Raw genomic sequence first — 60565 nt, 5'->3', positions numbered from 1 at the left:
CCCCATCTTGAGGTAAAGCGCAGTACTGCACACAAGTGCTGCTGTGAAAAACACGGATGCTAAGGGACCCGAATGTTTAGTAAAGCCCCGAATATTTTGTTACCTTAGGTCTTTCTCATAGAGCAAAACAATTAATCAGAAAAACAAATGTGAATAAGATAATAGCTGTCACGATTACCTAATCATGAAAAGAGCATATTACAGTTTTATTTATATTTTTCCCTTTGCATTTAAGATCCTTACAACGTGCTTTTGCAGCGTTTAGCATTGTAGCCAATCACAGACATGTCTGTTGAACGCATCGGCAAATCAGAGGCGTTTAAATTAGGCGCTGTGCTGAAGATGTGTTTTGCGCGAGCTCACCGAGTTCGCAAACCTGTCATTATTATTGCCAATAAACTTAAGATACAAATAAGAGATTCACTGCAATGTATTTGATATTATTGATGCTGCTCTGATGCACTCTATTACGCACCGTTCTCTTTGTTGTTAGGATCATAGATAGGTAAGGATCTATGCTTAGGATGACCAGAGAATGTTTAAGAGGAAGAGAATTGGCACTCTCTGGTTACTTCCGGTTTCTGGACTGGCTGCAGTAACAAAGAGTATAGAAGTAGTTTTGGATATAGTAGCCGTGTCCTTCCTTATGAAAGATACAAAAATAAAATAAAAAAAATCCTGCATTCCTCACCTCTGCATCCTGTACTTTTGAACTCATGAATGCATTATGTGTGACTGGTCCCTTACAAAACATGTCCATCTATCTAGAAAATACATTTTATGCAATGAATATTGAGTTGTGTGAAACATGAAAAAATTGTGACAAGTAGTTTTTAAATAATCAAGATGAATCTGTGCTTAACAATATTTTGATGTCCTTTTGCAATAGTACACAGGTTTTGAAAGCTTTTTAAATGTTTTTATTTCTTTATCAGTCAATACAAGGTATACATACATTTGAAATAAATGATGCAAAAATATGCAAAGTAACATACACAAAATGTCCAAGTAATCAGAAGAACTATTATCCATATGTGAATGGCATGCGTCTTATCTGACACCATTTGAATAGGCCCCTGGAGTCGTGTCTGTCCTAGCTACAGAAATCAGGGGAAAATATAACAATCAGTCAACTGAAAAAAACACCACAACTAATCCTGTATGCCATTATTTAAAAAAAAATGTCTCCGCTGCATTAAAGGTGATCGAGAAACGTCAGCAAATAACTAGACCGAAGATGATCGCTTGCTGTGAATGATTTCAAGCCATTGACTGGCACATTTGTCATTAGAATGTGATCTCATATTATGATTCAAAAAGACTTCCGACAAAGCTTTCAGTCAAATACGACTGCAGTGTCAACCATCAACACTATAGCCTCTTTGAAAATCATTATAGATCATTCGATATACTGGAAAAGATACAAGAAAAACAGTAATATTTGTAGTTCAACACCAAAGACACATCTATAGATTCACTTACAAGTTGTAATTGCAATAGTATATAAAATGCTTTATAAAAGTCAGATGATCACTGAAAGAGTATTTGTTGCGTTTGTCAGCTATGGCATCAGTGAATAATCTATTAACTAAAAAAGCATGATCTCATCCACTCAAAATCAGCCTAACCCATGATTCTAGAACCAAACAGAACCATTGTAAGAAATCACCTCGTGAAGCTTCTTTCAGATAAACTTACAATCATGTGAGGTTATGCTTGAAGTTTAGATTAAGGCTACAAGTGGTAGAACAACATGTTAACACTATTTCTTACATATATCCTGGCCAGTTTAGCTTAGATTTCTGCCCCCTTTTGGCCACATTTGTGCTTTTGAAGAAACTGGACTGAAAGGCAGAAAACGAGGGGTGACTGGAGGACCATTATTTTTCAGAAATGTCGCCATCTACTGACAAATCTAAAAATCAGGGTCTGCTGAGAACGTGAAATTCATAAACAATGACTATTAAACTAATTCTATTAACTAAAGTCTATTGTAACTACTCTTGATTATAGTATTGGGGCAAAAAAATAAAATAATTGTATATATACACAATTATATATATATATGCGTGTGTGTGCGTGCGTACATATATACACACAGTAATCAACATTTGAAGTGGATCAAAACCTTTCATTAAAGTTATACATGAATTTTGAACAATACCCGTTCTTTGATGAACTTTTTTGATCCACTTCAAATGTTGACCACTGTATGTATATATGTATGTGTGTGTATATATATATATAAGATTTAAAAAAAAGAGATGGACATATGTAATAGAATGTTTAGACCAATTATCCTCCTGTGTTTCGTGCATAAAACATCACTTTCTGAAATACATGTTAAGTTGATACATGTTGAGCGAGAAGAGGGTTATTCGTAACCCTCCCTGTTAGCGGTCACTGTATTAGCTGAGAACTCGTCCACACTGTTCATTCTTCAAGTAAGGGACGGCATTGTTTCAGCAAGAGGTCGCATTAAGTCAGGTGGGCGTGACAGGAAGGTGCCTCTCATGAGAGCTGTGTATGAGAAAACATAGCTAATCAGTCAGCTTTTACAAATGAACTTGATCTTCAACAGGACTTTTTAAAATAACGTCACATACCTGCTGTATCACACAACGCCTGCACTCCGCCCAGTAACGGGTCCCTGTCGGTCAAAAGCTGACTTCGCTTTTGAGGTGGCGGGTCAAATTCTTCCGAAGGATCGTCGGACAAGCCATTCTGCCATTAAAAAAAAAAAAGAAAGAAGAAAAATCACAATTAAACATTTTCTATACCAAGTGTGTTGTGTGAATAAAGTTTAAAAGGTGAAGGCCAACAAATAACAGATCAATCCTTTGTCTTTACCAGTAATGTGTGGCTGAGCAGAAACTGTTCCTCTATGGAGCTGCTCAACTGTTTCTTCTCCCATTTGGCAGCCAGAACAGGAATGTCATCTTCCTCCTCATCTTCTAAGCATCTATTGTGGATACAGACATAGAATAGTAAATTAAACATCGGTCTTAAAACACTACTGTTCAAAAGTTTGGGGTGAGTAAGATTGGTTTAAGAAATTAATACTTTATGCAGAAAATATGCGTTCAATTGATCAAAAGTGACAGTAAATAATTTATGATGTTACAAATGCTTTGTATTTAAAATAAATCCTGTTCCTTTAAACTTTCTATTTATCAAAGAATCCTAGAGGGGGAAAAAAGGGTTTCTTGAGCACCAAATCAGCATATAAGAATGATTTCTGAAGGATCATGTGACACTGAAGACTGGAGTAATGATGCAGAAAATACAGCTTTGCATCACAGGAATAAATCTTTTTATATATATATATATCCAAATAGAAAACAGGAACTTTAAATTGTAATCATAATTCACAATATTACTGTTATATTACAATTAATACTGTTTTTACTGTATTTTGTTCAAACAAATACAGCCTTTGTGAGCATAAGAGACAACTTTCAAAAACCATTTTAAAAACATCATCAGACCCCAAGCATGTTATCATAATAGAAACAACCAAACAACCTGAAAGCTCCTTTATCATCCTTACCGTTTCCTTGAAGTGTTTATCATTTCTGAAGATGTAGCCATTTCACTCTGGGGCAGGAAGGTCAACTGGAAGTCATCATCCATGGAGATATATGGAGCTAGCATGTCCAAATCAAACTCTTCCATAGTCTGTCAGAGAACGGACGCATTAAACACCCATGACTTCTCTCTCAAACACGTCTAAAACATCTCAGAAGGCATCGGAAAATCATTTTGAGAACTACCTCTGACTGTTCCTTTAGAGTTACGCTCTCTTCAGGTTTGAGGGTGAAGAACTTCTGTACCACTTCCATCTCCACGGGCAGCTCTTCAGCGGGGCTCTAAAACAGACCCTTAGACGTCAGATAAACCACTCAAACCAACAAAGCCACCCAGACAAACATACAATCTCATACTTACAGCGGCAGGTGGAGAGTTGGAGGGCAGAATGTCGAATATTGGAGAAAGGAGCTGGCGGAGTTCAGGCGTACAGAAGTCCTGAGGGCATTCTGGGACACTGTTGGGACTGGGTGGATGGCAGAAGGACAACTTCACACTCTCTGTGAATAATAGGCAATATTAAGATCACATTAGATTTTTCTAAGAATCCACAACTATATTGATTTTATAGGACCAATAAACTTTTTCTTTCTTCTTTCTTTCTTTTCTGCAGGATGATTGCGAGCACCTGTTAGGGAAATGATAGCGTCTCCAGCGTGAGGTGCCAGCTGCAGTAACTCCTCTGGGTTCTCCTTCATCTGGAGGAAGAGCTCTGCAGTGCTGCTCTCCTCCATGTCGGAGTCCTCCTCGTCTTTCTCTTCCTCCGTCTCCTCCTCCAGCTCACTCAGCCTCTCAACTTTGGGCTTTGGTTTCTCACAGGTCTGTTCCAATGAGAACACAACATCTGCCTCTTCCACGCCACTGCCAGAAAGAGAGGAACAAGAATTACTCACCCTTTCACACCAGGGTTATTATCTAAAAAATAAAATCATTGGAAATAGGAAAATAACTTAAACTTAATATAACATAGGTCGTCACTTTTTTTGTGTTTATTTATTGGCTTTTTATTCGAAAGCATAAACATTCAAAATTCGTCCTGTGAAAAATTTTCATCCTTTTTTAAAATTAGAGATTGCGTTAGCAGGCTTTCAAATTGGTAACCACTTTGACATATGGCTTTGCTTTTTTTGTTGTTGCAATTTTAGTGTACGTTTACAAGACAACGATGTACTAAAAACAGAAAAGGTTTTCCTTTTGCTTTTTTTACATACGGACAACATTGTCAAAATGATCCTCGAAAACGATTACATGCGCTGTATTATGCATGCCAGGCCAGTAGTCGGCGATAAGAAGGAAAACTATACGCCAATAGACTGAACACGTAATACACATGTGCATCACGTCACAGTTTTCAAAAATGTTCACAAATCAATAATGGTATTGTTCTTTCAAAAGGTCGCACTTTGAAAACAGGTTTCAAAAGTTTGAGTTTTCAGGCCCCTCAAACGCCGTTGACGTGTAAATGAACAGCCAAAGGCATAAAACCGGTTTCCATTTTTAGTCACATAAAAGGACACTTTAAATAATTTTTTTTATAAAATAAATGTTTAGTTCAATACATTTGCTTTACAGTAAATTTAGACTAACTTTATTACACTTTCTTTTTTTAAAGCTGCTTTCACTTGTGACTTTGGAACACAGGCCTAAGGTTGGTCTCTTTTTAAAGCATTCATGAATTTCAATCATTTAAGCTCAGATGAAACTCAAAAAGTGGGGTGACCGTTAATAGGTTAAAAAACATTTCTAATTATTGTTTATTTTAAGTTAAATGACTAAAACTTAAATAAAAAAATTAAACCGATTTAGACAAAAAAATATTAATAAAAATGACTAATACAAACTAAAAATATAAAAACAACTAGTTCAAAATATTAATAAAAACAACAACAGCATATTAATTATATTAAAATACCACCGATTTACATTGGCCATGTAATGATAGACAGTGATCTAGCAAAAAAAAAAAAAACATCTCCCAAAACAAAAATAGGGCCCAAGAAACAGATGTTACACTGATACCCCTTTTCCACCAGCAAGAACCAGGTGCTGGTTCAGAGCTAGAGCTAGAGCCAGTTCGGAGTTGGTTCTACTGACGGGTCTTCTAAGAACCGGTTTGCCTTTCCACAGGCTAGAGAGCCAAAACAGAGCCAGATCTTACGTCACTGTGTATACATCTTATGTTGCCCAGCAACGCTAGCGCGGCAGCGCCAAACAAAAACACATCAGGCTTGTTCGAGATGGTTCGGCTTCTCGCAGACCGATCGCCGCATGACATCAAAGCACTGCGAAAGCGATCCAAAAGCACAAGGAGTCTTTGCTCTCCAAACACTCCCGGAGCTCTGATCGGTCCGCACCGCTCCGATGCATCTCGAACAAGTCTTACATCAACAATGGCGATATTGCGTTACTATTGATGCTCATGGCTTTGCGAACCTACATCGGCATCCAAACACGGCGAATCAAACGCGTTCGTGCAGCTCGCCGTAACTTGCATAGACGGAGATTACAATCGAGCTACTATTAGCTCGATTAGCTGCTATTTCAAAAATGGCGGTCACAAGTTTCTTTTCGTCTTGTTGGTCACGGTAACCCCGCCCCCAGCCCCTGACGCAAGCGGTTCTTACTTCTAGCCCAGCAATGTTTTGGTGCTACTAAAGGCCTTTTTATGCTTCTGCGTCAACTCCACGCTGTAGCTACGCCGTCACTCCTACGGCGTCGTGGCCGTTTTATGGTTCTGCGTCGGGTTGTATTGCATCGCGGTGCATTTCACCACCAGAACGCTAGGGGGGTGGGGGTGTGACCAATCACAGCCCTTGTGGTCTGCGTCGCCTCGACGCGTAGTTACAATTTTTTGGAGGTGCACGTCGAGCTACGGCGGAGGGGTTCGCGTCGACGCAGAAGGGTCTGCGGGGGTACGCCGTCGATATGACGCAGAAGCATAAAAAGCCCTTTAAGAACCACTTTTACTGGTTCGGAGCTGGTGCTTTGGTGGTCGAAAAACAAAGAACCGATTTGAAACTAGGCTCTGGCTCCGAACCAGCACCAGCTCTGCCTTGGTGGAAAAGGGGTATGAGTCAGACTGAGTCAGCTACCTGAGGATAAAGTTGAGGCAGACCACAGCCTCGGGTTGAGAGGTCCTGCTGTTGTAAAGGACAGTGGCTTGAGTCTCAGTCCAGACAAATCCTCCATTCTTAGCCAGAAAGCGGTAATGGCTGGTGCACACCTGGCCCTTGGAGAACACTGCAAGTACAAAGGAAAAGGTCAGGAAGAGTTTAATCGTTTGGCATCGGCCATTTTTTTCATTCTATAAAAGAAAACATCAAAACAAAACAACGTTATTGTGGATATTGTCACAGAATTTTCAAAAAATTAAGTTGACTGGTTGTGGAGTTGATACTGAATGCATTGTAAAAGATATCACAGAAAATAATGAAGAAAATTTTAAACTTACAGATGTTTAAACTCCTGGTCACATGGTCAAAATCAAGGGCGTGAAAAAACTCATAGGCAGACTGGCCAATCAGATCCTCAGGGTGGTATCCAACAAGCTCAGTGACTCTGTGAACAGAGAGCAGTCACTCAATATTTTAAGTCTCCTAACTTATAAAATACAATTTACTATAGCGATACACCAAAACAATTATTTTTTTAACCAAAGCTAAAGTTTTAATTTAGCTGAAAACTGAAACGAAAATGTTTGGGCAATATTATATTCCTGCAATACCAGAGGCTGCAGTCTAGGACCATCGTTTTTTTGTGACAGCGCCACCTAGCCAATTCTACTCCAACAGAGGAGACCTGATTAAAACTTCAAACAAACAGATGCAAAGACTAGACCCACGGGAATGATTCATTTTTTATTATCGTTACACCTATTTTTAACGCAGGAGCGGATGCGGCCATTTTAAACTTAAATGTGTGAGGCTTTCGGTGTCAGCAGTCTCCAGTTTTTATTTAGATGGGCAAAAACAGTTCATTGTGCTGCTGAATGTTGCAAAATTGTTTTTGTTTTCAAATTATTGAAATTTTTTAACGTAGTAATAAACACACTAGTTTGTAGCACAATTGTTTTACCGTTTACTGCACTTTGTTAAGTGTGTCACACATCAGCCACACTACGGCTAATGAAGTCTTGCACATACACAGAAAAGTCTCTTTCCAAGAAAATTGAATTTAAAATCAGAATATAGGGGCTCATATATAGAAAAATTAAACCGAGCTTCGGTTGTCGGTTATGGAAAAAACCCCTAAATTATCATAATATGACTAACTAATCAGTAATTACACATTTGAACATCATTCATTAACTGCTTCCATGTCAAAAGGTTCATGAATTTGTAAGTAAATGAATTTGATTCAGTAAGTTTTCTGCTGATTGATTCAGTGAGGATTTGTCACTCTGAATAAGAAACTTTCTAAGTCTTTTATGAACTGTTTTTTTTTTTTAATGAATCATTCAAACAGTCATTTGTTTGTGAATCCGACTACATTGTTCTTGCGTATGTGTTTGTGTCTTTATGTTTGCTTTTGCGTGAAACTTGTGAGGACAATTCTTGCCTTCTTATTTTAGAGTGTCTTTTTGTATCTTATTATATTCAATTAAAACTGCAATTTCACAATCATTGTTATTGTGTCCGATGCGATCCCAACAGTGAGACTATAACTATACCGTGCTCTAAGTGCAAGCTGAGAGAAAAAGACAGGAAACTCGAGTCACATGCTTCCTCACACCCTGAATGAAATCTTTCTTTAGCTGTCACACGTACACACTTCAAAAACAGCAAGTGAGAATAAAACACAGCAGCTACAAGGCTAATTAGAATTGCAGATTGACTGATTAATGTTAGATTCGCTCACTGAACCGGGAGTAGGAAGGTGATTTTGGACACCTTATAGGCTGCTTCAAAGAGGTGAACAGAGCACACTCCTACACAGAGAAACTCTGCTGACCCTCTGGAGTCATCCGACACTTGGTCATGAGATATTTGAACTTTTACGACCTTTGAGTGTGTGCTGCGTACATCTAAGAGAATATGCATGAGCATGTATTTCTGCATTTCTAAACATCTTACCGTCCGTCACACTGTGTGAAAGTCAGGTCCATGTTATGGCGTGTGAGGAAAGTGCTGCTGTCCAGTGGGAATTCAACGCTGGAAGGGTGAGGAATGGGCTCGCACAGCAGTGTCAAGAAGCTGCCAGCAGGGAGCGAGCTCTCGTCATCACCGCTGAACGTCTGCATGTGTCCTGTGCAATGAAGGACCTGGAGAAGACATGAACAAATGATATTTCAAAAGAATTTGAAATTATAAACTTAGTCCAATCTGCACTTTGGATAAATAAAGCAAGGATGTATCAAATTGATAAAAAGTGACAGTAAAGGCATTTCAAATGTTAAAAAGATTAAAAAGAATCCATATCAATCAGAACAACATATGACATGAACATTCCTTCCCCACTAAAGCCTTCATGCTGCCATTATCCTGTGAGGTTCAGAGGAATTGCCATCACCGGAATAAAGTACGTTTTAAAATATATCAAATAAAAAAGTTGTTTTAAATAGTAATTTTATTTTATAATAGTCCTGTATTTTTGTTCAAATAAATGCAGCCGTGGTGACCATAAGGGATTGCTTTTAAAAACATTAAAAAAAAAATCTTACAGAATCCAAACTTTTAGACAAAAGTGTATAGAATATAATTCTTCTTCTTCTAAAAGTGTATATATTCAGAGTTCAGAGGGTTTACAACCCAATCAAAGTTTCACACAGACTGTTTGTTCATTTCTCAATAAAATACAGATGACAAATATAAAAAAACACAATATTGTGTAACATGACGTGCGAAACAAGCTGGACCAGTGCCTTCTGTCTTGGCACTGAATGTAGTTGGACCTCTGCCTTCTGTGTATTTGTGTCCTGTTTTATGCACTCATGGGACCTGACCCCAGAGTTCAACAAAGAGCCAAGCTGATGTAAAGCAGTAATACTGATACAGTCCAGCATACCCCTCAGAGAAATCTACACCCGCTTCAAGATGAGCTAACAGGTGCTGCGTATGAAAATAGCTAAAGGAAGTTCAACACCAGTTTTAATTAAACCATGTCACGCCATCAAAATTTATATAAATACAAAACTGGTGCACATGGACACCTTCTTCCTACAGTTTCCTATCTTAACACATTGAAAAGTGTGTCCATGGATATATATATATAAAAAAAACTTTAACATAATATTTACAGTTTGTGTACCTTCCAGTTTGCAGACTTGATATTAACTGTTCTTCCTGTGTGGGTGAGTGTGCTCTTCATCCGAAGGAAAAAATTGTGTTCAACCGACTTCTCGGTCTTTTTCTTTGAAATACCTGAGGATGAAAAATTCTCCTGGTCAGTCCCAAACATGTTCAGTAACTCAATAAACAGAAGGTCACTGCACAGCAGCTAAAATCCAGCCAAAAATATCCTTTGGGCAAGACATCTTTTATTACCTGGTCTTGTGGTGAGGATGTCTCGCAATTCTTCCTGGTCACAGGGATGAACAAACTCATACACACTCTGTCCAAGCAGCTCCAGCTGTAAAACACCACATCAAAATAATCAGGACTTTAAAATGCCTTCAAAACAATACAATGACACTAGAGACTCTTTTTTTTTTTTTTTTTTTTATTTAAGAGAAAACATTTCCATTTATGTATTTCGCAGATTAATTTATCCAAAATAATGTCATACATGTGACCAACTGTTTTGCACTTAAATATGTGACCAACTCTTTTGCACTTAAATTTATTTCCATTTACTTTAATGAATGTTTGGAATATGCATTTGACTGACTCCCAGAAATGAATCACCTGAACATGTTTTAATTTCAGTAAATGAACTCTATACTTGCAATTCAAAGAGTGAATTTAGGTCATTGTATGAGATTTCATGTCCTTTCCATCAAGTCACCCACTGCTATCATTCTTAAAATGCCTTCACTGTAACAACATTATTTAGACAACTAAAAATACAATTAACAAGAGATGAATTATATATTACTATATCTTATAATAATATAACATTACATTATATACTCCTCTCCTTCAGGGTCATGTCTGTTGGATTTCAGTACTAATCAATCTCTTTTATCATTGCATTACTCCATACTAACCTAGATAAAAACAAAAACTCAAGAGCTCAAACACTCTAGACTGCATGTGTTCCCTCAGGAATGGTTTATTCTAAGGGGTCTGTTCACACACGTAACCTGAACATTATGCCTCTCGCACCACAGGGGAGCAATCCAAAGTGACACTATTCTTGAGCCATGAGTTACTCTACTACGGCCAACATGTTTGAAATGCTCCACATTGTGAAATTCACACTGAGGTTTTTATGCAGTACTTCAATATGTAGGGACGACACTCACCTGTGGTATGCCGATGTATTTGCTGACACTCTCTGAGAGGAAGATCATGTCCCCTTCCTCGGTCATCACCAGAATAAAGCCAGCCAATGCCTGCTGATAAAAGCCATCAGTGGGATTCTCCGTTTCCTCCGTCTTTGTTTCTGTCGGCCCCGCTGTATGCGACAAGAACCAAATATTTGCTCTAGCGTATATTTGCCAAAGGAAAAGTATTTGAACATGCTCCTACATAAACTATATGCACTAAAGTTTTTTTCCCCCTAATGTAATTAACACTTTTATTCTGCAAGGATGCATTAAATTGATCAACAGTGACCGGAAAGACCGTTATAATGTTACAAAAGATTTTTCAAAAGTTATTTTCAAAGAATCCTGAACATTGTATTACCGTTTCCACAAAAATATTAAGTACCACAACTGTTGATATTGTTAATTGAGCAAATCATCATATTAGAATAATTTCTGAAGGATCATGTGACAATGAAGACTGAAGTAATGATGCTGAAAATTCAGCTTTGCCATTTCAGGAATAAATAAAAATGTTAAATATATTAAAATAGAAAATAGTTATTTTAAATTGTAATAATATTTCACAATATACTGTTTTTTATTATATTTTTGATCAAATAAATTCAGCCTTGCTGAGCATAAGAAACTTAATTTGAAAAATATTTCAAAATCTTGCCAACCCCAAACTTTTGAACAGTAGTGTGTGTGTGTGTGTGTGTATAAATATGTCTGTGTGTATGTATGCATGCATGTACACATTACCAGTATTATTTATAATGCAAAACAAATACAATTAAATGCAATGTCCATACAATGAAACACTGAAATTCATTATACACTGAACTATGTTTTGATTATTTGAACAAGAGTTGGTTTCAAAATGTCTTTAGTTCAATCTGGTATCCATTCAGCCTGCACAAACACACTGTGTTCAACGCAAAACAGATTTATACTTGAATTTTAACCCAAATTGAATTTTCTTTTCGCTTGTGCAAGTTTTTCTACCATCAACAACCCCCAGCATTATTATATTTAGATGCACTTATTACTGACATTTAACATTGTTTTCCCCCCTGCTGTCAAACTATTAAAACAGCACAAAGACAAATTTTTTTGTGCAACCAATTGAGGACCATTGCTGCTACACATCATACAATTTCCTACTTGATTTCCGCAGAACCTACCGGATTGGATCAAGCGGTTCATGCGCAGATAGCTGAGTGCCACCCTCATGATGGCAGCTTTGTCCAGGTGGGAGGCGATACGTCGTGGAAGGGGTAGCGAGTGTGCCAGCTCGTAAAACACCTCAGTCTCCTGACTCCTCCTACAGCGCGCCGCGTCACGGGAACGCACCTTCCGCTGCTCCAAACTGGGCCTAAATAAGAAAAAACAAGAAAAACAAACTTATTTAACGTCCAAATTCAGAATATCCAATCCTTGTCAAGAAACCCATTTTTTTTAAATAAAGTTTTTGGAATGACATATCTTTGCATAAAGCTTTTTAAATTTGTGGGAGGTTTTTCTTCATCTAATATTAGGACACCAACAGAAAAAAACAACAACATTGCGTCCATCTTACATCTTTGCTCTCGGTTCCTTCTAAAATAAAAATGTCCCAGCTGTAATTGGTGTGTTCTGGTGCTCCGTATACCCAAGTTTTGCTAAAAGAAAGTCCCAGATCAACTTTTTGAAATGAAGGGAGGAAAAGCCCTCTCTCTGTGCCTTTCACTGCCGTTCCCCTCCTCCACATGCCTTAAGTATGTAGAAGAACTCGTTCAGAAGGTCGTTTATGACCTTCTGAGCCTGTCCCACAGCCCTCCCCCTGGCTTCCTATCTGGCAGAGACCCTCCCAGCCCCTCAGTCTGTGACCTCCTTTGTGCTCTGAACAGGACTGAACTCTGCCATTACAAAATGACAGTAGCCAAACTCTCAGCACAGACGTTATGAACATAATTAGCACAACGATCTGCACGGATTTATTGTTTTATTGTAAATCACGCTATTTTTAGGTAAATCTGAGTTTTTTTGACGACTATCAATTGAACACATCTTTGCTGAATTAAGTTAATGTCTTTCAAAACTGACCCTAAACTTTGATAATGATTTTTTTTTGGGTGGGGGGGGCATTAGTCCAGCACTGTATTCCTTTATATATAGGCTACAGCACTGGATTAACCTTTCCACTGCCAGAACATAATTAGCAAGCCTACTGGCATTGATTTATTGCGTTATTGTATTTTATGGTGTGGTAAACAGGACAGAAATGTGCACAGAGTGTCTGCTTAAGCTGGGCTTCAGCCACACGTTTTCATTTGGCACGTAGTCTGTGGTCATTTGAGTCAGGCTCTGTGCACTTTGGTTAAGAAAAACATTCCTCTCCCAACTCATACTCGAAAGACATGTAGAGTACTAAAAAACATCAACACACAGGAATAAGTCTGTATAAGGACTCACTCAGTCAGGATTAGGGTTGCAAAATTCCAGGAATTGTCAAAGTTGGAAACTTTCCATAGGGAATATATGGGAATTAACGGGAATAAACTGGAACTTTGCAAAATTGCAGGTTAGCCAATAACCTGGAACTTAAATGTAGTTGAAAAAAACCACACCTTGTAGCATAATCTTGGTAAAAACAACCAGATTTAATGCAAATTCAGTTGAATTTCTATGCAGCACATTTCTCAATCACATGCACACAACACACTGCAGGGCTAATGCGGCCACACCCCCTGCATGCACTGTGCATTCCTCGGTCACATGCACAGATCATTTCTAAAATCCTGGGGCATCATTATTCAATGTGCATATACATAGATTTGAACAAGTGTGTTTGCTAAAATCCACTGCAACGTTCTATTTATAAAAAAAAAAAAGTCTTTGACGTGGGAAAAGTGTTTAGCACCACATCAGGGTCAGGGTCTGAGCAGACGTACGCACTTTTGCTTATGGCAAAGAGTCGGAGTGTGCAGGTATTTGGATATGTAGGCCTAAGCAATTTTTACTGCTTGCCATTCTCAAGTAAAGGATTTTACTCTGTTTATATATTCAGATGGACACAATTTCAAGATAATTTGCGATTTATACATTTAACATATGGCAGAGCGACGATTTTTTGTGTGCGTACGTTTGTTCTCTCTATTACATGTACACAGTACGCACATTGGAGAAATGATCGTAAGATCAAATGTAGGATGGTTTATACATAACATTTTATAAATGAGGTCCCTGGTCCCTATGGAATCATAATTCCCCAGCTTAACTTCCCTGAAGCTTAAGTTTCTGAAAAGTTTCCGAAATGTACAGCCCCTTTGCAACTAGGGATGCACCGATATGAAAATTCTGGTCGATACCAATAACTCTTTATATTTCAAAGACGATAACAGATATATGGGCCGATAAATCTAAATCCAATTTTTTTTTTAAACTTTAATTAAAATTTGTATTTAATAGGCTTAATTTAATTTAAGCCTGTTAACAAAAACAAGTCTCACCATTAAAAGCCATGTATCAAGCACACAATTTAATGTTATCATCATTTTATGTAGCCTAGGCGGCCCTGGCCTATATGACACGTGTGGTGCACATGTTGCCCTTAGCTGTATTTTCCTTTTTTGAAGTGATTTAAATCGATTTAAATCATATTTCAAGAAATGTAAAACCATCATGGCAACCAGTGAGCATCTGAAATGTCTAAACTGAAGGAAATAATCCATTAGCCTATTTATCAGCTTTTAATATATCGGGCAAATTTTCTAATCGGGCCGATAACGATAAAATTAAAAGTGAACATATATCATCCGATAGCGACATGGTGGCCGATATATCTTGCATCCCTATTTGCAACCCTAGTCAGGATAAACATAAACCGTCATGCATCACCGTCCAGGATCAAAATGACTATTTGTAACCATACGACTAATAAAACAACAGGGCATAAAACCATCCAAATAAAAATATATATATTATTGCCATCTCAATTCAAAGAAAGACCCACATTTATTCCTAAATCTCAACAATTTAGTTCTATTAAAGAGACCAATTATCGTATAGATTGAACAGCTTCACAAACCATATTTTCAAACACACACAGTATCATTATTTCTGTTACAATAATTCAAATTATCACAGAAGTACTGGGATAACAGTTTATAGTTCAGATACACTGATGCCTTCAGTAGCGATCAAAATAGAGTAAATCACCTTTTGAATTGGGATCTCTATTTTAAACAAACAAACAAAAATCGCTATTCTCAATTTATCCAGAATCATGCAGCTCTATAACCATATCAACACAGTTTATGAAAAAGGAGCACTGAAGATTTGGTGATTTACTAAGTGTTAATAAAATCATCTCACAGAAATATTATTCTAACTTCAAATACAGAGTGCAGTCCTAAAGCAGAACAAGCAATGGAAAACTGCCAATGCTAGCATGTGGTTTTATGCATCTACACACATTTAACAAGCTTTTAACAAACATTTTGCAAGTCTTTATTTCACCTATAAAACAGGATTTTTATTGTAACCAGCAATAATCGTAACATAAAACACTAAAAGTCAAATAAAATAATAAAACACCTTTTTGTTCTTTGTGTGATAAAAAAAAACGGATTACTATGATGATCCTTGTATAAAACATAAATCTTTTCAAGATGGAACTCAGACAACATGCTTTAGGTCAGAACAAAAAGCTAAATATCTGAGACAAGCCTGGCCCAGAATCAAATTTCAAGCCCCAGGCGACCACATCTGATTCCACAATAATCCGCTCTCAGCCGGTGGTCACTGCGGGAGAAACTCGTACAGAATGGCCATTCCTAACACCTTCACCGAGCCCTTCTAAAAATAGCTCACAGAAAGAGCTCACCCATCACATTCATGACAACATTGGAGATTATTTGTTCTGTAGGACAGTTAACAAAAATAAAACGGTGCATCATCCTTTTGGGCTTTGATTATTCTGAGAATGAATTTTACTGCACATTGCAAATCCAATCTGTGAGTAATAGAGCGAATTATATTTAAAATCTTTAACTATGATAAACCTAATTATGACAACGAACGGATGACAGTTTTAAGTCGACTATCTGAATGCTAAGTGCAAACAAATCTTCAGAAAATCTCATAAAGAATATCTATTTCATATTGTACATTATAGGCTATTGTTGTGAATGTGATGTCTAATCTTTTTTAAACGCGTGTTTTATGCTCACCAAGGCTATACATTTAGTTGATCAAAAATCCAGTAAAACTGTAATATTGTGATTATGAAATAGCTATGCTGATTTGGTGCTAAAGAGACAATTCTTATTATAATCAATGTTGAAAATGTAAAAGAAAAGGAATTTTGATGAATAGAAAGTTTTAAAAGAACAGCATTTATTTGAAATAGAAATCTTTTGTGACATTATAAATGTCTTCACTGATACTTTTGATCAACTTAATGCATCCTTGCTAAAAGGATTAGCATTCATTTATTTCCAAACAGACCCCCAAATTTTGATAATGATTTTAAAAGCCGTGCACGTAGTTTTGTGCTGAAGCAGTAAACAAATGCAGGAACACTGTGTCCTTCAGCCACGTCACAACAGTCAAGCCCAACCCTTCTGCTTTTGGGATTACTACTGACTAGGGTGTTATTATGTATTCTGGTAAAATAGCAACACCCTATATCAGCGTAGGGGGGACTGGAAGTGCAGTGTGCAAACCCTCCCAGCCTGTTCAAATGAACTCCTCTGAACCGCACAGGATAATGGCAGCATGACAGGCTTTAGTGGGGAGGAATGTTCACATCAGATGTTATACTGATTGATATGAATCTGGTGGTACATCAGGGTATGAATATGAAGTTGTATGACCTGTGACATTTAGCCTACACTACACAACATTCCCTATAACTATTTCTACACTGACCTACACTACAGGTCAACCTTTCTGATCCTAGCAAAGGATCAATATCAATGTGCCCATATCATCCATATGAGAAAAGGTTTTGAGAGGAACACTGTTTTCTTTGTAAACTTAGTGGAAATGCAGTAGATTTACTTAATTGTGAGCAGAAATCTAGATGAAAATATATTCGTACACTAACGTTCAAAAGTTTGAGGTCTGTAAGACTTTTTATAATGTTATTAAAGTTTTTTATGTTGTTCACCAAGACTGCATTCATTTGATCAAAACGTATGGTAAAACAGTAATACTGTGTAATATTAAAAATAACTTTTCTATTCAAATATGATTTATTATTTCTGATTTACAACAGTCTTCAGTGTCACATGATCCTTCAGAAATCATTATAATATGCTGATTTGGTCATCAAGAAACTTTTCTTACGATTATCAATGTTGAAAACAGTTGTGCTACCTATGCTAATACTTTTGAGGAAACCATGACTATTATCATCATCATCATAAAAAAAAAACAAAAAAAAAATATCAAGATTCTTTAATGATAGGAAGTTGATAGGAACTGTATTTATTTAAAAGTTTATTTAAAATAAAATAAAAATCCTTGCAAAGCTACAATTTCAATGTTTCCATATGAGAAAAGGTCTTGAGTTAGTCTTCTCATTATTGCTTCAGGAACACAGCTTTGCAAACTCTTAGTGGATATACGCAGTAAATTTGCAGCAGATATTCTTTATTGTCACTTGTCAACGCTGTGGTTTGTCAGACAAGAGCCATGGGAAGTTTGTTTTCTATTGAGATTGCTTCTAAGACTCTTTGGACTCGTTCCAACTGCAGTTCCCTGGACTGACTGAGCGAGAGGTTCAGCTAAGTTTGTTTAAACGGTGATGGGAGGGGGAGACTCTATGCCAAGAGTAAGGTTGAACACAGGCAGTAAGACAACAGAGAACAAAATGTACCCATGACTACTTAATTCTGAAAGTGCTTGCATCATTTCCTTCAGATACGTAGGTTGTTGACAGAAATACTTTTGGGGAGTCTTGCAGTGTTATGTACAGTACTCCTTTTTAAAGAACATTGTGATCATACCTTTATAAATATTATGCAGCTTCATGACGTAGCTACTTTACAACAAGTGTATTTTTACTACTATGTACATACATTTATATTGATACAATACAACTTAAATCTGTAATTAACTTCTGAACACAATAAGTACATTGTACAAAACAATAAATTTATTTTTGATGCAAGTACATAGCACATATTAAACACATAGCCTATTAACTTTAGTACTTGCATCAATTTTTTCTTTTTTACTAAAATTGTTTAGAGAAGACATAATGCTCAACTGATGAAAGATTAAAGTTAGTTATGTTAGTTTATTAAGCTACAATGTCAAGTACTTTTACTAAGGAACTTACAGTCTTTTGCATAAAAGAGGAACAACAGAGGTTGATGTTTTGGCACAGACAGACCTTCCATTTTAAGCCCATCTGATGAGAGATAATTTTATTTTTGATGGATTTCCAAGCATTACTTCACTAACCTTATATATAAGGTAAATTAATGCAATTTTGGTCACTCTTTGACAGTCAAATTAATGTCAATAATAAGTGACACAATTTATCTGAAGTCACCCTTTACGTGTCCTTACACCACTAAAAGAGCTCATTCAGCCCACTGAATGTTAAAGTTTTGACCAGATTTCTTAATGAAACATCAACCAATATAATCAAACAGCTTATGATGATATGGATTGTGCAAGATTATAGTATCCTAGAACAAAGGTGTAGCGCCATTACAGGACTTTATCATTCTTAAGACTGTGTAAACAAAACCCAAGAACACTGCCTTCACTTCAAGCGGTTTTATTGACCATGTGGTCCTAAAGACCACTAATGTCCTATTTTTATTGTCTGAAGACATTACTAAAACACAGCTGGTACAAAAAAAAGTCACTTTAAGAGTTCAATGCCTCTAGTTTATTATAATAAATGGTATATTTGGTATCTGTATTGTACACAATAAAATCGATAGCCTATTGTCTTTACAAATATGATCCAAACAAACACTCAAACCAAACCAAGCTCAAAACACCCGCTCAAAATCTCACATCAAGATAGATATGAAAATGAAAACACAGATCTATTTCGGTGACCAAACACCAGTGCCAATAAATATCAATGACCGAGTGCACGCTCATATGAGGCCATGCATACAGTCATCGACTGGAGGAACCCATTTCACCATTTACCCCTTATTATTAAATCCACACGCAATACCTCCTTCTATGAAGGCTGTTGGAAGATAAACGCCTTACCTTTTCATCGCAGAGTTCACCATCTCTCAGATGAAATCACTGCAAATCCGAGTTTTGAGTTCTGTATCTGTAAAGCTTGAATGGACGGCACGTCGTCTCGTCTGCAGCTTGTTGTTTATCTCTGCTCTGTTCTAAAAGAGGCTCGACTACTAATCTTTGTAAAAGAGCTGCGTGTCAAAATAAAAGTCACGGCGGGCACGAGCAATCATAGCAAACAAAATGATCGTCGAATGGGTCTATGAACATTGGTAAAAAGGCCTGGTTTCACAGACAGTGCATAGATTAAACTATTAGAATTAGGCCTTTAATTAGGGCATTTAAGTAGATTTAATAAAAAGTGCCTTAGAAAAAAAATACTATTTGCATCTTGAGACAAAACAATGGCACTGACATATTTTTAGATATGTTATCAGTGTCACTGAATTTGCTTTCGCTCAAACATGCATTTTAGTCTGGGACTAGGCTTGTCTTTGAAACCTGGGAAAGTTTTAACACATTTTCACTGCAGATGTATTTTTGACATTTGTGGACAATAATACACACAAAACCCTCTTTACTATTTTCATTAATCCAGATCTATCATATATTATAGAATAATGTATAAATATACTGAATATACCAGTCAAATGTTTGGAAACATTACTATTTTTAAACTATTTTTTTTAAAAAACTATTTTTTAAAAAGTCTCTTATGCTCATCAAGCCTACATTTATTTGATCAAAAATACAGATTTTTTGGTTAATATTGTGAAATATTATTACAATTTAAAATAATGGTTTTCTATTTTAATATACTTTAAAATGTAATTTATTTCATAATAAATTCAATTAATCTTCATTGTCACATGATCCTTCAGAATTCATTCTTATGCTGATTTATTGGAACAGTTGTGCAGCTTAATATTTTTTTTATAAACTGAATAAAAACCTTTGATGAATAAAAAGTATTTGAATAAAACAGCATTTATTTATATTAAACCAATTATATATATGTATATATATATATATATATATATATATATATATATATATATATATACACACACACAAATCATATATATTATTAAAAATATATATATAATAATAAATAAATAAATACTATTCTCGCAGTTACAGCAGCAGAATGCAGACAAGAGAAAACTTATATAATATAATATTAGTGAGTTTTGCTAAATGTCAGCTCAATAAGTGAAAAAGCTAAAAAACTACTTTTCCCTTTATTTCCTTTCGAATTTTACACAAACAATATCCGGGTCACGAGAGGCGAATTTCCGCGCCTTTTCGCAGTGGAGATGGACGAGAGGGCAAAACAACCTGCAATATTTCAACTACATTATCACATTATGGACTAATTTAATCGTTAATACTCATACCTCAAATGCAGACTGTTTGCTGACATAAGGTAACATCGAAGAATGTTGCTCCCGTCTGACGTCGCCAGACTTGTGCTGGGTAAGTTCACACTGTTTTGTTGTGTCCCTCTCAAGGAGAAGCTAGCGAGCTAATTCCCTGTTTCTAATTATAGTGTATATAATTATGTGGTTTGTGTCCAATACTGCGGTGTTGTTGTAAATATTTAGACCATTATAAAATAGAGACACTTGTGTCATAACACTGTGCCGTTCTTGGTTAACGTTATGTGTCAACTTGCTGTGATGATCGATAACCGTAATGGCTAATTCAGTCTACTATTCGCAAATGCAGATATTTATTTATCTGTGAAATGATTTATCATTATCTTTCAACTTTAGGCTACCTGCAGCAAGAAGGGCTCACTGCCACAAGCCGAGCCTTCATCTATGAAAGTCCAAACATGAAGGAATATGCCGAGCACAGCTCAGAGGATGGGATCATCCCTGCCTGTGTGTTTGTATGTGTCAAGTTCATGTTTAATAACATGGTCCTAAAATCACTGCATTACTGGCTTCTGTTAAGAAGACATGATCAATTATATTTTTGTTTATTACTCTTTTTCAGTCTCTATTTGGAAAAAACCTGATCACGATTTTAAATGAATATGTTGCTGTTAAAGCAAAAGGTGAGTTCCCACGAAATAAAATGAAACGTTTTGGGATACAGTACACAGTGAATCTGTTTCCATTATAACATGCTTGTGTTATTTCTTCTGTAGAAACAATTCAAGAAAATCAAATCCCTGTAGTGATGACATCATTATGGAAAAAGCTTGACTTCACACTCAACCAAATCAAGTGAATGAATATTTGTTTACGCTGTTACATTGGGTGTTTTCATTTTTTAAGCACTGTTCAGAATAAAGTGTCTTTATTAAAATCTTTCTGTTGTCCACAGGTCTATTCAAAATTCTCCTGCCGTGCAACTGAATCAGCGATGTGAGTTTTGCTTTTTGTTTAAAAGAGAAATTGTATTCGTGATGACTTGGAGTTATTGAAATTAGCCAAATACAATGCATATATAATACAAGTATACTGCATAGTAGATACGGCATGATATAAGATGTCCAGTGAAATAACACAAAATAAATATAAGAAGTTTGAGGTCAGTAAAATCTTTTTTTTAAATGTTTTTAAAAAAAGTATCTTATGGTCACTAAGGCTGCATTTATTTGATCAAAGATCAAGTATAAACTTTAAATATACAGTTTAATGAAACATACAATGTAAAATCAAGTTTAAAAAAAAAAAATTATATGAAGGCAAAGCTGAATTTCTTTTAATGATTATTTTTTTAGTCTAAAGTTCAAAAGAATTTAAGCATTTATTTAGATAAATGTCATTACTGTCACTTGATCATTTTAATGTATCCTTGCTGAATAAAAGTATTAGTTTCTTTTACAAACCCCACATTTTTTAAAGATGGTGACATCAGTGTTATTTTAGTATCATTGATAATATAGAATTATAGTTAAGGTTTTAGTCATTTTGTTGATATTTCAGTTAATGTTTCTTATATTTCAAGTAATCTTTTTTATGGTTTTAGTTTGAGTTAAAAACCCTTGTGTAAAACATTTTTTTCTGTCATTAAGTGCGCACTCGGAATAGCATTCAACGTCAACAGAGACCCTTATTGGTATCACAGTCTCCCATCTCTGGGCAACCCCCAATGACTCCAACCAGCCAATATGTCCCCGGCACTGTGTCCACCCCTCAAGGCTTGCTGGGACATTCTACCCCAATGTCGTACACTTCTCAGCATACCAGACCCTCTATTCTCTGCCTTAGTCAGCCAGGTGAGTCCTGAAAAACATGTTCAAATCACACTGAGATTTGTAAGTACCCTCTTTACATTTTGCTATCTTACATGTTTATAGGTGAGTCACCGTTGCAGATACTGGTCCCTGATAATAGACTGAATCCTGGACCTTTGTCTCCGGCCCGCAGAAAATGGTAAGGTTAAAATGATGACAACACCAGCAGTATGTTACAGTTTAGCTCTTTATACCTTTTCCAGATCAGTCTGTAACAACAATCATTTATTTTAAAGTGTAATTCTGTTTTCTGCTGCAGTGACTCTCCGAGGCGGCGAGGAGGGGGTCAGCTGGGTGGCAGCGGGGCCAGCAGGGCCACAGTAGTGTCCAGCACTCTCATCATGGAAACTCAGAGTGAAGAGACTGTGACGGAGAACTTATCTGTGAGTTAGGGCGATTCATTCCTCTGTTTGTTTTAAATGCTTTCAATGAGTTTGTATATACTCCTGCATAACTGAAGATGATATTTTTTGTTTAACAGCAAATAGTTATAGAAAATGCCAGAGATAAAATTCTCAATGATAGATCCTTACAAGAAAAACTTGCTGAAAACATCAACAAGATCTTGGCAAGGTAAATTCCTGAATAACTGGGCAAAAAACTAGTTAAAATAATAAAGAAAAACTTTGAGATCTTACATGTTGTAATTTCACTTTTACAGTGATAATAGCCCTCAGACATCAAAAGCTGCCTGCAGTGCTATGGAACAAGAGCAGTCGATCGATGAAATCCTGGGCCTCCAGGTGTGTGAATGCACATCTTTTACTCTTCCTTTGTTGTTTGTGAGGATGTAATCTTGACAGCCATATCGAGACTTAACCTGCAAAATTATTTTAGGGGGAAATTCATATGACGGATGTTGCCATCCAAGACATACTGGCACAGACGGAGTCAGACCCGGCATTTCAGGCGCTCTTTGATCTCTTTGACTATGGTAGGTTTGAGCAATTGATCAAGCAGAACAACTAATTGTTATACAATCTAAACTGATTTTTTATTTAAATAGGTTCTTTCTAATGATAACCTTTCATCTCTTTTATAGGGAAAAGTAATACGGCTGAAGACGGTGAACAGGCTGATGGGAGTTTCAGTACAAGTGCACAGGGGAGTGATGAGACTGGGCTTGTAGACAGCGTCTCTGCACAAACAGGTAAGATGGGTCAGCTTTACATCATAAAGCAGCATTGACCATTTTAAAAATTGTAAAATAATATTACAATTTAAAAGAATTGTTTTCTATTTTAATATATTTTGAAATGCAATTTATTCCTGTGATGCAAAGCTGAATTTTCAGCATCATTACTCCAGTCTTCAGTCTCACATGATCCTTCAGAAATCATTCCATGTCATTGATTTGCTGATTTGGTGCTCAACAAATGTCTAAATATGATCAATGTCTAAATATTATCAAAATTGTTGTGCTGCTTAATATATTTGTGGAAACCATGATACATAATTGAAAAATTCTTTGAATACTAGAAAGTTTAAAAAAAAAGAATTTGTTTGAAATAGAAATTGTCTAACATTACTAATGTCTTTACTGTCACTGTTGATCAATTTAATGTATCCTTGCTGAATAAAAGTTATTTAAAAAAAATAAAAATAACTGGCTCCAAGATTTTGAACGGTAGTGTATAAACTGTTCATTTTTTTGTTATTTTTTTAATACAAGGTACTGGACAGGAGGATTCCACATCAGGAGGAGAAAGTAGTGCACAAAACTTAAGCATCCAAAATACGTCCGAGTCAAAAAGCAAAAAGAAATCTTCCGGCCTTCGTAATGTGGCTAAGTCTTCTTCCACAGCTCCGCAGCCACGTATTATAACCAAACAAACTGTAGAGGGATCCACAAACTCCAAGACTGGGGTAGTCAGGGCTAGAGTTTTATCTGGCAATAAACAAGGTGCCCCTTCAACTACTCCAAAGTTGAACGATAAAGCGGATTCACGCCCACCTGACCAAATCGTATCAAGCTCCTCTTTCGCTGAAGAAGGAATTGGCATGGAGATAGATGAACCAGAAAGTGAAACCTCTGAAAGAGTAAATGTTCAGAATCAACAGCTAGTTCATCTGGAGAGCTCTCACACAACTGAAACAATTAATGAAAATGCAAGCAGTCAAGTTCTTTTGTCAAATAATACGCCACAAACCGCACTCACTTCTGAAATCTCAGATAATACATCTGTAAATGAGTCTGGGAGAGTAACAGGAATGACCATCAGACAGAATGTGGATATGGGAACCTCTTTATCCATTCAAAGTGAGGCAGTGACCTCACTTAACCCACCCCAACCTGACATGGACACATCCGCCAAAACAGCTTCTCTGTCCTCCTCAAATAAAACGCATTTAACTCCTTCCTGCACACAAACTCAGCCCAGCACTATCAGTAACAATCTCCCTACAGCTGCTCCTTCATCTCCTGCCACTACGCCGATTACCTCCACGTGTGTTTCTGATGCCCGGGCCAAGGAGCCTGACCCCAGCAAGATTGTGTCTCTGAAAATCATCATCAGCGATGAGCAGGACGAGCTCGCTACTGATGCAGCACTGAACCAGGCTGTTTCCAGCATCACCAGTGACCACATTCCCACCATCTTCCTGTCCTCCCCTGCCAAGACTTTGCCTGCAACCTCTACGGTCATAACACAAGATGAAACGGCTGAGGCTGTGAGCTGCTTGCAGGGGGCGGAGGGCGTTGGATCATTTGGAACACCTACGAGGAGCATGCAGAATAATGGACAGGCTCCTCTGGCACGTCCCGCAGGTCAGGAAACCGGTTTCATTCAGCTGTTACAAGCCAACACAGCCTTTGGGTCTTCAGGTAGCTATTTTGTCGTAACCGATCCGGCTGCTGCCGAGCAGCGGGCAAATGTCATGCTGCTTTCAAGTAATGTGCCTCAAGGGACTCAAGTGTCTTCATTACAACATGTGGTAGCGACGCCACCTCGCCAGAGGACTGTGCTGTCCATGGGACCAAATGTCTCTCAGACCTTTTCGCCTGGTGAGTGAAGAGTTAGTTTGATAAGACACTTTATACCTTTATTTGGGTTGTATGTTTCTGTGTTTATGTTGAAGCACTCATTTGCAGACTTTTAGTCTTCCTCAGGATTAAGGCTGCATTTTTTAAAATTCCAACTGTATTTTTTAGGCCCCACAATCATTATATCCTCACCAGTTCGGCCCATGTTACAAAATGTAATGCTTCCATTGTCTCTAATGGGGCAGAATACTGGAAAACTCACAGTTCTTCCCAATCAGGTTAGTAACTTTGACGCTTACAAGCATTGTCAGGTTTCCAACACAATTATAGTTTTGTTCTATTTATAACCACTACCTTTTTGTATACAGATAACTTTGCCATGTTCAGCCACTGTAAGGCAACCTGCAAAAATTATTTCTCAACCTAAATTGGCACCCAAGGAAAACACTGACATGGGTAGGACATCTTTCACTTACAATTGTATTTTATTTTTATTTAATTATATCAATTATATTTTTATTACATAAAATATGATGCAGCACACCTTTTTTTTTTAGAAAGGTAATCCTGTAACATTCAATTAATTTGTAAATGAATATTTTTACTGAGATTTTGTTATTTTTATATAGATTTGTATTAGATTCCTAAATTTTAGTGAATTTTTTTTCTATTTTTGATTTGAAATTAACATTAGCTTACATTCTCTAATAGCTGTTTTGTTTTAATCATGAGGTTACCGTTTCTGTGGTTATCCATCACTGTAATTCAGTGACATGATTTGATTTACTGATTTTCAGGCAAAACTGGCACATCTGGGTCCGGACAAGTTTCAAAAGTACTTCCCCAGACGTCTGAGCAACAAAAGAGTGGATCAAGTCCCAGCCATCGACGAATACTTTGCTTTGACGTCACACCTGAAAACTCTGCAGTTGGGCAAAATTCCTTACAGACAAACACACCGGTGTCCTCTGCTGTTACATCGTCCCCAACTCAGCAGATTCAGAAAGAAATCACACCCACTGAACCGAAACAGCCTTTAGTTTCTGACAATTGTAAAAGAAGAATAGAAACGATTCGATTGCCAGAAGTACATCCTAATGCAGTTATAAAGAACTCTGAAAAAATCACCATATTTCATCAACAAAAAGAACTCCCAAAAAGTAGAGTAAATGAAAAGGGATTTAATCGAATCATTGTAAATACCAAGTCTTCCAACAAAGCTGCAACTGAGCCAGAGTCTCACATTAGATCAGAATCACCGAAAAAATCACAAGCATCACAGGAGGATGACGGAGTGGTTTTACAGAGTTCAAAATTATCTGCTCCGGGGCCAAAGCAGAAACCAGTAGGCAACACAAAGGACAGCACACAAGAAGAATCTCGTGAAAGTAAGCTTTTAAAACCAGCAGAGAGTTCCTCAGAGAAAGCTTCCTTGCAGGACTCTCCAGGCATCACTGCAAATAAAGAAAATGAGCTGGAGAGCTGCCATCATCAGACATCTGCACGCCCCGCTGAGGACCTCGTATCTTCTACAGCAAAATCGCCGGCACCTGTATCGAGCTCTTCCAATAAAACTTTATGCAAGACGAGCCCCCTAACTAAACAAGCCGCTGAGATGCTGCAGGACATACAGTGCCAGGCTCCTGCGGACACTCCACCGAAGAGGCCAGCAGCGAGAGGTCCAGATCTCCCTCACCCAAGAACACCTAGACCAGGACGTGCACAGGAGGAGCAGACGGATGGATTGAGAACCCCGTCACGGCAAAGACTTAGAAGGGAGGGTGAAAGCACGCCGAGGCATCTCCCCCCTCCCGCCACACCTGAAATCCCCTCCTGTAGTCCCGCCAGCGAGGCGGGGAGTGAGAACAGCATCAATATGGCTGCCCACACTCTCATGATCCTGTCACGCGCTGCCAGGACAGGTGGTCCTCTGAAAGACAGCTTGCGTCAAGAGGAGGCCAGTGCTGGGAAATCCGCCATCCCTAAAGCAAAGAAACGAAAGCAACTTGAAACAAGCCCTCTGGCAAAGAAAGAGCTACAGCTTTCCAGCTCCTCAAGCAGTAAAAAGAAATCTAAGGTGAGTTGTTATTGTATTGGCTGTTTGTGAAAATACATTTTCTTTTTTTTTACGTTGCGGTTCAGGGCTTCCGTACTTATGTTATATTACAAATTAAATATAAATTTTACTAACTTAAATGTTTTTTTGTTTTTTTTTAAACAATGGCAAATTATAGGTGTGTGTGTGTGTATATGTAATTTCAAAAAGCATCTCAGACCAGTTGTTTCACGTGTGTGTGTGTGTGTGTGTGTGTGTGTGTGTGTGTGTGTGTGTGTGTGTGTGTATATGTAATTTCAAAAAGCATCTCAGACCAGTTGTTTCACTTGTGTGTGTGTGTGTGTGTGTATGTATATGTAATTTCAAAAAGCATCTCAGACCAGTTGTTTCACTTGTGTAGCTATACCATTGAGTTAGTATGGATTCTGTGTAGAAAATAATAGGCAGTAGACAGTCAGCTTACTGTACCCCAGCCAATCAGAGAAGTCTGACTTATTTGTCTAATTCTGTACCTCAACATGCATCATCTGTTATGTTGACATTGTCCGGCTGAATTCGAATTTCTTTTTCTTTTTCAGAAACAGAAGAAGCTGCTGGACTCGTTTCCCGATGACTTGGATGTGGACAAATTCCTGTCATCCCTGCACTATGATGAGTAACGACGCTGAGGACAAGCCATGCTGCTCGCCAGCATTTCAGGGACATAACAAGCCATGTGTGCTACTGAGAGTGATCTATTCAGCAGAGTTACCAATTCGAAACAGCTGCTTTCTGTTTTACATGCAGAATGTTAGATATTGTACATATACACCATAATAGCCTAGTAATCATTTGCATACTTTAAAGATGTTTGTATGCTGGCCCCGACTAATTCGGCACTCTTCAAATCAAAAAAAGAAATAATTTAAGACTAAACTGTAATTATTGACTATGTATGTGAAAGAGTGTGAGTTAATTTGTTTCACTGCACCAGCTGTTATTTAGTTCATTGCCCTTTTTGTTTTTTTTTACTTAACTGGACCTTTTCCATCAGCTATCTATGTGACTACATTTCTGTGAACATGTTTTCCTCTGTACATCCTCTAGGTGGTATTCTTCCTTTACAGTACTGAAAGGGAAGTTAAATGTTATTGTTTTCTGTCCTTTAGATGGTTTATTATTTTATGTATTTTAATAAATCACTATTTTATTGAAAATGTCTAATAATTGATTTCTATGGGTTACTCTGTCCAACTATAGCATTTTTATTTGGAGCAGTTGCGTGACCATATATATAACACACACACCATTAATAATAAGAAGAAATGTTAGCAAAAAGCAAATCAGCATATTAGAATTTCTGAAGGATCATGTGACACTGAAGGCATTTAGGTAATGATGCTGAATATTTAGCTTTACCATTACAGGAATGAATTACATTTCAAAATATATTCAAGCAGAAAAAGGTTATTATAAATTGTAATATTTAACAGTAGCCTATTGCTGTTTTTACTGTATTTTTTGTCACGAATACATCATTGGTGAGCATAAATGATCTAAAATGTTACACAACATGTTTAGGTAAGCCAACAGAATGCATGTAAATGAGATCTGTATTGTGTCTTGTATGTAAAATGTGGTCACTGAGAAAGTCAGAGCAAGCAAGGTCCTGTTAGAGCTGCAGGCTACAATAAATCATTTCCCCAGCTCTTTAACATTCTCTATTCTCGTATATGGTCTGAGCCCATGTTATTTTGATTACTAATCCGAACTATTTAGGTCAACAAGCCATATCAGTCTAAATCAGAGATGCCATGTCTTGGTGCTTTTAGCTCAGTTACGTCAGTCTTTTTTGCCTGTTTTCTCATGACTTCCAGGCCAGGACTGCATCATCTTGTTGTTGTTTTTAAGTGTCAAATGTAAAATTGATATATAAACCAACATAATACCTTAGGCACACCCATTAACTATAAGACAAGTGAAAATTAATATGGTTTTGCTTATTTTTCTTATTTTCTCACATAATGTCACTAAACTGGAGTTTACTACAGTAATGATGATGCTTTATGTTCGAAGTTATTTAAAAAGCACTATGCATGTGTCAATCAGAGATATGCAGATATTTTTCTAGAAAATATAATTCTAGAAAATGTATTAATTGATAATTCTGACCACATGGCATGAAATAACTCTTGATACTGTACAACTAAACTGATTTTACATTTGATGTATGAGGCACAATAGTCAGTCAAACATTTCCTTCCTGTACTCGCGATCAGTTGTTCTCTTCCCATTTTTCAATTCTTAGCAGCCAAGCCAAGCATTAGTGTTCATAATGCGCAGCAAACGTCTTCTCTGACGGGTGAAGTCGAAGATAAATGACTTGGATCTGCAGAAGAGGTGAATATGGCCTGTTGAGAAAAACAAAACATGCATATAATTCCATGGGGAAATGTTTTACAGAGAAAACTGATAATATATAAAACTGTCCATTACCACTGAGTTCAAAAGCTGCATCCACCTTCCCAACCATGCTAGGCCAATCCGGATGAATTTTCCTCGGAAATCCAGGATCCATCACGCTTCTTTTCTCATCATAACTACAAAATATGGAATTTAAGTTCTCTAGTTTAATTACATGCACACCCTGCATTATTTTCTAGTAATTCAACAGACAGGAGTAAATTATTCCACAATTATATTACATTTACCAACCACACCTTAAGACAAGGTATGCGTAATGGCCGGGTGTGCATTATTTTATAACAATATAATATGTCTGTTATTATTTACATATAGGTTTAGTCTAAAATTAGAGATATCTCAGATATTTATATTCTAATGGTTGAATTTAGCTGTTTTCTCCACCTAGACAACATGATCGTTAGTTCAGAGATTTTTTTGGGGGAAATTCTACCTGAAATAGTAGTCTCCTGTAAAAAAAGTAGGTCTTTTCGCATTCACTGACATGAACAGCAGCATTTGTTTTACTGTTTCTGGAAATCCAAACTCATAGATTGAGCCACAATAGCTCTTTGACTCCAGTTTGTGAACCACACAATATTTAGGACCTGATAAACAGAAGAATAGCCTAAAGGGAAAAAAAGTTGTTGGTACGATTTTGTGTAATGATTTTGAAAAAAGTATCTTGCTCACTGCATTGGATAAACAAAAATACAGTAAAAACGGCAATTTTGTGAAATATCATTATACATTTTAACATATTTTAAAATGTAATTTATTCCTGTGATGACATAATGCTGCATAATTTTCAGCATCATCACTCCAGTCTTTAGTGTCTGATCCTTCAGAAATCTTACTGAGCCTAAACTTTTGAATGGTATAGAGTGTACATGGAAAAGAACAATGACTGAATCGATCAAGAACACAACTATATTATAATAACACAATGTTTAAATGAATCAAGTTTCAAAATAACATTCATCACAATTATCAAATTCAGCAAAGCCTTCAATTTATGAAAATTCTTCCTATTGATAATATTGATTTGGCAGCATGCTATTATTTATTTGTATTATTTTTTTTTACCTATGAACACATATACCACTGGTTTTGAAGGAATGTCATAGGCTGCATCTACAGGCGAGGTGATGCTCGGTAGAAAAATGTAACTAGAGACATGTAAGACTTTACCTTGAACATTTATCATCTACATTTTTGATTTGTCAGTAGAGATGATTAAATGCTTCACCTGTTTTTAAAGAAAACTATTTCTTTTCCGAATATTGTCACTGCATCAACAGAAAAGTTGGGATCACACTTATTGGGGAGTACAGGGGCCTGTACCATGAAGGTAGCTGAACAAACTCAGAGTTACAGGATTAGTTTTGAGTTGACAAAACCAAACCGATGCAATCAGGCTTTATTGGTACCATGATGCAGCTCATCAACTTTCTCTGTCAACTCAGGCTTTGATCTTAAGCTATGATTAATCCACGAGCGCGTGCACATACCAAAGTGACGTTGGCACCGAACAACCAATCGCGTTCGATATGGATAGAGCGAGAGCGATATATTTTTTCCGCGGAGGAGCAAGAGATAATCTTTCAGTATTACAATTAATTTAAATATGTATTACAAGCTCGAAACAATATGGTCTCTGCTGCCAAAGCAAGAAAAGACTGTTGAAAGATTGCTGATTGCGTTAATGTGTAAGCTAAACAAATACGTTCTATATTCATGTAAAATTATGTATAGGCTATGAATGTATGTGTGTGTGAAATATAGCCTATATTTTTATAATATATAAAAAATGTGCATGTATAAAAAAGATTAATATTCATTGATTTTTAGATGCAACTCCAAACGTTCTTGGCAGCAGATAAAGACAAAATATAAAAATATAATTCAAAGTAGTATTTACACACAACCTTTTATTATTTTTGTAAACATTTGATCACAAACACTTGTTTGAGGCAAACCGAAAAAAGAGTGAAATTCAGAAAACTGGTGGAGGGCCACTCCTCCAGAATACACTTGAGTTGGCTCTGATAGGAATAAGGGACAGCCGATTATGGATGGGATTACAGGTGCTGTACAATCTGACCCTGGTGCTGGCTCCTCTAAGCAAGTAACACTGGGTTATTAGGGTGGAGGAAATGATGAAGACACTCTGTCTGTGTTCTGAGACAGTTGCTGAGGTGAATGCAATGGGCTTTTTATTAAGGCAAACATTTGAATGTGTGGCATAAAACAGGGACTGGCCCTTACACATCTCAGCTAGACTGCAAGGAGCCTATGGAGCTAGACTGCACACTAAAGGAGCCGGACTGTGAGCTGAATAGGCTCCACATTTAATAAATAAATAAATTAGAGATCAAACAGCTGGATAAAACTGATCTCAGTATGTGAACTTATTTAACCAAGTAACACTTTACCATGAAATTTGATGAATGCAACTTCCTCTTGCTCTCTCTCGAAGACAGTTGAAACGTAGGATGCCAAAGGTCATCTCTAACTTCACTCTGGTTTTACTGAGGCCCACATTGAAGCGGTTCTGTGGCCCTGTCTGAGGGTCATGATAGGCGGTTATTGTGTAGGTTGCAAATTAACAGTGTTTATACTGTACCAAATTTAACTTGCTTTCCTCAAATGACACAACACAGACTCGCAGAAAGTAGATCATTGTTATATCTGTTAATGTTAGCCTACTATTAATTTAAAGATTCATCTCACAGAAAATAATAATTTCACATGTTCACATCATCTCTACTTGAACATTACCTAAGGGTGAAAGGACTTTCTATTAACATAATCTGCCTCATGTTCTCCTAGAAGTGGAGATTGCAACATGTGTGTCTATTGCTCCAATCACTCTAGGGAATCATATCATAAGATTAACCGAATAATAATAAAAAAGATTTAAAATAATTCTTAACATGTACTGTAGTACATTTGTGAAATTTGCTTTTTGAAAAAAAAAAAAAATTGTTCATGTGATGTCACCCTATCAATATATCTTAGCGGCAATTTTATAAAAGCCCTCTTTTATGGACATGGTCGATATATATGGTCGGGAACATTATAAATGAAACTATTTATGTACTCCTGCAGAGCGAGGACCCCCTTGCGAATAGTTCAACAAACCCTAGATTCTGTGCATCACCGATCGTGCAAGTATGCCACTTGCAAAAAAACGCAAAACAATAACATTTGCGGTACAGTAATGAATTCGACGTGTTAAATAATTTATGCGCGGCTCAAGAAGTTCACAAAGATAAGATATTCCTTCCGCAGAAAATCTGTATCTTCCATAAAAACTTTCAGGAAAGGCAAGGGGATTTTGTCCGGCTAAAAACTATTTCTCTACGATGTGCTCATCTAACAATTTGCGCTGAGATGTCCACAGGATTTGAAAGAAAATGTAAAGCCATTGCAACAAACACTGGGAATTAGTTACGTCACCTATATGTTTCTTTGCTCACAGCTGATTGGTCAAACTTCAGTCTGAGATCTCGAATCCAGAACTTAACCTGCCCCGGAGCAGGCTAGCCGTGCAGCGTAAGATACCATGGCAACGAACACCGATTAAAGCCGAGCTACTTTCATAGTACCTAAAAAACCCAGGGTTGGCGGAAACTAAGCTGAAACATAGCTGGCTAGCCACCTAAACCGGCTTCATGGTAGCCTACAGGCCCCAGGTGTCTTCTGTTGTTTTCTTTTCTTTCCTTTCATAAAAAGAGAAAAATGGAAACAAATTACCATTTTGTTCAGTATGAGAGCAAAACAATTTTCTTTGGCTGAGTGACTCACCATACAGAGCCTGAATCCCCAGTGTGTCGTCTCTTGGCAGTTTGTATGTCGCAGCGTTGATGAACTTGTACTTTGGATACATAAGAGCGGTGGGGTCCCTTGAGTGAGATAGACCCAAAGAGTGACCGAGCTCGTGTGCTGCCACCGTGAACAGACTGTATCCTGGAAAAGCAAGGAAAACATCGTCTTGTTGTGCTCTCTTCAAAATCCCCCTTTAAATTTTGTTGCATCTTCTTGTCCTAACATGCTCTAATTGATTGTATCTCCTTTATTTATTTGCTTATCTTTTCTTGTATTATTATTATTGTGCATTTTTTATTTTTTTCTTCTTTTTTCTTCTTCTCTCCTCTGTTGTTTGTTCTGGTTCTTGTTTTACATGTTGATATAATATTGGTTGTCTATTATATAATTATATCTATTAAAAAAAATTAAAAAATTAAAACAACGGACAAAAATAATAATAAAAAAACTGTATCCTGGAGTGCCATCCACATCAACACAATGAATGATCATTAAACATTATTTACAGAAATGTATTACAAATACATTTATTTATTTAAAATAAATAAATACATTTAGTTCAATACAATAATACAAATATTATTATTATCATTGTTATTATTAGTTAAATAAAAATCTGTATTTATTTATTTATAAAAATACATTAATAATAATACTTATTATTATTTAATGAAATAAACTCAGTCTATTTTGTATTTATCTATAACAACACATTTACACATTAATAATAATAATAATTTCTTATTATTGTCATTATTATTATTCAATTAAATAAAATAAGTCTTTATGTTTTATTTATTTATAACAATACATTAATACTACTACTACTACTACAACTAATAATACTTCATGAATACTTAATTATTGTTATTATTATTATAAAAAAAAAATCAGCCTGTGAATTATTTATAACAACAATAATAATTAATAATAATATATCTCTTGTTTTACTTAAATAAAAATCAGTCTGTATTTATTTATTTATACATTTATAACAACACATTAATAATAATAATACTTTATTATTGTTATAATTATTATTATTTAATTAATCTGTCTGTAGTTTTATTTATTTATATCAACAATAATAAAAAAATACAACAACAATAATAATAGAAATAATTATTATTATTATTTTAAAATCTGGACCATCATAGTTAAATCATGCTCACCCACCCACGGTGCTGCATTGCTAATTCAACAGTTGCATTATGTGAATGATTCAATGTTGACCGTGCTGTACCTGCTCTGCTGTGTCCCGCTGTCCATGTTTCATCCTCGTCAAAGTGAACATCTCCTCCAGTGCCCTCTCCAGGCTCAAAAGCGTGAGCTAGCACCCCTCCAGGCCCATCGAAAGAGAAAAAGTCTCCATGTGCTATAGGTGAACAAAATTTCAGGTTTTCACATGTGTTTCCAAAGTATAAAAGTGAAGAAAATACATTAGATTAGTTTATTATGTACCTTTGGAGAGAAAAGAAAAGGTAATGTCTGCCTTGCCATGGTTTACTTGGACAAACTTCAGAGGAGCAGCATCACTCCATATTTTTAGAGCCAAACGCAAGGAGTTCTCCACCTCTTCTCGACTGAGATCAGGGGTATATCTCGCAATCCTGCAGGATTCATATGAGCCACATTTTACAAAAGACATGCTGCAACCTCAGAGACTCCATGGGAGGAATAACAAACAAACTAAATCCTTAGGCTTTAACACTAGTTGACTATTCTCAGTCAATAACACTAGAACCTATTAAAAACCAAGACTTTTCAAGACAATTTTTGAATACTCATACACATTTGAATGATAACACTCTAAATGTATAAAGCAAGTAAGAGGCAACCATGGCGGACCTGTAAGTGATGGTGTTGCTCTTCGATTTGGACCGTCCAGGATAAACGCTGAAGTTCTCCACATCAGGCACTCCACATCTGGCCTCTTTCATCACATGCACAGTTTTCTGATCCAGAAGACCACTTTCCTTCAGGTCAAAGACATGCTGCATTACTCTGATCTTCTCCTTCATGAGTTCTGCATGCCTTTTAGTGAAGTAAAAGATTTTGGATATGTAGCTTAGAGATACAAACCTCGGCATGTTGGATGTCCTGTGGGCTGAGGCTCTGAAGAGTCATGCGTGAAGTCCTTACAATGTCTGTCTTCACCATCCAACACAGCAAGATCCAAGGCCACAACCAGCTCATTTTGACCATGGCACACTCATGTTCTCGCTTTTATGTCTGTGTCTTAACTCAAGCATACCTTAAGGTAGTAAGCGATCACGTGGGACCCGGGCCCTCAAACAAGAATTTACTGTCAGGCATTTAGTGGCTTTTGTCATCCACAAAATGAAGTCACGTCTAGCTTTTCATCAGAAGTCTTAGTGGGGTTTATGGAGGAGTGAAGAGGATTATGATTGTGTCATGATTTGTAGTAAATGTTTTTATATGCTGTTCATTTTGGATATTCTTAAATGTTAATTTTGCATGAAAAGCAAGTACAAGTACTTTTCTTTATTGCAATAATAAATACACGCCGATTAGTGCATATTCAGGATAAATACTTTGGTTTACCTCGGGCATGCAAGTGCATAACTGAATGCAAACAAGTTATTTTTTTAGAAGTAGTTATACAGTCATACATTTTTGATTATCATTTTGTCAGATGAAAAATACATTTGAATTTATACCACATTCTGACTCTTTTGATACATTTGCATATTAAAAAAGTATTCCAAAAACAAACAGAAGATGCATTTATCACATGAAATGCAACGCTATACAATTCAATACAACATATTTAATACCATCTTTAAAGGTGAAGAGTGTCATTTCTACACCACTTTAGCGGCACTAAACACAGAATCGCAAAAATAATGATTAAATTAGAATTAGGAACAATAGGTCTATAAATATACATTAACATCCAAGCCAGGAAGTTGTTTTATCTGCTCCAATAATTTCCTTATGTTTGACGTCATATTTGTACACATCCGTGCCAACAAAGAAATGAAGAGAACCTGAAAAATGTACAGTGATGGATAAAAGTTATGTAACAGAAAATACAGATAAATTATAGACCAAGTGTAAACAATCTAATACGCACCATCTTTATAAATTGCTGCACTTATGGGTCCATTTATTTCAGGGAAATCATCAGAAATGTTCCGAGGACTTGAGTCATGCATAGTCTTGTTGTGTTCGTTATACCTATGAGAAAACACATTTTCAACGTCGTCATTCACGTAGTTAAAGCTGATATTAGTGATAGATTGCCGTTGTATCTCTATAGTTCACCTCCAATACTGATGTTGTGTGAAGAATAGGGTGTGTACAGTTTTGTGAATGTGGACCGCAGCATCTATCTGCTCTACCCATGATGGGAACCCCAGACTGCTGATGTTTTTCGCTCTGCCTTTTACTTGAGATCCTTTCACGGTCCAGAAAATTGTACCTGTGTTGAAGGTAGCACTGAGAATTTATGTTGCTTAACATCTTGAATGCAATACAGAGATGCACAATGTCTGTACCGTTGAACAGATATGCCGTCGACCGCTGTGGGACCCAATAAGCAGCGTCGATCTGACAATCAATTTTTGGCATGAAATTGCTGATGGGGCCTTCCTTTATATCATTTTGATTGTTGTGCTTGATCCACAAGTACCTAAAATGATACAAAGAGTGATATTTAATAACCCTATTTAATAAAAACTGTACACGTGATAGCCAAAAAGCAAGTAAATATTCCAAATAATTTATTCAAGAGCATGATAACCTTTATATATATATATATATATTTTTAAATGCATTATGCCATCCAGGAGTCTTAAGAAGCTTAAGATATTTGACACACTGTAATATTATGGCACCATGGACGGTTTTTTCTATTAAAAATTTTGTTTAATTGAGAGCACTTTAAAAGTCGTTTAAATAGTCATAATTGTGAAATATAAAGTCACAATGGTAAATACTTGCAATTGTGAGAAAGATAGACACAATTATGAGATATAAAGACACAATTGCGAGAAACAAAGTTGCAATTGTGAAATAAAGTCACAATTGTAAGAAACACTCGCAATTGTGAGAAAAAGTCGCAATAGGAAAGAGATGCAATTACAAGAAAAACTTATAACTGAAATAAATTTGCAACTGAGAAATAAAGTGATAATTGTGAGATTATATAGTCAGAATTGTAAAGAAGACTTGATCTTCACAATCAGTCACAATTATGAGAAAGTTGCAATTGTTAAATATAAAGTCGCAATTATTAGAAATAAAGTCCCAATTACAAGACAAACTTTGAGATACAAACTGAGATATAAAGTTGCTAATGTTAAAGATAAAGTTCACTCTAAAAACTAATTCAGAGGACCTTTAGTCATTACTTAAAAATACATATTGTTGTGAAATAAAAAATCAAGTTCTGAGATACAGTTAGACTTTTTACTTGTAATTGTTATTTTATTGAGCTTGGATGACACACAAATTATGCCTATTGATTCAATATACTATCATGACTTGTCAGAGTTTAACATTTTCAGTCAATCAAAAATTATTTAATTTTAAGTTCTGCTAATGTAAAATACAATTTGATGACGTGTAAACGGCCCACAGTTTCCGCGCGCATGCATGTTCAAGGCCAGACGACGAGTGGGACCACACAGTTGAAACTCAATCTGGTGAATGGTTAGTAATTTTATGTTTAATTACACATTTGCATTCGCTCAGGATTCTGTTGGTGATAGCCTACTGTATAGTAACCGAATACCGAAATCTCGAAGTCCTTATTCTGAAATTTGAGTTGAGTGTTGATAGTATAACTGTGCGTTATTCACACCGGACGCGAATAGCGCGTCAAATTCGCGCCTGCCGCGTCTAATTTGACGCTTGAACATTTTGAATGCATTCGCGCCTCCAAAGCGAAATGGACGCGTATAAAAAGCAAGCGTTTGGAGCGAAATTGACGCGCGTCCGAGGCGAAATCCGCTTCTTCTGGGAGAGGCAAGTGCTGCGGGAAATTTAAAATACGTTATTGTGTCACGAAATGTAGTTTTAAGAGTTGTTCAGTCGAGAATGTAGTTGTTTAAAGCTCAAATCTGTGGTTTATTTATAAAGATAGCGCCTATTTAAAACATTTGATCGGACGTTTTCGGGTTGTGTGAGACCCAGGGGATCACCGGGTGCTCGAGCCCATGTAAGCCGCCTGGAACAGCCTTTACCTCGGCTGGTCCTCCTGACGTCTGCCGCTGGTAAACGACTCGAGAAATGTTTAAATTCACAATATATAGCTTCTGTTCTATTATATGAAACATATAATTTAAAGGACATTAATGACTCGTTATAACGTATGTCAAACGACTTCTTTAATTATGTTAATATTATTATATATTAATATTATAGTTCATTTAAATGTTTTGAAAGGGAAATATATTAAAAGATGAATGTTACATGTATGTTTAAAAGAGAAATATATTACAATTTAAAAATGGTGCTAAAAAGATAAATAGTGATTGGAAAGCTGTTTAAAAATATACATAATTCCTTATAAAAGTCAGTCATTTCATTTGTGTTATTTAAAATTAGGGCTGGTCCGAATACCATTTTTGAGCTTCGAAGCTTCGGTAGGAAAAAACGTATTCACCTAACTTAAAACATTATGTTGGATCAACTTAATTACTTGCATTCATGTTGAAAATTATTAAGTTCATGTTACTTAGAAATGCGTTTTATTGTGGACTAAAAGGTAATTCACCATACTCAAAACATCGCTTTGAATTAATGTAATTATGCCAGCAGTCTTAACTTAAAAATTCTAGTGGAAAACGTTAACATATTTTTTTTTGTTGACCCAATGTTTTATTTTTTAGAGTGTTGCAATTAACAAAAGTCAAACAAACAGAAGATTAATATCTTCATACTTCACAAGCTCATATTCATTCACTCTCTCGTCTCTCTCTCTCTTTTTTTTTAAACAAATTGATTTTAAGTGGCAGCCAACACTATGTGATCAACATACTTGTCCCTGAAGAAGAAAATAGCCTTTCCTACAGTAGTCACAGCATCAAAAGTCAGATCGAGATTACATGTGTCCTTGAATGACACAGGGAAATATGAACCGCTGAACCAGGGGTTGCTGGGATAGCCCCAGCTAAATCTTGAAGATGGAAAGGGCCTTTTGTCCCTTGGCCCTGTTGGAGAGAGAAAAAAAACACAGACGTGATCTCCCATATAAATGTGGAAACTGAACACTGCCTCTGTTCCCACAAAATTTTCACAGTCATAGACTTTGAAACATGATTTATTTTTACCATAGAGTGTGTTGATGTTTAGGATATCTTCACTGGAGAGCAGGTTGTGTGTTTTACTATGCTTATATGTCGGATACATCACCGATTCTGGGTTTTGCGAATGTTTCAAACCAAGTGCATGACCAAACTCGTGTGCAGCAACCACAAACAGGTTAAATCCTGAACGAAAAAAAGAAAGAAAACAAGTTAACTGTCTTCTTTTTAATACCAAGCACTATATTATATAAATATGTATATAAAAAATGTAAAAATTAAATAAATGAAGTAAAATGTACATTACTGTCATGATTCTGCCCTCTTGTCATTTTCATTCTCTAGTCTTGAGGCAGGATCATGACAGACCCATGTTTTGTGTGCAAGCACATGGCCTTGTGTTTGGGCTGTGTGCTTGCGTTGTCTCGTTACGTATCCCCGCCCCCTTGTTATCCTCGTCTTGTCATTATCACCTAGTCAGTGTCACCTGTTCCCCTCATTAGTTTCTCCCTTTTTAATCCCCTTGTGTTTGCTGTCCTGTGCCGGTTCATTGTCATACATGGTGTGAATCTACCTGTGAGTAATGTGTTTAAAGTCCTGTCTTGTAAGAAGTTTTTGATCCTGTCTTAGTTGTTAGTACATCGTCTGAGTCTTAGTATAGTGTTGTCTACCCTGTCTTGTTTTGCCCCCTCGTGGGTTTTGTTTTCTGTTTTTGTCATAAATAAATCCTGTGTGTCCTGCAAACTGTCTGCTATTGGGTTCGTTCCTGAAGATTCATAACAGAATGAACCGGCCACAGAAGAACCCAGCAGACTGTAGGTCTTCTCCCGCTAAACCACAGTCGACTGACCGAGAACTATGGTGGCAGTCAGTCATCGCCGACAGTAGAAATGGAAGACTTCCATTCCCTCCCCAGGGTGAGCTGTCCCTGAAGAGGTATGCCCAAGTTGTGGAGGAGAAGAGATTCTTCCTGCCTGAGGTCCTGGTTTCTAGCTATTTCATCGCCGGTCTCAATTCTCCTCCTCCTCTGTCTGAACGAGCGGAGCTGACTCTTCGCCCATTTCGAGCAGTGGTGGATTGCTTATCTCGGAGAGAGCCAAGGGATCCCACGAGGTTTTCATCTGCCATGCTTCCAGTGGTCCCAGAGGGTCGAGTCCTAGCTGTCGTCACTCATGGGGATCAGGCTCTTCCTGTTTCTTCTCCCGAGTTTTCATCCACACCCGCTGATCTCCGTGGCAAACGAGGGAGACGGGTTTCATGGGATTCTCCTTCAGAATCTTCCTCAACGGAGTCCTCGCTGCCTGAGACTGTTCTTCCAGCACCAGTTACGGTCCCTACGGAGCTTCTCCAACCGGCCACTAGTCCAGCTATGACTTCCGTACTGCGACCTAGGAGAAAGAGGAGGAAGGGAGCCTCCCGTCCTTCGTCTCTACCTGTCCCAGAGCCCGCTACTGCAAGCGCTGTCCCGGAGCCCGCTACTGCAAGCGCTGTCCCGGAGCCCGCTACTGCAAGCGCTGTCCCGGAGCCCGCTACTGCAAGCGCTGTCCCGGAGCCCGCTACTGCAAGCGCTGTCCCGGAGCCCGCTACTGCAAGCGCTGTCCCGGAGCCCGCTACTGCAAGCGCTGTCCCGGAGCCCGCTACTGCAAGCGCTGTCCCAGAGCCCGCTACTGCAAGCGCTGTCCCAGAGCCCGCTACTGCAAGCGCTGTCCCAGAGCCCGCTACAACAAGCGCTGTCCCAGAGCCCGCTACTGCAAGCGCTATCCCAGGATCTGCTGAGAGAGTTGCGATCGATCTAGCCGCTAAGGAGGTTCTGCAAGCTGTTTCTGCCCAGAAGGAGATGCCTGTCGTCTTAGCCGCTCGAACCGTATCTGACTATCTTTCCGCTCTTGCCAAGATCCTTGAAATGCCACCCAGACCCAATTTGCCTTCTAGTCACGAACCCACCACATCAGACAGCGCTTCTCCTGAGTCTAGTGTGTTAAGCCTGAAGGATTCAAGAGAACCTGAGGTGTCAAGTATGGAAGATTCAAGTGAATCGATTCCTGCCCTGAGTCAAGTGTCTCCTAGAGTCATCTGCCCAGATGAACCAGTCCAGTCCGTCTGTCCTCTCGAGCAAGAACCTGTTCCTCAAACACCTGTTTCATTCCCCGTTTTGTCTCCCGTGTTGTCGCCCCCTGTTGTCCCCATCAAGACTCCTGTCAAGTCGCCGTGTGTTTCTCCAGTCACCCCTGTCATAGCTCAACCCCAGACTGTTTCTCCCAGACCCACTACCCACACTACACCACCAAAACCCGCCCGGATTCCTCATCCAAAGCCCTCGTCCCGAAAACCCAAGACCCCCGTTCCACCCATTCACCCTGGACTACCCCCCATGAACGCTCTTGTTCCCCCGCCCCCCCCTCCCGTGTTTGTTATTTTTATTGTTGCATCCCAACCCTGCTATTGTTTTTTCATGTATGCCTTTGCTGTTGTTTGTCATGTTTTGTTGGTTTGTGTCTGTTTCCCAGTCTGTCATGTCTTCTGTTTGATGTCCTCTTTTGGAGCGTCTGGAAGCCGCTCCTTAAGGGAGGGGTTCTGTCATGATTCTGCCCTCTTGTCATTTTCATTCTCTAGTCTTGAGGCAGGATCATGACAGACCCATGTTTTGTGTGCAAGCACATGGCCTTGTGTTTGGGCTGTGTGCTTGCGTTGTCTCGTTACGTATCCCCGCCCCCTTGTTATCCTCGTCTTGTCATTATCACCTAGTCAGTGTCACCTGTTCCCCTCATTAGTTTCTCCCTTTTTAATCCCCTTGTGTTTGCTGTCCTGTGCCGGTTCATTGTCATACATGGTGTGAATCTACCTGTGAGTAATGTGTTTAAAGTCCTGTCTTGTAAGAAGTTTTTGATCCTGTCTTAGTTGTTAGTACATCGTCTGAGTCTTAGTATAGTGTTGTCTACCCTGTCTTGTTTTGCCCCCTCGTGGGTTTTGTTTTCTGTTTTTGTCATAAATAAATCCTGTGTGTCCTGCAAACTGTCTGCTATTGGGTTCGTTCCTGAAGATTCATAACAATTACCTTTGAACCCAGCTGTCCATGTTTCAGCTTCATCAAAATGAACGTCCCCACCGATGCCTTCCCCTGGGCCAAAAGCATGGGCCAGTGTGCCGTCTGGACCATCAAATGGGAAGGAGTCGCCATGTACTAGATTGTAGAATAAATGACATGGCAGATGAAAAACGTTGTCTTCAAAAGTAAATGTTCATATAAGTGGATGCCAACTTACCGTTTCCAACAAACTCCACCATGATGTCCGCCTGGTGAGAATATGACCGCAGGAAAGTGAGAGGGCTGGCCTTTGCCCAAACATCCAGAGCCGATGCCATCAGAGCGTCCACTGTATTCACTGGTAAGTCACTGGTGTACCTCCCAACACTGTAAGATTGTACCGCTTACATTACCATACATGCTGGGCGATCAAAATGAAGAGCATTTTATGTAACATACAAGTTAAATATGGTATTTACCCATAAGTGATGAGGTTTTTCTTCCACCTGTTTCCACGTCTGTGACTGTAATCCTCCACATCTGAGACACCACATCGAGGAGTCCTCATGACAGCGAGGGTTTCTGGGTTCAGGGTTCCTGTCCTATTCAGCTCAAAAAAGCTCTGCATATCCTTCAGTTTGGAAGAGAAAGAGGGACGGCTCCTCCTCCTGCGACCTGCAGGATCCGCTTGGAAACTGTAGAAGTGCTGCAGGTATTTCTGCAAGAAAACCACCACAGGAAGTATCAACTATTGGCTTTTCCCCTTCATAAGCTTCGTCTTAACTTATGTATGCTTTTAGGTTTAGGGAAAAATCTGTTGCATTTGTATATTTTCATTGTTTTACACCAGTGGTTTTACTCAAATGTGTTATTTGACATGTTCAATTGCAAACATTCACATTAGACAAAAATAAATAAACATGAAAAATGTGACGTTATTTGTATTTTAGCTCATGTATGCATGAAAAGAATGAATGAATAAAACACACCAGTTACTAATGAAATACTTGATAGTGGGAATGGAAGATGACACGAAATCTCTTATAGAATTGTGGATTGTTCCTCCTGAGTTCATTAAGAACAAACAAATAAACACATACATACATATATATATATATATATATATATATATATATATATGAGCTGGGTTACAGTACTAACCCAGTTGCATTAAAAAGGTCCAAATGCAGCTGGGTTACAGTACTAACCCAGTTGCATTAAAAAGGTCCAAATGCAGGACTTACTGTAGCCAGGGACAGGTCATTCTGAGCAGGAACCGATCCATCATCTTCAAGTGGTAAAGGTGCTAGATGATACTGACCAAAAATGCCAAAGGCACAAACTAGACAGAGCAAAACATGCATCTCCCCTCTGCAGACCACAGAAGCTTCTGAATATGGCCAGTCCAAGGAAACATTGAAATTCTTAGCTGATTTGAACCCTTTTTAACGTATTATTATGACTCAGACAGTGCCAAAACAAGGAAAACCTCAAGCTTAGGGAGTGGTTTGCTCTGGTCACAAGAAAAGAGGGATCCTGTGTAAGATGTGTCAAATTATAGGCATCAAAGGAGGCATTTACCTTAAAAATATATATTATTCCTAGATTTCACATGGGATTGTCTGAGTGATGTTGTTTATTGATTGTCCATATTCCTGCAGTATTTCATGGCCAATGAAATAAACCTTCCATTATCTGCTGTTTGTTGGCGAGAATAGAATAAATAAATATTAAAACATCTGGAAAATGTTTTTTCCTCCCCATAAATACCTCTAATATCAACAATGTTTTGTACAGTGGAGTCTTACTTGCAGTATATCTGGTGATCTGCACCATTTATACATGAATGTAGTTATTTCCTTTCCTTGAGAATCTGGCAGAAGTCTAATTGTGTAAATATTTTTATTTAAACATTCTTTTTTTTTTTTTTACTTTACTTTGCTTTTTTTAAGCTGATAGTTTATGCATAAATACTTCTTGGTACATTATTTTACAATTTTAAAGGCATTTTTACACCAACATTTGCTCTTAAACAAAGTGAAACTTTGCTTCATTATTAAACTGTTCATAGCAAAAATGTTCTTTGGAATACATCATCACTGGAATTTGAATGCTTTCATAGTTTTGAGACCAATCAGCAATCAGAGAGTCATATTCAGTATTCAATTCATAGTAGTCCTGTCTTTGAAGGGCTTTATAAGTTATAGTTAAAAATCAATTTCCATATGGAGAAAATAAATGTGAGGGTCCTGACTATTGCACTCTATCAAACTGCTCATCCCTATAACAGGTGACACTTTCCTTGTATTTCACTCACTCATTTCATAAAAACACAACTGTCACAAATTTTTGGGTCTCTGTTATCAAATAGTGAAAATGACTGCATTGTTATGACGTTAATATTAATATTATTGTAATATAACTGTTCGTATATACATATATATTATATATTTATATATATATAGTATATATTTTTTGGCGAGTATGCATAACAAGGAGAATTATGTACAGTCAGATATTATGGCAAAACTTTTTTTTGTCATAAGAACCAGCTTACAATACATTATTTCTTACACGCAATTTATGCAAGTATTAGTAATGCTTCCATAGTTTTGAGGCCTTTAGTTTTCTATTTTCCCTTCAATCTCTATATACTTTGTTTTAGGGGAATGAAGAGATGTGTCTCGAGACATTCTTCAGTGTTGGATTCCAGTAAAGCAGACATTGCATAAAACCCTCTATAAATTCTTTTGTGCTAAATTGGGTAACCTGAATGAGTAGGAGGACAGTATTTAAAGAAACGTGTAATTTTAAGTTACCGTCCAAGAAATGCCAGCAAAAGAATATTGGCAGCAGATGTAATTGTGGTCTTACTGCCTTTCTGCCATAAAATGCTAAAGTGGCTAATTGTTTGTGGTGAGAAGAATAAATAAAATTAAATTCCTTCCTTGTACAACTGGGCTCAATTTGTAGCATACAATGTAAGCGGACTCCAGACAACCCAGGAACTGTCTAAAAGGGTAGAAAACATTGTTCTTTCTCACGTTTATCAAACATGCAGGCAAAAAAGGGACAAAGAAAAATACATCCTGAAACATGCAACATTTCTCTTCTTGGACACACTTAGCCTCACATGCCTGCCAAGAGCCCTGCCAGGGTGCATTAAAGCATGCAAGAAATAGTCAAACATACAGTATACCATCAACAGCTCGTCTCATATTTCTCTGTGGCGTCTCATTTTCTGCAATGGTTTCACAATACATAGTCGTGAGCCAGTAATCCACAGATTGCGTTGCATTCCTTATTTTGCTTTCAAAGGACTTCCATTGCACAACTCAAAACCACTCAAACTTGCAAAAGACGATCCTGGTTATTATTGAGGCAATCATTCGGTAAATTCTTTTGAACAGTTCAACAATTGTTTTTGGCCTCATAAGACCAGCTAGATGAGTATGTATGCTAAAAATGACTAATTTCAAATGAATGTGATGAATATCACTCTGAATATCTCTTTCACATAGGACCAGTATTAGGCAACAACAGTTGTCATCATAGGAAAATGTATTGCCAATGTTATTTTGGAGCTTGTTTTGCTGTTTTTAATAGATCAGTCTCTTCCTCATAGTGACTGGATAAGCAAGGTTTTGCAAGACTATATCCACATGATGGCCTGTACAATGCCTTTATCCTTCAGTGAGAAATCATTGGAATATGGAATATTGTGATTCATTGTGATTTTTAAATTCACAAAAAAGAATGAATAAATACCTGCTGTCCAATCATTGTACTTCCTGCAGGACTTCAGTCTGTCCTTGATGTTTTCTTGGATAGAAGGGACTGCATTGCTGACCTTCTTGACACCAGGCCATTGTCCAAAGATCTTCACCTCACTGTGCATGCAGATACTCACAGCCATCTGTAGCCAATATTGAGTAGCCTAATCCTGCAAATGTGGTGACATGATTCCATAAATGACTCCACAGGAGATGGTCCTCCTTTAGGGATTTGGACGACCCGAGTTCAATCCCGGCTCATTGATTTTTATTGATCCCATACTGTCTAATCATAATAAAAGGCAAGAAATATACTTTAAACTGATGACAGTTAAGCTCCATCCAAACAAAAATGTAATCAGCCTTTTTTTAAGGCATACATCAAAACCTCTCATAATGAGGGTGGGGGAACGGATTCCGACAGCTGTTTTTTTGCCGTCGGATTCTGTCCCCCCCCCCTCTCATGTTTCTTAGCAAGGAGGTTCAAACACTCAACAAACTTTTGTTTTCCACTTGTCCCCTATAGCCTAGTGGTCTAAGCTCTCATTTTTTTAATTTTGATGACCAGAGTTCAAGGTCCCGGGTCATCGTATTATTATTATTATTATTTTTTTTTTTCACACTGTCCTATCATGATTAAAAGGCAAACAATATTATTTAAACTGATGGCAGTTAAGCTCCATCCACAAAAAAATTGAATCAGCCTTTTTTTAAGCCACTTCATCAAAACCTCTCATAATGAGGGTGGGGGAACGGATTCCAACAGCTGTTTTTTAGCCGTCGGATTCTGTTCCCCCCCTCTCATTTTTCTTAGCATTGAGGCTCAAATGCTCAACAAAATTTTGTTTTGCACTTGTCCCCTATAGCCTAGTGGTCTAAGCACTGACATTTAACACTTTTGGAATTTTGACGACCAGAGTTCAAGTCCCGGGTCATCGTTTTTTTTTTTTTTTTTTTTTTCATACTTTTGGGATTTTGACGACAGGTCCCGGGTCATCGTTTTTTTTTTTTTTTTTTTTTTCATACTTTCCTATCATGGTTAAAAGGCAAAAGATATTCTTTAAACTGATGGCAGTTAAGCTCCATCCACAAAAAAAATGAATCAGCCTTTTTTTAAGCCACTTCATCAAAACCTCTCATAATGAGGGTGGGGGAACGGATTCCGACAGCTAGTTTTTTGCCGTCGGATTCTGTTCCCCCCCTCTCATTTTTCTTAGCAGTGAGGTTCAAATACTCAACAAACTTTTCATCTGCACTTGTCCTCTATAGCCTAGTGGTCTAAGCACTGACATTTAACACTTTTGGGATTTTGACGAGCAGAATTCAAGTCCCGGGTCATCGTTTTTTTATTTTTTTTTTATACTTTTGGGATTTTGACGACAGGTCCCGGGTCATGGTTTTTTTTTTTTTTTTTTTTTTTTTCATACTTTCCTATCATGGTTAAAAGGCAAAAGATATTCTTTAAACTGATGGCAGTTAAGCTCCATCTACAAAAAAATTGAATCAGCCTTTTTTTAAGCCACTTCATCAAAACCTCTCAAAATGAGGGTGGGGGAACGGATTCCGACAGCTGTTTTTTTGCCGTCGGATTCCGTTCCCCCCCCCCCTCTCATGTTTCTTAGCAGTGAGGTTCAAATACTCAACAAACTTTTGTATTCTAGTTGTCCTCTATAGCCTAGTGGTCTAAGCACTGACATTTAACACTTTTGGGATTTTGACGACCAGAGTTCAAGTCCCGGGTCATCGTTTTTTGTTTTGATTTTTTTTCATACTTTTGGGATTTTGACGACAGGTCCCGCCCGGGTCATCGTTTTTTATTTTTTTTTATTTTATTTTTTATACTTTTCTATCATGGTTAAAAGGCAAAATATTTTCTTTAAACTGATGGCAATAAGCTCCATCCACAAAAAAATTGATTCAGCCTTTTTTTAAGCCACTTCATCAAAACCTCTCAAAATGAGGGTGGGGGAACGGATTCCGACAGCTGTTTTTTTGCCGTCGGATTCCGTTCCCCCCCCTCTCATGTTTCTTAGCAGTGAGGTTCAAATACTCAACAAACTTTTGTTTGCCAGTTGTCCCCTATAGCCTAGTGGTCTAAGCACTGACATTTAACACTTTTGGGATTTTGACGACCAGAGTTCAAGTCCCGGGTCATCGTTTTTTGTTTTGATTTTTTTTCATACTTTTGGGATTTTGACGACAGGTCCCGGGTCATCGTTTTTTTTTTTTTTTTTTTTTTTTTTTTACACTTTCCTATCATGGTTAAAAATAACGATGCATTTTAATTGTTTATAAACTCTTTTTTTCTAAATCAGTGTCCGCTGCAAACATGCTCCATACATCTCCGCTGTAAAGTGCGCCTTTAAGAGAAATGCATCTTATACGGATACATAATCAAATGATATTTGCTTTCGATTTGATTTTTTTCATTTAAAAGTGAACATATCAAGCTTTATATAGATATGTTTTCATATATTTGAGGCTAGTATGCTATATAGCCCACGATATGTTTCTGCTTTTTTTTTTTTTTTTGACGCGCTACAGTTCACGGAGACCATGAAAGCGCGCCCTGATTGTTTTATTTTATTTTACAAAAGCAAAACGTTTTCTTGTTATTGTGAGTTTACACAAATAAAAGTATTGCGACTGATGCATTATTCTTTTCTGTATGGCCAGAAATAGAGTATTTGAAGTTGTTTCCACTGTTGATAGGAAAATGCAAATCGCATCGGCGCCTCCATGTCAAGCAGTGCGCACTACACACTCCGCACACACACTTGGTTATGCGCCGAACAGAACAGCGAACAATGATCTAGGTTAACGTTAGAGTGAGCGGCGATGCCAGTCGGATAATCCTCATGTTTAACAAATCAAATCATGCAGTTTCTACCTATCGCGAGTCAGCGTTGCGCCAGTTTGAAAAAGGCGGGTGTGCAGGAGTCTTTTAATGAACGTTTGGTGTAGGTCTAGGCATAGAGATATCTGAACATCTTTGCCAAGCGCAAACCAGTACAGAAGTAATCAATAAATGATCGGGGAGGGTCATGCCTTTTTTCACAATCATTTTGGAGGGTCATAGAAAAATTTATTGCTGGCGAAGGGAGGGTCAAGTCTTTTTTGACTATAGATCTCAAAACTCCTCCGGTGGCCCCTTAAATAAATAACGAACAGTCCCTAATCAGCATTTTTTAAGCCACTACACCAACACCTCTCATAGTTGGAGTGGGGGAACGGATTCCGACAGCTGTACTTTGCTGTTGGATTCTGTTCCCCCTGTATTTCATACACAATGAGGTTCTAATATGTATTATTGTTAACGGATGTTACCATCCCCACACAAAATAAAATAAGCATTTTTTAGGCCACTACATCAACACTTCTCATAATGGGAGTGGGGGAACGGATTCCGACAGATGTTTTTCTTACAGGGGGGACAGAATCCGACGGCAAAAAAACAGCCGTCGAGATCAGTTCCCCCTGTATTTCTTACACGAGGAGGATCTTCTAATATCTATCAAAGTGCTGAAAATGATTAGGCTTCCACAGCCTAGTGGTCAATGCACTGACTTTAAGAGCTGACGATTTTTAGGTGAAACAAGTTCAAGTCCCGGTTTGCTGACTTTTTCTGATTCCATATTTTCCTATCACAATAAAAGGCAAAAACTCTAAATTATATTTATTTTACACTGGTGCCAGGTAAGCCCCATCCCCACACAAAAAATATATAATCAGCATTTTTTAAGCCACTACACCAACACCTCTCATAGTTGGAGTGGGGGAACGACAGGTCCCTTTGACAAGCTGTACTTTGCTGTCGGATTCTGTTCCCCCTGTATTTCATACACAATGAGGTTCTAATATGTATTAAACTGTTGCTGATGTATTGACCCCTATAGCCTAGTTGTCAGTGCACTGGTGTTAAGAAATTTAGGGCTTTGGGTGACCCGAGTTCAAGTCCCAGTTTGTTTTTTCTTGATCCTGTACTCTGCTATCAAAATAAACAGCAAAAACTGCATAAAAATGATCCCTTAAACTGATGCACTTTTTTAAAGAGCTTTCCTGTAGCTCAAACAGTAGAGCATTGGTACTTGCAATGCCAAGGTCATAGGTTCGATTCCCAGGGAAACCAGAAACTGATGAGAATACAAAATGTGTACAATGAAATTCAATCTACGTCACTCGGGATCAAAAATCTGCCAAATGCTGAAATGTAAACGATGACAGTTAACCTCAAACCACAAACAAAACACTATCAACCTTTATTCAAGCCACTACATCAACACCTCTAATAATGGGAACGGATTCCGACATACGTTTTTTTGCCGTCGGATTCTTTTCCCCCTGTATTTCTTACACAATGAGGATCTTCTAATATCTATCAAAGTGCTGTTAATTTATAGCCCCCCACAGCCTAGTGGTCAGTGCACTGACTTCAAGAGCCGATGATTTTTAGGTGACACAAGTTCAAGTCCCGGTTTGCTGACTTTTTCTGATTCCATATTTTCCTATCACAATAAAAGGCAAAAACTCCAAATTATATTTATTTTACACTGGTGCCAGGTAAGCCCCATCCCCACACAAAAAATATATAATCAGCATTTTTTAAGCCACTACACCAACACCTCTCATAGTTGGAGTGGGGGAACGACAGGTCCCTTTGACAAGCTGTACTTTGCTGTCGGATTCTGTTCCCCCTGTATTTCATACACAATGAGGTTCTAATATGTAAAAAACAGCCGTCGAGATCCGTTCCCCCTGTATTTTTTTACACAAGGAGGATCTTCTAATATCTATCAAAGTGCTGCTAATTCTTAGGCCCCCATAGCCTAGTGGTCAATTCACTGACATATAGAGCTGGTGATTTTTAGGTGAAACAAGTTCAAGTCCCGGCTTGTGGAGTTTTTTTAATCCCATATTTTCCTATCATAATAAAAGTAAAAAACTCCTAAATATATTTCTTTAGACTGGTCCCAGGTAAGCTCCATCCCCACACAAAATAAAATAAGCATTTTTTAGGCCACTACATCAACACCTCTCATAATGGGAGTGGGGGAACGGATTCCGACAGATTTTTTTTTACAGGGGGAACAGAATCCGACGGCAAAAAAACAGCCGTCGAGATCCGTTCCCCCTGTATTTTTTTACACAAAGAGGATCTTCTAATATCTATCAAAGTCCTGCTAAACCTTAGGCTCCCATAGCCTAGTGGTCAATTCACTGACATATAGAGCTGGTGATTTGTATGTTACACAAGTTCAAGTCCTGGCTCGTGGACTTTTTTTAATCCCATATTTTCCTATCATAATAAAAGTAAAAAACTCCTAAATATATTTCTTTAGACTGGTCCCAGGTAAGCTCCATCCTCACACAAATTAAAATAAGCATTTTTTAGGCCACTGCATCAACCCCTCTCATAATGGGAGTGGGGGAACGGATTCCGACAGATGTTTTTTTTTACAGGGGGAACAGAATCCGACGGCAAAAAAACAGCTGTCGAGATCAGTTCCCCCTGTATTTTTTTACACAAGGAGGATCTTCTAATATCTATCAAAGTGCTGAAAATGATTAGGCTTCCACAGCCTAGTGGTCAATGCACTGACTTTAAGAGCTGATGATTTTTAGGTGAAACAAGTTCAAGTCCCGGTTTGCTGACTTTTTCTGATTCCATATTTTCCTATCACAAAAAAAGGCAAAAACTCTAAATTATATTTATTTTACACTGGTGCCAGGTAAGCCCCATCCCCACACAAAAAATATATAATCAGCATTTTTTAAGCCACTACACCAACACCTCTCATAGTTGGAGTGGGGGAACGGATTCTGACAGCTGTACTTTGCTGTCGGATTCTGTTCCCCCTGTATTTCATACACAATGAGGTTCTAATATGTATTAAACTGTTGCTGATGTATTGACCCCTATAGCCTAGTTGTCAGTGCACTGGTGTTAAGAAATTTAGGGCTTTGGGTGACCCGAGTTCAAGTCCCAGTTTGTGATTTTTCTTGATCCTGTACTCTGCTATCATAATAAACAGCAAAAACTCCATAAAAATGATCCCTTAAACTGATGCACTTATTTAAAGAGCTTTCCTGTAGCTCAAACAGTAGTGCATTGGTACTTGCAATGCCAAGGTCAAAGGTTCGATTCCCAGGGAAACCAGAAACTGATGAGAATACAAAATGTGTACAATGAAATTCAATCTACGTCAATCGGGATCAAAAATCTGCCAAATGCTGAAATGTAAACGATGACAGTTAACCTCAAACCACAAACAAAACACTATCAACCTTTATTCAAGCCACTACATCAACACCTCTAATAATGGGAACGGATTCCGACATACGTTTTTTTGCCGTCGGATTCTTTTCCCCCTGTATTTCTTACACAATGAGGATCTTCTAATATCTATCAAAGTGCTGTTAATTTATAGGCCCCCACAGCCTAGTGGTCAGTGTACTGACTTCAAGAGCGGATTATTTTTAGGTGACACAAGTTCAAGTCCCGGCTTGTGGACTTTTTTTGATCCCATATTTTCCTTTCACAATAAAAGGCAAAAACTCTAAAATATATGTATTGTACACTGGTGCCAGGTAAGCTCCATCCCCACACAAAATATAATATGCATTTTTTAAGCCACTACATCAACACCTCTAATGGGAGTGGGGGAACGGATTCCGACAGCTGTTTTTTTTTACAGGGTGTTACGGCCCGGCTCAAAGGCCGCAACAAATAGAGGAAACCACGCTCAGGGGATTACCGGCAAAAGATATTTATTCACAGAAAGTAAGTTAACTAAACAAATATAACAAATAATGGTTTAAAAACTTAACAACATGGAGCTGGCAGATCATAACGCCAGGTTCGCTAAACAAACAAGACACGGTAAAACACCATGGTGCTGGGTCAGGGGAAACCAAGCAATCAAGAGAAGAACAATCAGGAAGGGGCGGGTTTTATGCAATCTGGAGCCAGTGGCCAGCTGCCTCTAATCCGCCTGATGGCCTCAGCTCCACTCCACCAAGTTCACCCTGTAACACACAGACAGAGACACACACAAAACACCCCCCGGCAGAGGCCCTGGGGCCGTCACACCCCCCCCCATAAAGACAGGGTCCCCACTGGAACCCTGACCAACAACCACTATAAACTTTTTTTTTTTTTTTAAACTGTACAGATCCCAAATTACTTCTCAAAGTTATACTTACACATGACTGTCACTACGCTCAATACCAAGTCATCTGAACAGTATTTGCTCATTCATCCTGTAGCCTCACAACTCATCTCTGCAACTGGGACCTGGAAGCAATTTAAGAGTGAGATAGAGACACCACCATGAAAACCTATAGCACAATCACTGACATGGGGCTCTGGACAAAGCATCTGCAACAACGTTATCTCTTCCCTTCACATGATGTATATCCAAGTTGTATGACTGGAGAAACAAAGACCACCTAACAAGTCTTTGATTTGGACAGTGCAGCGAGTTCAAAAATGTCAATGGATTGTGATCTGTAAAAATAACCACCGGACCTGAACCTACATACACCTCAAAGTGTTGCAGGGACCAAATCAAAGCCAATGCTTCTTTTTCAATTACAGAATAATTCAATTGATGTTTATTAAATTTTTTCGAATAGAAACCCACCGGTCGGTCAATACCAAACTCATCTTGCTGTAACAGCACCCCACCTGCCCCTACATGACTGGCATCAACCTGAAGTTTAAATGCTTTGTCCATAGAAGGAGCTGCCAAAACAGGAGCATTGCACAGAATTGCCTTCACATTTTCAAAAGCCGCTTGGCAGACAGGAGACCAGACATATTTGACCTTACCCTTCAAAAGATCTGTCAATGGTGCTACCACAGTTGAAAAATTTCTACAGAAACCCCTGTAGTAACCCACCAAACCCAGAAATCTCATAAGATCTTTTTTTGTAGCTGGAGGTGGATAACACTCAACAGCCTGTACCTTTGCATGCAGGAGACGCACTGTACCCTGCCCAACCTGCCGCCCAAGGTATGTCACTGTCGCCCGAGCCAACTCACACTTTGCCAAATTTACTGTGAGGCGTGCCTCAGCCAGACGTTTAAACAGTGCTTTCACGCGTTGCACATGAGAAGACCAAGTATCCGAGTAAATAACCACATCATCCAAGTATACTGCACAGCCCTGCAAATTTCCAACCACTTTATTCATCAAACGTTGAAAAGTTGCAGGTGCATTTCGCAACCCAAAAGGCATGACTGAGTAAGAATATAGACCAGTTGGCGTGATGAAGGCTGCGATTTCTCGTGCTCTTTGAGACAAAGGGACCTGCCAATAACCTTTTAACAGGTCAAATTTACTGATGAATATTGCAGCACCAACCTGGTCGATACAGTCATCAATGCGTGGCAGCGGATAACAGTCTGTCTTAGTGACACTGTTAACTTTTCTAAAATCAGAACAAAACCGAGGGGTATTATCTGATTTCGGAACCAATAAACAAGGCGACGCCCAACTTGATGATGACGGTTCAGCAATACCATTTTTCAGCATATAATCAACTTCAGCATCCAAAAATTTCCGCTTCTCCGGACTTACTCGATAAAAACGCTGCTTGATCGGCTTTACATCTCCTACTATTTCAATGTCATGCTCCAAAACATTTGTACGAGATGGCACATCTCCAAACAGACTGGAATACTCATGTATAATCTCCACTAACTCTGTGCGCTGAAGCTCAGACAAGTGAGACAAGACACTGTTTAACTCTAAAAGTACCTTAGAGTTCTTAAGCCGACCAGTTAACAATGCAGAGTCATGATCCGGTAAATCATCCTCACAAACAGCTTCACTACCAGACAGAACCGTGTTACCAACACACACTGGATGAGCATTATCTGCCGGTACACTCAATTCCTGAGACACCCGGGCATGATATGCTTTCAACAGATTGATATGACAAAGTTGGTGGTTCTTTCGACGTTCTGGAGTGGCAATCAGGTAGTTTAGCTCTGACAACTTCTTTACTACCGTGTAAGGGCCCAAAAACTTTGCTTGTAACGGTGAACCAACCATGGGTAATAAAGCCAAAACCTGATCGCCCTCACAAAAACTACGCCGCTCCGTTCTTCGGTCATAAAGACGTTTCATCTTCTCCTGCCCCGAATTCAGCTTCTTCCTGGCTAACTCTGTGGCAGAGTAAAGTCGCTGTCTAAAACCATTGACATAATCAATCAAATTTTGAGGTGGCTGAGCCTCCTTCCACTCACTTTGCAAAGCAGCCAAGGGCCCCCGCACAGTATGACCAAACACCAACTCGTTCGGACTGAAACCTGTACTCTCCTGCACTACTTCCCTTGCTGCTAGCAACAACCATGGTAACCCGTCCTCCCAATCAGCATCCATCTGCACACAGTATGCCCTCATCATTGATTTTAAGGTCTGATGGAAACGTTCCAGGGCTCCTTGGCTTTGCGCATGGTACGCAGAAGACTGGTTGTGCTGCACATGCAACAGTTTCAATACCTGCGCAAACAAGTGAGAAGAAAAATTAGACCCTTGGTCACTCTGAACATTTCTAGGTATGCCGAAGATGGATATAAACTGACCCAGAGCACGCACCACTGATTTTGCTGTTAGCGTGCGTAATGGATATGCTGCTGGGTATCTGGTGCTACTGCACATAACTGTTAACAAATACATCGCACCTGACCTCGAACGAGGGAGAGGGCCCACACAGTCAATAATCAGGTGCTCAAATGGCTGGCTTACAACAGGAATCGGATACAGGGGAGCAACTTTAATTTTTTGATTTGGCTTACCAGTTAACTGACAAGTGTGGCACGTCTTGATGTAGCTTGCAACACTCTTCTTCACCCGTGGCCAAAAAAAATGCCTGAGGACACGATCATACGTTTTACTAACCCCCATGTGCCCCGACTCATCATGAGCAACACGCAAAACCAAATCACGAAATTTGGAGGGCACGACAATCTGATACACAGGATCCCCAAAAAAATCCTCACAATGTGGCACCCACTTCCGAACCAATACCTCATTTTGTACGAAGTAGCCCTGTGCTCGATCTTTCACCTCATCCACCCCCAGAACAGACTGAAACAGCTCCTTCAGCGTTACATCGGCTCTTTGCTCACGCGCCAACTCACTATGGGAGACAGACAAGGGAGTGTCAGACAAAGTCATTACAAACAACTCAGATGCCTCACTTCCTGCGTTTTCCACCTCTACAGCATCTGCATCGTTAGTGGCCCGCTTCATGGCGCGCGTCACAGCGCAAGCCGTGAACACTTCAGGAAACTGCTTTTCATTCTCATCCGGGCCATTACTACCCATCGGTACTGGGACCACCACTGGATGTACCGGACTATTTCCCCAAACACGTGCTCCTGCCACATCATTTCCCAAAATCACGGTAACACCGTCTATAGGCAAAGCAGGACGCACTCCCATTTTAACTTCTCCCTCAAACAACTCTGAATAGAGAACAAGTTTATGTACAGGAACATGAAAAATAGACATACCCATGCCCAAAACAGGTACAAAAGATCCAGTATTCGTTTCCTCAGAAAACGGTAAAGCACACCCTAGAACAAATGAATCAAATGCCCCCGTGTCCCGTAAGATAGTCACTGGCACCCTCTCGTTACTTCCAACCAAAGACACATGTCCTTTTGAAATAAACGGCAAGTACGAGCTTAAGTCAGGCTTTGACACCCCAACTGATAACTCGACACTCGGTTGGCCTAAAAGTACATTGGAAACCGGCGCCGCTAAAGCCACTGGCTTTACATGAGTAACATCTTGCCCATTTCGCGACTTAAACGCCATGCATTCTCTCTTCCAGTGACCATATTTATGACAAAAATGACACTCAGAGTCACGGACTCCATAATCAACTCTTTGCTCCCGAGGAAAACCTCCACCTGACCGCCTAGAGAAAAACATCCCTCCCGCAGGCGCAATATTTCCCCCAGCCAAAGCACGCGTGCGGTCATCCATACCGCCACCTTTGTGGGTCAAGAAATAATCATCCGCAAGGGCAGCAGCCTCCCCTGCTGTCCTCACCTTCTGTTCACTTATGTACATGGCAATTCGCTCTGGGACTGAATTTTTAAACTGTTCAAGCACCATCAGGTTACACAAGTCATCAAAATCTTTCACTTCTACAGCCGAGCACCATCGATTAAAGTGCATCCCCAAATCACGGGCAAATTCAAGATATGATTTATCTCCCTTTTTCCAACTCCTAAAACGCTGACGATATGCTTCAGGAACTAACTCATATGTCTTCAGTACAGCCTTTTTAACCGCGGCATAATCACTGCTGTCTTCCAGAGACAACAGGGAAAAAACCTCCTGCGCACGCCCAGTTAACACACATTGCAGCAACACTATTCGGTCTGAATCAACCCAGCCCCTCGCGTCTGCAATACGCTCAAACAACGTGAAGAATACATCAACGTCCTTCTCGCTAAATTTAGGCACCAAGCGCAAACTATTCAAAATATCACGTGAATTATCGCTACCCCGAGCCAACTCTTCATTCCTTGAGAAGTCATATAATTTACCTCCTTCAACTAATCTCAGTCTTTCACTCTCCAAATCTAACTTTGCCATTTCTGTTTGCTGTTTCATTTTTTCTAGTGCCAACACTTTATCAACTTCTGATTTCTGCCGTATCTGTTCCAACTCTACCTCCTTCTCCTTCTCTAACTTCATCCGCAATATCAACATTTCTTTTTGCTGTTCAAAATTTAAAGTTACACTAGGAGACATACCCTGAGAAAAACCATCCAAAGCCAAATCAGTAGGACTATGCGATTTTTGTACAGCTGTTAAAACACCCATATCATACAAATGTGCCCTTACAATAGATCGAACATTTTCCTTTAACCTCCTGTCGCCCACGCTGATTTTATAATGATCAGCTATCTTTAACAACTGATCCCTAGTACACTGATCCAAAAATTCCTCCGAAGGAATATCAATAAAATCATCTATTCCTGCCATGATTAACACCACCTGAACAATGCACAACAGTAATCAGTCTACGGTAAACAAAAGAATGTATAGTATTGACCTAAATAGTGCGCAACACGGATCACAAATTACCTCATAAATTGAGCATCCCCTCTAAACTGCCTAACCCAATCTATATAACTCAACCCTAGTCTTAAGGAGTTACTTGCGGTGGGTATTTATGCACCAAAACCCAATAGTTTGGTTAAGCGACCAGCAAGCTGGCAACTTCGCCACAACCATGGACGTGCTCCCGAGACAACCGCTCCAACCACTTTCACCCCGCACTACATTTATGTGCACACGAATTCTAAAGAGAAAACGCGCTATACCTACAGGGGAATTTACTCAATCCATACATTTGCGCAAAAAAAAAAGTCAACACTTACCTTCCTTGTCCCGTGACTAGACAGATACCAATGATTCCATCACCCCACAGCACCAAATACAACCCGGTTAATTCCCTTGCGTCGGTTTCCACAAAACAAGACGAACCAAGGGGATCCCAGACTAGACGTCACCAACTGGAAAACCCCCCAATCTACAGCATAACTTCCGAGTTTGACGAGCCCCCAATTTGTTACGGCCCGGCTCAAAGGCCGCAACAAATAGAGGAAACCACGCTCAGGGGATTACCGGCAAAAGATATTTATTCACAGAAAGTAAGTTAACTAAACAAATATAACAAATAATGGTTTAAAAACTTAACAACATGGAGCTGGCAGATCATAACGCCAGGTTCGCTAAACAAACAAGACACGGTAAAACACCATGGTGCTGGGTCAGGGGAAACCAAGCAATCAAGAGAAGAACAATCAGGAAGGGGCGGGTTTTATGCAATCTGGAGCCAGTGGCCAGCTGCCTCTAATCCGCCTGATGGCCTCAGCTCCACTCCACCAAGTTCACCCTGTAACACACAGACAGAGACACACACAAAACACCCCCCGGCAGAGGCCCTGGGGCCGTCACAAGGGGGAACAGAATCCGACGGCAAAAAAACAGCCGTCGAGATCCGTTCCCCCTGTATTTTTTACACAAGGAGGATCTTCTAATATCTATCAAAGTGCTGCTAATTCTTAGGCCCCCATATCCTAGTGGTCTATTCACTGACATATAAAGCTGGTGTTCTTTAGGTGACACAAGTTCAAGTCCCGGCTAGTGGACTTTTTTTAATCCCATATTTTCCTATAATAATAAAAGTAAAAAACTCCTAAATATATTTCTTTAGACTGGTCCCAGGTAAGCTCCATCCTCACACAAATTAAAATAAGCATTTTTTAGGCCACTGCATCAACACCTCTCATAATGGGAGTGGGGGAATGGATTCCGACAGATGTTTTTTTTACAGGGAGAACAGAATCCGACGGCAAAAAAACAGCTGTCGAGATCAGTTCCCTCTGTATTTTTTTACACAAGGAGGATCTTCTAATATCTATCAAAGTCCTGCTAATTCTTAGGCCCCCATAGCCTAGTGGTCAATTCACTGACATATAGAGCTGGTGATTTTTAGGTGAAACAAGTTCAAGTCCCGCCTCGAGGAGATTTTTTAATCACATTTTTTCCTATCATAATAAAAGTAAAAAACTCCTAAATATATTTCTATAGACTGGTGTCAGGTAAGCTCCATACCCACACAAAATAAAATATGTATTTTTAAACGCCACTACATCAAAACCTTTCATAACCAGAGTGGGGGAACGGATTCCGAC

At 38.4% G+C, this 60565-nt stretch overlaps 4 protein-coding genes across 5 annotated transcripts; 1 reads left to right on the top strand and 3 right to left on the bottom strand.

The window, feature by feature from the left end:
- Positions 1 to 1175: 1175 nt before the first annotated feature.
- Positions 1176 to 19391, bottom strand: hif1al (hypoxia inducible factor 1 subunit alpha, like). Of its 2 annotated transcripts, none has more exons than XM_079610440.1 (15): positions 19226 to 19391; positions 12181 to 12371; positions 10991 to 11142; positions 10071 to 10155; positions 9835 to 9947; positions 8661 to 8848; positions 7040 to 7146; positions 6681 to 6828; positions 4217 to 4449; positions 3949 to 4088; positions 3774 to 3869; positions 3551 to 3678; positions 2851 to 2962; positions 2607 to 2724; positions 1176 to 2520 (listed from the first exon to the last, which is right to left on the bottom strand). In XM_079610440.1, the coding sequence occupies exons 1-15, from the start codon at positions 19246 to 19248 to the stop codon at positions 2441 to 2443; spliced, it is 1914 nt and encodes a 637-aa protein (XP_079466566.1). In that variant the 5' UTR covers positions 19249 to 19391; the 3' UTR covers positions 1176 to 2440. The 2 variants fall into 2 exon arrangements, with proteins under 2 accessions (XP_079466566.1, XP_079466567.1); XM_079610441.1 differs by lacking the exon at positions 19226 to 19391 and adding an exon at positions 12576 to 12757.
- A 1070-nt stretch (positions 19392 to 20461) lies between these two features.
- On the top strand, positions 20462 to 29199 carry npat (nuclear protein, ataxia-telangiectasia locus). Its single transcript, XM_079611608.1, has 17 exons — positions 20462 to 20677; positions 20977 to 21095; positions 21203 to 21263; positions 21357 to 21435; positions 21536 to 21576; positions 22230 to 22433; positions 22515 to 22590; positions 22711 to 22834; positions 22933 to 23024; positions 23113 to 23194; positions 23289 to 23385; positions 23494 to 23601; positions 24124 to 25455; positions 25603 to 25712; positions 25803 to 25890; positions 26232 to 27511; positions 28069 to 29199. Exons 1-17 carry the CDS (start codon positions 20641 to 20643, stop codon positions 28147 to 28149), a joined length of 4011 nt encoding a protein of 1336 aa, XP_079467734.1. The 5' UTR covers positions 20462 to 20640; the 3' UTR covers positions 28150 to 29199.
- Positions 29200 to 29773: 574 nt separating this feature from the next.
- On the bottom strand, positions 29774 to 35974 carry mmp20a (matrix metallopeptidase 20a (enamelysin); the record flags this gene model as incomplete). The annotated part of the gene is made up of 9 exons (XM_079610817.1): positions 35846 to 35974; positions 35612 to 35739; positions 35225 to 35373; positions 35007 to 35138; positions 33743 to 33904; positions 31019 to 31123; positions 30387 to 30540; positions 29966 to 30069; positions 29774 to 29880 (listed from the first exon to the last, which is right to left on the bottom strand). The coding sequence occupies exons 1-9, from the start codon at positions 35966 to 35968 to the stop codon at positions 29774 to 29776; spliced, it is 1164 nt and encodes a 387-aa protein (XP_079466943.1). The 5' UTR covers positions 35969 to 35974.
- A 281-nt stretch (positions 35975 to 36255) lies between these two features.
- mmp20b (matrix metallopeptidase 20b (enamelysin)) lies at positions 36256 to 44499 on the bottom strand. Its single transcript, XM_079608900.1, has 10 exons — positions 44305 to 44499; positions 43540 to 43778; positions 43299 to 43447; positions 43091 to 43216; positions 40063 to 40221; positions 39771 to 39942; positions 37285 to 37418; positions 37052 to 37208; positions 36861 to 36964; positions 36256 to 36774 (listed from the first exon to the last, which is right to left on the bottom strand). The coding sequence occupies exons 1-10, from the start codon at positions 44422 to 44424 to the stop codon at positions 36674 to 36676; spliced, it is 1461 nt and encodes a 486-aa protein (XP_079465026.1). The 5' UTR covers positions 44425 to 44499; the 3' UTR covers positions 36256 to 36673.
- Between the last annotated feature and the right edge of the window lie 16066 nt (positions 44500 to 60565).

Source organism: Phoxinus phoxinus, assembly GCF_949152265.1.
Source record: "Phoxinus phoxinus genome assembly, chromosome: 4".
Classification (NCBI taxonomy): domain Eukaryota; kingdom Metazoa; phylum Chordata; class Actinopteri; order Cypriniformes; family Leuciscidae; genus Phoxinus; species Phoxinus phoxinus.
The sequence above is the reverse complement of the archived record's forward strand: the minus strand, read 5'-3'. Positions and strand labels throughout refer to the sequence as shown.

Bases quoted from the DNA above. Each gene is read 5' to 3' on its own strand.
- mmp20b (XM_079608900.1), bottom strand. From the start codon at position 44,424: ATGCATGTTTTGCTCTGTCTAGTTTGTGCCTTTGGCATTTTTGGTCAG. The intron at 43,779-44,304 runs GTAAGTCCTGCA...GTTTTCTTGCAG, and splicing joins ATGACCTGTCCCTGGCTACA to AAATACCTGCAGCACTTCTA. The intron at 37,209-37,284 runs GTACAGACATTG...CCTTCAACACAG, and splicing joins GACGGCATATCTGTTCAACG to GTACAATTTTCTGGACCGTG.
- hif1al (XM_079610440.1), bottom strand. From the start codon at position 19,248: ATGGTGAACTCTGCGATGAAAAG. The intron at 4,450-6,680 runs GTAGCTGACTCA...TCTTTCTGGCAG, and splicing joins TGCCTCAACTTTATCCTCAG to TGGCGTGGAAGAGGCAGATG. The intron at 3,870-3,948 runs GTAAGTATGAGA...GGTCTGTTTTAG, and splicing joins CCAACTCTCCACCTGCCGCT to AGCCCCGCTGAAGAGCTGCC.
- npat (XM_079611608.1), top strand. From the start codon at position 20,641: ATGTTGCTCCCGTCTGACGTCGCCAGACTTGTGCTGG. The intron at 23,602-24,123 runs GTAAGATGGGTC...TTTTAATACAAG, and splicing joins CAGCGTCTCTGCACAAACAG to GTACTGGACAGGAGGATTCC. The intron at 25,713-25,802 runs GTTAGTAACTTT...TTTTGTATACAG, and splicing joins TCACAGTTCTTCCCAATCAG to ATAACTTTGCCATGTTCAGC.